At 46.1% G+C, this 66,898-nt stretch overlaps 1 protein-coding gene across 1 annotated transcript; it reads left to right on the top strand.

Moving 5' to 3' along the window:
- The first annotated feature begins 6,159 nt into the window (after positions 1-6,159).
- Positions 6,160-57,199, top strand: LOC146596156 (aryl hydrocarbon receptor-like). Its single transcript, XM_085304379.1, has 11 exons — positions 6,160-6,200; positions 6,361-6,548; positions 34,482-34,594; positions 42,445-42,534; positions 45,000-45,123; positions 45,548-45,678; positions 47,437-47,639; positions 47,775-47,884; positions 51,291-51,432; positions 52,295-53,927; positions 55,259-57,199. The coding sequence occupies exons 1-11, from the start codon at positions 6,160-6,162 to the stop codon at positions 55,412-55,414; spliced, it is 2,931 nt and encodes a 976-aa protein (XP_085160505.1). The 3' UTR covers positions 55,415-57,199.
- Positions 57,200-66,898: the final 9,699 nt, after the last annotated feature.

The raw sequence follows: 66,898 nt of genomic DNA, 5'->3' as shown, positions 1-66,898 counted from the left end.
GAGCTGAGGGCTCTGTGTCCTACGGGAGTTATTAGTGCAGGTGTTTTCACCGCAGGTCTATTCTTCCTCCCATGGCAACTGAAGGAGATGGCACCCTATCTGGCTCCCTTGACCAGGGCCAAGACAGACCTCTGTGTCCCCAATGCACTATTTGTCACTAATGTCTTAACTCCCTATACGTTATGTATGTGCATATAAAACATATTTTTATGATGAGTGCCTGCCTTTTCATTTCATGGTTTGCAGACAAACGATGTTGGGGAAGAAAAAAACTGAAACTCACCTACTTTGTAAGTATTAAAAGGCAATTTGCTTTATATCAAAGTAGTGTTTTGTCTGACCTCAAACAATGTTTTTCCATTTTCTTTTTAAATGAACAATTATTTGAAAAAGCCTCCTTTCAGCTTCACCCCAAATTTGATTTCTCTGGGTTTGACCATAGGAAAAGCACAGCCCTGGCTCAGCTGCTTCCTCCGATAGCCATTTACGGAGTCTGGTGATCACGAGACCCAGGGCTGGGAGTGTGCAAGGAACAGCGCTGTGCTGTAAAAAAAGGGCAGATAGGGTGATTTCTGAGGAGGAATGCAGTCTCAGAGACTGAGAGTCTCAGAGACTCAGAGTCTCAGAGGTTACAGGGAGTGGGAAATACAGGTGCCTGCTCTTCCCTGTGGATTTGTACTTCCACCTTGCTCAGTGCTTTGTGGTGTTGCTGCACCTGTGTGGAGCATTTTGTAAAGACTGACCTCTTTTGCCAGGCAGAAAGTCAGAATGAGCAGGGCTGGGGTAGGGAGTCACCCCGGGTACTTTCCCCAGTGGCATCAGGGGAGCCTCATGCAGGATCCTGCCAAGGGCACTTTCTATCAGGAGGGGAACCAGTGCCATTCCCTTGGTCCTAACAGTGTGCACAGATGAGCATTTCCCTCTCCAGTTTCCCAGGATGGGTGAAACTCCTGAAAATTTTGAGTGGCTTAAATCTGCAAGGTGAAAAACAAATCTGTCCTGAGTCACTTTTACACTCTGCTGATTTCAGGGCATTCAGCCGAGCTCTTCTCGCCATGCAAGGACCTTGCTTGTGCCAGGGTTGGCAGCTAGGTTAAAATGATGGAGGCGGGACTCCTCATTATGTGTGGGTATGTCTCCCTCAGTTGTGTGTGTGAGGGTGCATGTGTGACAGTTAACCCTGTCATGGCCTGTGCACAAGCCCAGATAGACAAGGTGAGTAATGCAGTTTCTCAAACCCCATCACATGTGTGCAGCAATGTGTCTGACACAGTCTTGCACACTCTGCAAGCCATCACATGTGCAGCAGTGTGCATGACACACTAGTCCCACCCACCACAGTGTGACTGTGCAATCGTATGTACTTGTGTAAGTGCATGTGTGCTGGCATCCCACATGGATATGGAAATCATGTTCCATAGATATCCCACTCCATTCACCACCTCACGCACAGGTGGGAGGGAGTGTTTGCAACACTCTGTCCCCTCTTGCCTCCATGTGAGTGTGTAGTAGTGTGTGCATAGCACAGTGTGGCTGTGTGACACGCTCATTCCCCCCCCCCCCAGACTCCATGTGTGTGCACAACCACAGAATCACAGAATGGCTGAGGTTAGAAGTGCCCTTCAGAGATCATCTAGTCCAACCCTCACACACTCACCTAGAGTAGACTGCCCAGGACCATGCCCAGATGCCTTTTTAATCTCTCAAAGGAGGGAGACTCCACAACCTCTCCGGACAAACTATTCACAGAATCATAGAATCATAGAAACAGTAAGGTCTGAAGGGCCCTCTGGAGGTCATCTAGTCCAAACCCCCTGCTCAAGCAGGGTCACTTAGAGCATGTTAGATAGGGTTGCATCCAGGCGGGCTTTGAATATCTCTAGAGAAAGAGACTCTAGAAGAAGATCTCTAATCCTATCCTCCTCAACCAAAGGAAAGTTTTCCTCTCTCCAGACTTCCTCCCCTTTGTCTCCAGGCTCCAGGACTCTTGAGGGCTGCCCTCAGCAGTGAAGACTGAAGCAGAGAAGGCATTCAGTAATTCTGCCTTCTCTGTAGCCTTTGTCACCAGAGCACCCGCCCCATTCAGTAGTGGGCCCACATTTTCCGCAGTCCTCCTCTTGCTACTGATGTATTTGAAAAAGCCCTTCCTGTTGTCCTTAATGTCCCTTGTCAGAATCAATTCCAAATGGGCCTTAGCCTTCATCACTGCATCTCTACACACTCTGACAGCATTCCTCTAATTCTTCCAGGTAGCCTGTCCCCCCTTCCACATTCTGTGTGCTTTCTTCTTCTGTCTGAATTTGGCCAAGAGCTCCTTGCTCACCCATGCAGGTCTCCTGCCCCCTTGCTGGACTTCTCACTCATAGGGATGCACTGCTCTTGAGCTTGGAGGAAGTGATGCTTGAATACTAGCCTGCTCTCCTGGACCCCGCTTTCTTCTAGGGCCTTAGCCCGTGAGATTCCTCCAAGTAGGTCTCTGAAGAGCCCAAAATCTGTTCTCTTGAAGTCCAGTGTTGCAATGCTTCTTATTGCCTTAGTTCTTTCATGCAGGATCCTGAACTCCACCATCTCACAGTCACTGCAGCCAAGGCTGCATATCTCACAACCTTCACATCTCTCCACAACCTTCACATCTCCAGCCAGTCCCTCTTTGTTGGTTAGGACAAGGTCCAGCAGCACACCCTTCCGCATAGGCTCCTCCACCTCTTGTGTCAAGAAGTTATCATCGATGCTCTGCAGGAGCCTTCTGGACTGTTTATGCCTCCAGTAGATGTCAGGATGGTTGAAGTCTCCCATGAGAACCAGGGCCTGTGATCGTGAGGCTACTTCCAGCTGTCTTTGGAAGGCCTCATCAACTTCCTCTTCCTGGTCAGGTGGTCTGTAGTAGACACCCACAGTAGTGTCCCCCATGTTAGCCTGCCCTTTGATCTTTACCCATAAGCTCTCAACTGGCTCCTCCTCCACCCCTAGGCAGAGCTCAATGCATTCCAGTTGCTCTCTCACATAAAGAGCAACCCCTCCACCTCGCCTTCCTGGCCTGTCTTTCCTAAAAAGCACATAGACATCCATGACAGCATTCCAGTCATGTGAGCTAGCCCACCATGTCTCTGTGACTGCAATGAGATCATGGCCCTGTGACCACACACAGATCTGCAGTTCCTCCAGTTTATTCCCTATGCTGCGTGCACTGGTGTACAGGCATTTCAGAGAGGTAGTTGTGTCAGCAGGTTTCCCAGGAAGGGTGTAAGGGGGTCCCCCATAGCCATGTCTCATATGCACATCCCCAGCTGCATGCACCCATTGGAGGCCTCCCAACCCGAGTTGTGTTTTATTGACTACCCTTTCTCTGTGATTCTCCCCTTGCCCTTTCCTACCTAGTTTAAAGCCCTCTTTACCAGGCTGGCCAACCTGTTGGCAAAGACACATGTGCCCCACCTGGTGAGGTGAATCCCATCTCTCCCCACCAGTTGCTGATCTTCAAATCATGTTCCATCTCAGTCACCCTCACAATAAAAGCTTTTCCACAGAGTTGGACGGAACATCCTGTGTTTCAGTTTGTGCCCAGGGCCTCTTGTCCTGTCTCTGAAARGACCACTGGAAAGAGTCTGGCTCCATCTTCTTGACCATCTCCCACCAGATATTGAGGCATGGATAAGGTGCCTCCACAGCCTTCTCTTCTCCAGGCTAAACAAGCCCAGCTTGTTCTACCTTTCCTCCTGTGAAAGACACTCTCATCCATTAGCACTTTAGAAGCCCTTCACTGGACTTGCTCTAACACCTCCACGTCTTTTGTGTCCTCCGGAGCCCACCAGATTCTGGACTCCAGGTATGGCCTCAGCAGTGCTGAGAAGGGAAACATGGGTTCCTTTGAGCTGCTGGCAGCACTCTTCACAATACAGCCCAGGACACTGTTGGCTGCCTTTGCCACCAGGGCATGTTGCTGGCTCCTGGACAGCTTGCTGTCCACTAGTCCTTCTCTGCAGAGCTACTTTGCAGCACATCARCCCCCAGCATGTAGCTTACAGAGATTCCTTGCTCCTGAGGGGCAGAACTCTCCCCTTCCCTTTCTGCAGCTTCATGAGGTTCCTCTCTGACCATTTCTCCAGCCTGTCAAGGTGCCTCTTAATGGCAGCACAACCACTTGGTGTATCAGCCACTCCACCCAGTTTTGTGTCAGACACAGACTCGCTGAGGGTACGCCACGTCTCATTGACTGGGTCAGTGATGGAGCTGTTCAGCAGGTTTGGAACCAGGAGTGAACCCTCAAGTGCACCACTATTTCCTGGTCCCCAACTAGGCTTTGCACCACTCATCACAACCTTCTGAGCACTGCTGTTCAGCCAGTTTTCAATCCACCTCCACGCCTGCTCATCTGGTCTCATCTTCTTCAGCTTTTGTCTGTGAGCATGTTATGTGAGACCATGTCAAAATCTGTACTGAAGTCAAGGTAAACAGCCACAGCTTACTCCTCATCTCCCCAGCCCACCAGTCCATCAGAGAAGGCTCTCTAGTTGGTTAAGCGTGATTTTCCTTTTGTGAATCATTGCTGACTATTCCTGAGTAGCATCTTGTCCTTCCTGGGCCTGGAAATGGTATCCAAGATTAGCAGCTGCATCACCTTCCCAGGAATTGAGGCAAGACTGACCAGTTGGGAGTTCCTGGGGTCTGCCTTCCTGTCCTCTTTGAAGAGCGATGTGACATTTGATTTCTTCCAGGCGCCAGGCACCTCCTCTGAGTACCAGGACTCCTACAAGGTGATGGAGAGTGGCCTTGCAATGACAACAGCCAGCTACCTCAGCACTCACAGGTGCATCCCAACAGGCCCCAGGGACTTGTGCATGCCCAGCTTGCTTCAGGAGTCCTTCAGCTGAGCCTCACCCAGCAAGGGAAAGTCTGCTGTGTTCCAGACTCTCTTGGGCCTCTATGGTTTGTGATTTTTCTGAAGACCTGTAAAGACTGAGGCAAAGAAGGTACTCAGGACCTCAGCCTCTTCTGGGTTACTTGTTACCAGAGCCCCTATCCCATGCAGTAGCAGGCCCATAGTCACCTTAGTCTTCTGTTTGTCCCTGAGGTAGTCACTGTAGCCATGCTGGATGTCCTTGACATCCCTTGCCAGATTAAACTCCAGATGGACTTTGGCCTACCTAGCCCCATCACTGCACGCTCAGGCAATGTTGCTGCTTTCCTCCCAGGCCAGCTACCTCTGCTTCCACCCTCTGTAGACTTTCTTCCTGGGCTAGGGTTTTGCCAGGGGCTCTGTGGTCACCCATGCAGGGCTGGCTGGATGACCTTGCCACCTTTGCTTGACTTCCTGCTCATTGAGGCAGACCCCTCTTGAGCTTGGTGGAGGATACTTGCCAATCCACCAACTTTCTAGGTCATACCAGCTTCGCTCTAGGGCCATATCCCTGGGATTCTTCCCAGAAGGTCTCTGAAGAGGTTTCCTAAATTCCAGGGCTGTGATCTTGCTCTGGGCCCTGCTCCCACCATCTCATAGTCACTGCGGCCAAGGTTGCCTCCAACCTTCACAGCCCCAGTTAGCCCTTCCTTGTTCACAAGGACAAAGGCCAGCAGAGCACCTCTCCTCCTGGACTCCTCTATCATCTGTATCAGCAAATTGTTATAGATCTCTCCAAGAACCTCCTGGACTGCTTGTGCCCTGATGGCTTGTCCCACCAGTCCTGTGTATACAAGATTACAGTGTCCCTAGCCTCCATGTGCACGCTCAGTTTTATGTGTGACAGTGTCTCGCTGTCACTGTGTGCACAGCTGTATGTGTGTTTGCACCCCATGCAACCCAATGTAGTGCTGGGACTCACACACACACACACACACACACACACACACACATATACCCCTCGGGCCCCACATCCCCCTTAACCCTCAAAAGCCCCTTAGCGCTTTACATTCCCCCGCCCCCGTGTACCCCTTCGGCATGCCCCTCCCCACCATGCCCGCCCCCGGGGCGGGGGGCGGTGCCCAGCCCCCTCGGCCGCTCCCATTGGCCGGCCGGGAGTCGCTCCAGCTTGTGCCGCGGCTGAGGCAGCCCCGCTCCGCAGCGCGTGCCCTCCGCTCTGCGCGTGGCGGCAGTGCCCGGGCGCCCTGCAGCCTCGCGGCGCCCTACGCTGACCGCCGCGCTTCGCCCTGGCCCAGCTCACCATGTTTGCGGGGCGCAAGCGGAGGAAGCCGGTGCCCCGAGTGTGAGTGGGTGCGGGGAGCGCGGGCCCGCGGCAGGGGCCACCCCTGCGCGGGGGCAGCGGGCCGTGGTGCGGCGGCGGGCGGGCGGTGTGTGCCCGGCGGGGCCAGCGCGGGGCTGGTGCCGGCGGGTGACGTGGGCGCGTGGCGGCTCTCCCCTGGCAGGGCGAAACCGGGGCCAGCCGAAGGCACCAAGTCCAACCCTTCCAAGCGCCACMGGGAGCGGCTGAACGCAGAGCTGGAGCAGCTGGCCGGCTTGCTGCCCTTCCCCGAGGAGGTCCTCACCAGCCTGGATAAGCTGTCCATACTGCGCCTTGGTGTCAGCTACCTCAGGGCCAAGAGCTTCTTCAGCGGTAAGCTGAGGTGTCGGTGGGAGGCCGTCCCTGAAGTGTCTCAAGGGCTGTGGAGCGGGATGGCCACGCAGCCTTAGCTGCAGTGAGAAGGGGGCTCTGGCTCTCGCCCAAAGCCTCCCACTTGTAGTGTTCCTACAGAGACAGCTTGGTTTGTTGGGGCTGCTTACACTTGCATGGTTTCCCTTCCATGCATGTGAAAGTCCCTGAGACAGAAACATCAGGGAGAGGGGCACCCCCAAAATGAGAGCATGCTTTCTGTGCTAAGGCACTGATGCCCTTCCCTGCAGAGAAAGGCTGGGGGACCTCTGAGTTTCTTTCCCTCTCTGAACTGAATGCTAAGAGGACTACTGTGCATGAGCAGATGTTTGTAGTTTCAATGTCCAGTTCATATCTGCGTAAGCTCTCCCTGTTCCTGAGCATAGTGCTGATGATTCTCCTAGAGTGCAATAGCATGCAGCACTGATGCTGAAGGTGAAGTGAGCTGCGGGCTCCTCTGCAGCACAATGTACTTTAGCTGGGCTCTTCCCCTTTCTACCCTGCCACATTGCTTTGCTGTTATTTGGGGGTTGAGCAAGCTTCCATTCAGAAGTGCAGTGTTAGATCCAGAGCAGCCAGCAAAGTTCATCCCACAGCCAGGTGTTGTTGCTTTGAATAATTCCAGCTTAGTAAGCTTTGTTGATTATTACTCACTGTGTTATATTGGCACACTAATGAAAATTTGTTCAGATTTTTCCTGGGCTTGTTTTGTTGGCATGTTTATTGAATGCTGCTTGGTGATTTGTCACACTTGTCACATCTGTGATAACCCCTTCATTCTTGTCCTCTCATTTCTTTTCTTTTTRCTTGAGAAAGCAGACCCTGTGCAGATGTATAGCACTCACTAATTCTTAGAGAACTAGGCCATAATTAGGCACTGATGTTAACTCAGATGAATAGCACTGTGCAAAATGCATCTGTTTTTGTCTGAGTATTTATTTTATCCCCTTGATGCTTTTTTTTTTTTTTTTTAATGACTGATTTCCTCATTTTGTGACTGCAAGCTGCAAAATGAAGTTACAAGGCTTTGCAGGAAGATCTGTGAGTGTGTTTTGTTTTGACAAAAGCAAGGTTCATGGTTGTTTGGAATTAAACAGATCTTCAAAGATTAAGTTTACTTTACTTGTGGGTTCCATTGAGGTCAAGAATTGAAGTTTAGGCTAGAGGGTTTCCCTGCAGTCTTAGGCTGAGGCTTTGGTGGACACAGCTGTGGCAATAGCAGCATATTATGCAGTGGAGTTGGAAAGTTTCACAATGAAAATGACTTTTTTGGTGTAATATGATATAGTCTTATTAAGTCTTATGACAATGAATAATTGTGATGTGGTTACAGTTTATTTTGGAACCTTTTAAAATACACCATATTTAAGAAATTTCTGCATTGCATTGGGATATAGTTGTTGTAATTCATATAAGCCCTCAGGAGAGGTAGTTAGACAGCCCTGAATTTCCCTACTGAAAAATAGCAGTGGCATGGAAATGTTACATGTGAGCTAAGAAACACTGATTTTCAAACTCCAAATCATTGAATGTCCTTCCCCTCAACCCTGGGGGAGCACTTATATGATTAGCAGGCAGGTGAAATAAACATCTAATGGCTGTGGAGATAGATTATTTGTCTTGCAATGTCAGGTCAAATTTTTTTTACTATATCTGCACACAGTTTGTATTTTACAAACTTTTTTTGCTCTGATAAGTGACTCTTATGTTTCAGCCTTTGCAATACTGCATATGCTGCCTGAAATCCTTTGAACAGTGCCCTGCAGGAAGAAGTTGAGTCCTAGTAGTTTGCCACATCTGTTAAGATGCTCTGAAGCAAAGGTGAGAAATGTGGCATGGATTGTGTTGGTGTTCCTGAAGGCTTCCACCGGGCAAAAGATTTGTTCTGACTGGGAACTGAGGACTGTGTGGAATGGAAGTCTGTGGTGCAGTGCAGGCCTCAGTTTCTCCTGAAATATTAATAATTTAAAATTCTCAGCTTAAGGAACTTATAAAATGGAGGGGTGATTGCAATTCCTTAAAAAGACAGTTTTAAAATGGCTATTTTTTTCACAAAGTATCAAACAAGAAGTTACCTCTGGAGATCATCTAGTCCAACTCCTGTGTTCAAACAGGGTCACCTACAGCATGTTAGACAGGATTGCATCCAGGCAGGCTTTGAATATCTCCAGAGAAGGAGACTCCACAACCTGTCTGGGCAACCTGTTCCAGTGCTCTGTCACTCTCACAGGGAAGAAATTCCTCCTCATGTTCAGGCGGAACTTCCAGTTTGTACCTGTTACCTCTAGTCCTTTTGCACGGGACTACTGAAAAGAGTTTACCCCATCCCCTTGACACCCTCCCTTCAGATTCTTACACACATTGATAAGATTTCTTCCCCCCCCCAGTCTTCTCTCCTCCAGGCTAAAGAGGCCCAGCTCTCACAGCTTTTCCCCATAAGAGAGATGCTCCAGTCCTCTGATCATCTTTGTAGCCCTACATGGGACTCTCTCCAGTAGCTCCATGTCTCTCTTGTACTGGGGAGCCCAGAACTGGACGCAGTACTCGAGATGTGGCCTCAGCAGGGCTGAGGGACAGAATCACATAGCCTTCTATGATGGAATGACTCACTAGGTAGATGTGGGAAGAGCAGTGGATGTTGTATGCCTTAAATTCAGCAAGGCCTTTGACACTGGCTCCCAGAACATCCTCCTACATAAGCCCAGGAGGTGTGCGTTGGACGAGTGGACTGTGAGGTGGATTGAGAACTGGCTGAAAGGCCATGCTCAGAGGGTTTTCATCAGTGGCGTGGAGTCTAGGTGGAGGCCTGTGGCTAGTGGMRTTCYCCAGGGCTCAKTACTGGGTCCCATCCTGTCCAACTTCTTCATCAGTGACCTGTACAAAGGGACAGRGTGCCTCCTCAGTGAGTTTGCTGATGATACCAATCTGGGAGGAGTGGCTGATACYCCTGAGGGCTGTGCTTCCATTCAGAGAGACCTGGACAGGCTGGAGAGCTGGCCAGAGAGCAACCTCATGAGGTTCAACAAGGGCAAGTGCGGAGTCCTGCATGTAGGGAGGAGTAACTCCATGCACCAGTACAGGCTGGGGGCTGACCTGCTGCAAAGCAGCTCTGCAGCGAAGGACCCGGCAGTGCTGCTGGACAACAAGTTGACAGCGAGGCAGCAATGTGCCCTTGCGGCCAAGAAGACCAATGCTATTCTGGGGTGCATTAGGAAACGTGCTGCCAGCAGGTCGAGGGAAGAGATCCTGCCGCTCTACTTGACCCTGCTGAGGCCACATCTCGAGTACTGCGTTCAGTTCCGGGGTCCCCAGTACGAGAGAGACATGGAGCTACTGGAGAGAGTCCAGCGTCRGGCTACCAAGATGATCAGAGGACTGGAGCATCTGCCGTCTGAGGAACGGCTGTGAGAGCTGGGCCTCTTTAGCCTGGAGGAGAGAAGACTGAGAGGGGAACCTTATCAATGTGCGTAAGAATCTGAAGGGAGGGTGTAAAGGGGATGGGGGCTCAACTCTTTTCGGTAGTCCCATGCCAAAGGACAAGAGGCAATGGGCAGAAATTGAAGCACAGGAAGCTCCGCCTGAACGTGAGTAGGAATTTCTTCCCTGTGAGAGTGACGGAGCCCGGACAGGTTGTGGAGTCTCCTTCTCTGGAGATATTCAAAGCCCACCTGGACACAACCTTGTCTAATGTGCTCTAGGTGACCCTGCTTGAGCGGGGGGTGGGGTTGGACCAGATGATCTCCAGAGGTCCTTTCCAACCTTACTGATTCTATGATTCTATGACTCTTTCTAATGCAGCCTGGGATACCGTTGGCCTTTCTCCCCAGAAGGGCACATTGCTGCCTCATAGTCAACTTGTTGTCCAGCAGCACTCCCAGGTCCTTCGCTGCAGAGCGGCTTTGCAGCAGGTCAGCCCCCAGCCTGTACTGGTGCATGGAGTTATTCCTCCCTACATGCAGGACTCCGCACTTGCCCTTGTCGAATCTCATGAGGTTGCTCTCCGGCCAGCTCTCCAGCCGGTCCAGGTCTCTCTGAATGGAAGCACAGCCCTCAGGAGTATCAGCCACTCCTCCCAGATTGGTATCATCAGCAAACTCACTGAGGAGGCACTCTGTCCCTTTGTGCAGGTCATTAATGAAGAAGTTGAACAGGATGGGAGGCAGTACTGAGCCCTGGGGAASTCCACTAGCCACAGGCCTCCACCTAGACTCCACACCACTGATGATGACCCTCTGAGCTCTGCCTTTCAGCCAGTTCTCAGTCCAATTCACAGTTCACTCGTSCAACGCACACCTCCTGGGCTTATGTAGGAGGATGTTCTGGGAGCCAGTGTCAAAAGCCTTGCGGAAGTCAAAGCACACAGTGTCCACTGCTCTCCCCTCACCTACCCAGCCAGTCGTTCCATCAGAGAAGGCTAGCAGATTGGTTAAGCACGCTTTGCCCTTGGTGAAATCTATGCTGACTACTCCTGATCACCTTCTTTTCCTCCATATGCTTGGACATGACATGCGGAATGAGCTGTTCCATCCCCTTTCCAGGGCAGGAGGGAGGTGAGGCTGACTGGCCTAGAGTTGCTTGGGTCCTCCTTCTTGCCCTTTTTGAAGACTGGAATGATACTGGCTTTCTTCTGGTCCTCAGGCACCTCTCCAGTTCCACAGGACTTCGAAAAGAGGATGGAGAGTAGCCTAACAATAACATCTGCCAGCTCACTCAGTACTCATGGGTGCATCCCATAAGGGCCCACAAATTTGTGGATGTCCGGTTTGCCTAGAAGATATCTAACCCGATCCTCTTCAACCAAAGGAAAGTCTTCCTTTCTGCAGACTTTTTTTCCCATCTCTAGGCCCTGAGATTTCTGAGGGCTGCCCTTAGCAGTAAAGACTGAAGCAAAAAAGGCATTCAGTAACTCTGCCTTCTCTGTAGCCTTCAACACCAAGGCCCCCGCCCCGCTCAGCAGCAGGCCCACATTTTCCCTGGTCTTCAAATACAGCGGTAGCAAGAAGCCCTTCTTGTTGTCCTTGACATCCCTTGCCAGGGATGGGGCCTTAGCCCTCCTTGTCACATCCCTGCATACTCTGACCACATATTCTTCCTAAGTGGCTTGTTCCCTCTTCCACACTCTATGTACTTCCTTTTTCTATCTGAGTTTTGCCAAGAGCTCCTTGCTCACCCATACAGGTCTTCTGCCCCCTTTGCTGGACTTCTTACTCACAGGGCTGCACCACTCTTGAGCTTGGAGGAAGTGATGCCTGAGTACTAGCCAGCTCTCTTGAATTCCACTTCCTTCTAGGGTGCTTGGATTCTTCCAAGTAGTTCCTGAAGAGGCCCAAGTCCTCTGTCCTTTAGTCCAGGATTGCAGTCCTACATATTTGTCTTGCTTTCTCCACACAGGATCCTGAACTCCTCCATCTCGTGGTCACTGCAGCCAAGGCTGCCCCCAACCTTCACATCTCTAACCAGTCCTTCTTTGGTGGTTAATACAAGGTCCAGCAGGACACCCCTCTTTACCTATAAGCTCTCAACTTTCTCTTCCTCCGCCCCTAGGCAGAGCTCCACACATTACATAAAGAGCAACTCCACCACCTCACCTTCCCAGCCTGTTTTTTCTAAAAGCATGTAGCCATCCATGACTTTTGCTATGTTGTTCTCTAACAAGCCATGCTATTGTTGGGAGAGCCTTAAGCTTAGAAAGACTCCTGTGATGCTTTCAGGTAATGGCACCTTCTTTTGGTGATGATAATGAGGACATTGTCTGTGAGGAGCGTATTGGTTTCACAATTGGCAATTGCTGCTCCTTGCCTCTCTTGTGTGTTCCTCACAAAGCTGCCATCTATGCTAGAGATGCTGATTCATACAGGTCTTTTATGTTAGAAGATAATGTCCCATTAAGCCCCTTTTGTTTGTTTGTTTGTTTTCCTTTCATTTTTTGTTCAGCTTAAGTCTGATCCATATTGAAATCTTCTGTGTGTTTGAGAGGGGTCATGTACAGCCCATATATGTCTGGCTGACTAAACAGAGATGAGTGCCATGGAGACCCACTTTCCCATACTGACAGCTGGGGAGCTCCCCTTTGCTTCCTGCACATCTTTCCCCATTTTGTGGGATAGAGAGGTTGCTGTGCTTCCTCTTGCTGTGTTGTCGTAATTCATGCCTGCTTGCAGGATGGCAGTGGGGAGGCTGTCTGGGCCATCATGGCTTTGTAGTAGGTCCCAAGTTCTGCTCGCAGCATGATTTGCTCTGAAACCGGGGGAGGGGGGGGGTTGGGATGTGTAGTGTCAGGGGAAAACTGACTTCTAAGTCAATCCCAACTGGAATTTTTCTAACTGAAGATGTCAGGAAACAGTGCAACACCTTCCTGTTTGAAATACTCTACTTCTTAATCCTTTAGTCCTTGTTTTGTTTTGGTTTTTTTCTGTCATCTCACTCATATTTAGGTTTTTTGCTCAGTCTATCAGGAGAATGGGTTAGAAGGGGCTGGGTAGAGCATCTGAAGTAGCTAGGGGTTTGCCTATGTGCTTGCTGGTAACTTGGGGATGTGTTCCATTCTTTGAGATGTAAAACTGGGATCCCAAGAAAATTACTTCAGTTGCTGAATAGTGACAAGTTCCCTGTGAGATCAGAAAATGCAAGTGCTGCGGTTGTCACAAGTCAGGGAACATTACATGGGCTCAGAAACAGTCTATGCAATTTGCTTAATTTACTGGGAAAGAATGAGACTTTTGGCATTTCCCATCTTAGCTAGCTAGAAGTGTGATTCACATCCTTGCTCACTTAGAGAAGACCCAGGAGAAGGAAGAGAGATGGCAGAAACTGGGATGTGCTGCTGTGCCACTGTGAGGAGTAACATCTTTCAAAAATGTGCCCTTGATCAGGTCTTAGCCTGTGTAAAATCATTGAAACCAGTTTACTTGGTTCATGCCAGCTGCCATTTCTGTAGCCCCATCTTAAATAATTTATTGCACATCAGAAATTCTTCCTCTTCCTAACTGCTGATTCTCCCTAACTCTTTAAAATTTATTATTTATTTTCAAATAGCTTAAATTGTGAGTAGGTGGTGTACAGGGCAATTTTTATAGGCTTTTAGAAAAATGTTATCAAGGGGAGTATGGGAGTTCTGTGATTAAAAAGATGGATTCCAAATCTTATTCACTGATAGAATCTTTGGGAGTTTCTTTCATTTTATTTCTGGCTCTAAACTATCTCCTAGTCATCCGATATATTCCTCAAAATGTTGAGCAGGCCTTGGTATTCCCTAGTAGGATCTCATAAAAAGTATACCTGTGTTAGCATTGCAGCAGCCAATCTGAATAGGTTGGATGAATTGACAGAGTTTTGCCATGAAAACCAACATGTTGTTTAGATGTCAGAGGCAGTCAAGGTATGGTGTGCCAGAAACAGATGTGCATGCTTGTTTGGATGGTCGAGGATCAAATATTGCTGCCACAAAGGTGACTTAGCTAAAGGGCTTTTGTGTTGGGTAGGAGGAAGGTGTCTTTGTAGCCTCTGCAATGTGTTTAGTACCTAGTGAAGATTTATTCTGTTTTTGATGGTGGAATTATTGCTGAATGGGGAACGGAGTGCATGTTTCATGTGCTGTGCTAGTATTGTGACCCACTGGTGTAAAATGTAGGTTACTTTGGATTGCTGTGGAAGCTCTTCTTTTTGTATGGTGCTAGTAGGCAAGGATTTCGGTGATGAGCCTTAGAAATGCATCTTGATGGGAGTTATGTTGCTGTATGCAGTAGAGATACTCTTGGGATGCATCAGATATGCTTTAGCCTGTTCCTACAAGGAGCCTTTGTGGCTTCTACAGCTTAGTATTAACGTGAATTTGGGGAAATACTACTAGGATTCTTTTTTTCTTTAATGATGCATTTTTTATATGATCTAAAATGAAACCTTTTCTATCTGGAAAAGAAATTGGAAAACCTTTTGCCTTCTGAATAAATGGTAATAAAGTGGAAGGATCTGCCAGATTGTGTTTCTGTGTGGCTGTCAAAGATTTCTGTTGTTGGATAGTGTCTTCTTCACCAGGGGAAATGGCCCTCTCTAGACCTGGTCATCTTTTCAGTGTCATGGTAATTTATGTAATGACCATCATAGCTGGCATAATCCTGTGATTGTCTGGCTTTGTGACCTGTTGCAAAGAACTATGCCCAGGGGCATTCTGACCTATGTATAGTATTTCCAGAGATATTCATCCATGGAGAAGGTCTGTTAGGATGGTCTGTTAGGATGTTGACCTATCTACTGGAAATGAAGTGCATTTTGGGTAGTCCTAGGAAGAAAATCAGTTGTAGGGGAATACATTGGACACTGAGCTAGCTTTTGTACCCAAAACACTGGGACTGAATAAAGTGGACTCACGCATAGCCTTTGCAAGAGGGTTGTGGATCCTGCATGCTTCATGGTCTGTGCTAGCTGTATGCAAAGCTCTTATGTGTATATGAGCACACATACACTTTTGTAGGTTGAAGTTTCTATCTAGAGAGACTTTATCTTTTTTTTTGATCCTGTTTCTGTTCTTTGTCACAAGCTGAATTTGAACTCCTTTTTAACCTTGAGTTTGGGGTCAGATATGGCCTTCCCTCCCCTCTCTTCTTCCTGCCTACTCTGTAGAGCCAACATAAAAAAAGGCTTTTCTCCTTTTTGGGATTGGAGCTGTTTGACCTCCTATGCCTCTTCTGTTTTTCAGAGGACACAATTTTTGTTTTCTCCTAGCAGGAGCGGCTCTGGAAAATCTTCATGTTTGCTGGTCTTGGTCAGGTTTTCTTTCTCTGCTGTCTGCATCCCCTTGAGGTCAGACTCTTGTTTCCTGTAACAATAGATCATAGAATCATAGAATCAGTAAGGTTGGAAGGGACCTCTGGAGATTATCTAGTCCACCCTCCTGCTCAARCAGGGTCACCTAGAGCATGTTAGGGTTGCAGCCAGGCGGGCTTTGAATATCTCCAGAGAAGGAGACTCCAAAACCTCTCTGGGCAACCTCTTCCAGTGCTCATGTATGTTTCTGATTCATAATGTCACAATTATGACCTAGTGATGTGGATGGATTTTAACATATACAGAGCAGCACAGAATGAGTATCATGCATGAGTGACAGTGACTGTCTGTTTCTGAATGTGGGCAGGACTGATGGTGTTGCCTTTGTCTAGTCACTGCACAGGGTGCATCTTACAGGTTGTAAGTCTCCTGACTTACAGATTTTAAGTCTCTTGAGTGAGTTAAAACCTCTGCTGCAGTTAGGGTGGAGATGTTGCCTAGTGCCTCTCAGGTTTGTGGGCAGGAAAGTGTGTGGTGCTGGTCCTGTCAGTGTCCTCTCTGGCCTCAGTACCTTGTTGTAAGCATGAACAAATAAAGCCAATGGGAGATTAAACACACAAATGTGAGCTGCCAGAGCAGCACTTGAGTCCCCATGTCAGACAGGAGGTCCCCTGTGATTCCAACTGTCTGAAGGAAAAGACCTAGTGAAAGTGGTGGAGGAGAGAAGAGGAGAAGACAGGTTTTTCTTGATGTGGGGAACTCCACTGCCCCTCCTCCTACTTCTTCCCCCTCCCCCCTGCCAACTCTTGGGGGCATGGGTAGTAATGAGGTGGAGAGAGAGTTTGCTTGGATGTTGAGTACTGTGAGGAAGGCTAAGAGTAAGGTAAGGATGGTGAGTGATGTTGCTTAAAAATAATAATCATACATCCTTCGACAACCATCTTACCTCCATTTCTCTCTCCCTCATAAAATGCTTCCCCTACTCTCATCTCTTCCACCTGCATTGGCTGCATTCTGTTACTTGACTGTGTGAGGGACTTCTTGTGAGCATGCACATTAATCATCAAGCAGAAGGAGATGTCTGAGAGTGGGATCAGCAGCAGTGAATTTAGAACAACAGAGCAGCCCCAAAACTAGGGGGACAAAAGGGACGAAGTACAGCCATGTGGTCAAAGGAGCTGAATGCTGTGCTCCACAGTATCAGATGCATTGCCAGAATCAAACTTGAAGTCTCTGTTTAATGGTGTGCTTGTGATTGCACTTCAGCTCARCTATCCCAAATCTTTGCTTGGGGATTTTATCTGCGTGTCTAACTGTTTCCTGTATGCAGAAGAGATATGAGGAGAGCCCTTTCTCACAAAAAGAGTTATAAAGAACATGGCCAGACACTCTGAAAATCTTGTGAGGAATTGAATGAATCTCTTTTTGGAGAGGGATGTGGCTAGTGTTCAGCAAATGCACCATGCCTGCCAGGCATTCATCAGTGAGAACTAGAAGACATGTTGAGGAGCTGTCTGCAAAGTCTATTTAGCACGGAGATGCCCACTGTCTCCTGCCATCCTAGTGACTCCCTTCCCTTAAGAACGGTGTTGCCTTGTGTCAGATGTGTTGCAGCCATCTCAGAAGACAAAAGTGAATTCTGCCTGTACTCTGGGCTGGGGCTACTCAGTCTTCAGGATGTTTACTATGGATTTGTGCATATAAAACCAAGAACAGGCTTTAGCATAGAGTTCTCCTAGCATGGGATGTTCTGCAGAGAGACAGTGATTTATTTTTCATTAGCAACACTTGTGTCAGTCAACAGTGCTTTTAGCCCTGAGAACTCAGAGGTTGGATGGAGGTTAGACAAAGACATGGATATTAAAGAAAATATACTGAAAGTATGGAGGCCTGACTTGGTATATATTGATATTTTAAATATTTCTCCTAGTATTTTGTATTTTAGGCCTGTGTGTTATATATATATATGTATATATTTGCAAAATGACTGAAATTTCCTTACTCAGCAGGTAAGATCAAGGAGGAATTTCCAGCTGAGAAACCAGTGGAAGAATGTTTGATTAAAATAGTGCAGATTTCTTGTTGGCATGCCCTAAGCTGCTGTGTGAGTATCTGGAAGGTGCTCGAATGTGTGAGACAGAACAGCTGTCTGCTCTCTGTTTGATATAGTTCAGTGAAGAGCTACTGCATTTGGCAGAAAAAAATAATTGATAGAGTTGGATAAATCCCATGGGAGCACAACTGCCTGCTTGAAAATGCATTACAGATTCCCAAGGAGAAACTAGGTGTGGCAGTACAGGCTGAGGAGCAGAGCAAGAGAAAATCATAGATTGATAATTTGCAAGGGATTTCTGGAAGTTTTTGATGCAACTGCCTGCTCAAAGCAGGGCAAATTATAGCATGTTGCCTTGGGCTTCATACAGTTAAGTGTTGAATATCTCCAAGGATCTTTTAGGATCAAGATCTTAAGACCTTGCTGTGGGCTCCTGTCCCACTGTTCAACTACCCTCATGCTAATAGAAGTTTTCTTAATGTCTGACTGGAATTTCCCATTTTCCCACTTGTAGCTGTGACCGCTTGTCCTGACATCTTGCATCTTTGGGAAGAATGTGGCTCTGTCTTCTCTTTTGTGTTCCCTACTGAATGCACTAGCAGGCTCTACAGCAAACGGCACATCCACCTGAGCGTGCTGAGGAGGAATGTGTGATGTTTCTTGATAACCGCATTTTAGCACTCCTGAGCAGGACTAGAGGAGTTACTCGCTAATCAGGAAGTTGTGCCCCTCTACTCAGAACTACCAGAGTAAACCCCAAATGGTTCTGCAGAGATCAGGGTGTTGCAATAGCTTGATTTAACCTGTGCCCTCACTGGCAAATTTAGGAATAGCTGAAAAGAAATGGCCATGCTTCCACTGCAGTCTCCTGTTGTCTATGAGTGGCTCTGGCATGTTGCAGATGGATGAGGGAATGCCCAAATTAACTTTCTCTCTGCACGGAGCTGGGCCTTCCCCTTCTCCCCACTCCAGCTCCCTTTTTCTTTTTTCTTTCTTTTTTTTCCCTCCACTTTCTTTTGCAACAGTAGTTCTGTTAATTTTGGCTAGATTTTTGGCCTTCTCTGGTAGGGGCCAGAGTGCAAATGGGTGTATTTGGCCATTCTGTCATTCTGCAGTAAGAGTTCATTCAGTAACAGACTGCCTACCTATTGTCCTTGTTACTTTAAGAGTGCTAGGCACCAGTTTTCGTCCAGATCTGATCTGTAGTGGAATGTAATAGACTTCTCTTGTGAAAGAACAGCATTGTCCTCTACAAGATGACAATCTCTACAAGATGATACCTTATTCTTATTCTATTGTCGGGGTCTGCAAGCAGGAGTGTTTAAACACAATTACTTATTGTGTCATTACTTACCGTGACAGAGGTAAACTTGGGTGAAGGAACAGTGGTAGGAGAGAGCTTGAAAAGTTAGGAGAGAGATTTTGCTAGGAATATAGATTTATAAGGCCTAGCTCTGCATCATCCTACAGTCTTCTAGTAGATAAAGCAGCACTGAAATGACAGGCCAGCATTGTTAGCCTGGAACAGGAGGACTCGAAGGAGCTGAAGTTGGTTCCCAAATCTAGGAACACTGTGTGATTTAAAAGCTCTTTCCTGCTCTTTTCCTGTCCAGGACGCTTTTCTGTTGGCCTTACTTGCTGAGGGAACAATCCCCCAAATGTCATTCCTTCTTTTCTCTCTTCCTTCTGCTCCTCCCAACCTGGTGAAGCAAATATTTTAAGACTATAGTGTTTTAACATTTTTTCCTGGTCTATATGAACATCTTCCAGAGTATGAGAACCCCACCTCCTTGGGAGGTGAAAGGGTGCCCTAAATATCAGAACTGTTGCTTCCCAAGCTGAGGAGAAGGATTCAGTGGTCCATGTTCCAGGCTCAACCTATGTTTGCACCTCAGCAGTTGCCCTGTGGTTAGATTCTGTAGTACCTGGACCGTAGATACGGGGTTTGGTGCAAGGAGTTGGCCTTCATCATATGGCCTTTTGGCTGGAAGGGCTTTAGTGATGATATTACATTTGGCAGGAGTGAATTTCAGTGGGGAGAGCCAGAGAATAGCCTTGCCTGTGACCCCTGTGGCTAGAGTGCTGTGAGCTCCTGGTGGGTGACAAGCCCATGGAACCTCTCTTATCACTCCCTCTTCCTTTGAGGACTGTCTTCAGCATGGTGCAACAAAGCCAAGTAATTACAGAGCCTCGTTTCTGCCATCCTCCTGTCCCTCTCTAATAATGCACATCTTGTTGGGCTGCCCGGCGCCAGTGTATTGGGGTCTGCTCGATGCATAATTCCAAATGAGCACTGACAGATTAGTCTGACTGTGCCTGGCGGGCTGGTCCCCTCTAATCCTTCCCCATTCTTTCACTTGACACTAAATGCCTCTGACGCAGCGAGCCTGGTAAACATTGCTTGTGTACAGAGAGGTCACTGTTTCTTTTGCCTCCCTCACCCTCCAAAAAGGGGGGAGAACAAAAAGAGAATGCACTAGTTGCAGCCTTTAAGGAAGGCATTTGGGCTGCATTTGCTGTTGTGTTATGCGCTGTGTAGTATTTATTACTAAGTCTTGCTAAAAGAAATGACTCAAAGGCACCTTGTGATTGGTTGTAGGATACATATATTGCTTTTCCCACTTAAATATCTGGTGAGGAAGTTACTTGGTAGACCTCAAAATACTCAAGGAGTTAGATCACAGAAATCTCATGCAGTTTGCTCCTGTAAGCATACTTCTGTAGTGTGCTGGAAAGCTTGTCTGAGCCATACTTTTTGCAGTGCCTTGTTCTAGGGTAAGCCTTGCCACTTTGGGGTGCAAGAGCTAGCCCTACCACAGAATACTCTTTTGCCCTTCTTTGGCCAACTCTGTGCTCACAGGGAGTCCCATGCCTGTCAAAAACCTGTGCCCTACTGGCTTTGTTTCTGGGTGTCTGCCATACAAGTGTTTTGTCAGGATTCAGGTCACCTGAATTGGTCTCACTTTGCTTTCCAAATAGCTGGTGGGTTTATGCCATTTCAAAGGGTTTCCGCACAGCAAACTTCCTAGTCCTTCAGATACCAGTGCACAGCTCTTCTAGCTGTTCCTGAAGCTGAAGTGTAGGAGGGGGCACCACTGGATGACACGCTTCCAGGTATGAAGTAGGCTGCCTCATCAGAAATGCCATTAAAGTGGTTTTGATTGCTCTTTGGCTAATCATCATCTAACATTCGGGAACCCTCACTTCCAGCAATTTCTCTTGACACATCCAAACTGAGCCCTGGGTTTATATACCATAGGAACATCAATAAGAAAACTTTGGCATGTAGTGCCAAGAGCTGCATTTCTGAACTCCAGTGCTGAGCTATACTGTAAGCTAATAAGCAGATAACTCCACTTTAAAGTAAGGCTCCTTGGCAACTGAAATACACCTCTGCCCATGTGCAGTCTCTGCCTGATACCTCTGAGGTGTTTGACCAGGCTAAGTATCCTGTCCAGGGAACTGGACTTGGCAGCAGCTAAATGAATGTCTTCTGGGCAGTTCAAATGCATAACTGGCTGTGAGCAGGCCAGAAAAATATCTAGGCATGTATTGTGGTGCTAGAAATCAATCTCAAGATGAGTATCAGCTGCACAGTCTGTCATCACAGATGAGTAGGTGGATTTGTCTTTTAGTTATGGTTTTGAGCCGCTTGGTATATTTGTGAGGTGATAGTGTAATTTATCCAAAAGACATAAAGCCAAGCAGTTTGTATTTCTCATATGTTAAAAAAAATCCTGAGGGTGTTGAGGGTTTGAGGTTTTCTTACAGTAGTCCTTAAATCTCAGATGGCTTCTGAAGGATTGGTATGCAGCCTCATGGGTTGGGCCTAATCCCTTAAACCTCTGGTACAAGTGCAAACAGTTATTCTTAGAGCTGTAATGATCTGCGAAGAGCCTGACAGTCTTCCCTCCTTCCCTCCTAAACACATCAAAAGACAACTAAACTTCCTCTGCAAGTGGGAGTAAGGTAAGACTCCTCTCTGCCTGGCATGAAAATGAAACAGATGTGGATTAATCGTTAAGCCGATTTAATGTGTATCCAACCTACAGACCGTTGGTGCTCTCGGAAGCAATTCAAGATGTAAGAAGCTTTTGTAACATTTTGTGTAGGAAACCAAATTCAGAACTAAAAATCTCTTCTTCCCTGTGGTATTGAGATGAGTTAGCCAGCCATAGTCAGGCTAGAAAAATGCTTTTTATGCTAATTATAACAAATAGACTTGAACTGTGCCTCTGAAATCTCTACTTAGGGGTAAGGATATGTGGTCAGGATGTGCATTTATTAATATTATCACTTTGCATTTTTGTTTAGTGAATACTATTATTAAGTCTTACTCATAGGTGTTTAGTAATTTGCTTCTTCTGCTCTCAACTTCTAAGCTATTCAAGTGCATATGCAAATAGGTGTTACATTAAAACCTGGAGGATTGTTTAAGAGAATAAAACATTGTCCTCTGACTATACTGCTTTCTTAATTGTGTAAAACCTATCTTCGCTGTGCATGCAGTGCCAGTGAGAGAACCTCAGGATTGAAAATGCCATGCTAGTGTGGTTTCAGCAGGCAGCAGATACAGCTTCAGATTGAGCTGGCCTTGGAGGAAGTAGCTCCTCTGGAAGAGTGTGCTCTCTGGGAACAGATCCATGCTTGTATAGTGCTTGTACATCCATCTCTCAACATGTTGGTATGTGAAAGTGGCGTTTACCCAATGTATTCTGATCCATTTTGTTGCTTATTTTGTCTGCTTCTGTTCACACAGAGGTCTCATCCAGCCATACTGACCTCCATGGTGGCCCCTGAAGGGGAATATTTGAGAACAAATTCTGTCACAGAGCAGTTCCTGAACAAATGCTGTATCCTTGAGCAGAGGAAGAGGGGTTATGGGGGAAGGAATGAGATGCCTCTAGATCTACTGCTCATATTGGAAAGACAGGAGGTGGCAGTGATTGAGCACAGCACACAAGTCTTGTGACTCTTTGTAGATAGTCAGCTTTCCTGCTTTTTGCTTTCCTTGCAAAATACATTTCCTTGGGCCTTATGAAAATAACTTGTAGGAAGATGACAGAGATCCATGAGATTTCAAACAGACGCTCAATAGCTGTCTGCTCTGTTGGCTTGAATTGCCTCTGCATTGGGGTCTCTCCAGGCTCCTAGTCCCTTCAAACACAAGCAAGGGAGCAGAACTGGCAAGAAACTTCAGGTTAAGATCTCAGGTTGAGACAATGCAAATCTAAAGCTCTTGAGAGACAGACGTTGGGACCAGGATATGCTGATAGCAAGACATGGAGGACTTCTTGCTCTCTGGAGTCTTTTGACTCAGTTGAGAGCTGCAACAGGGAAAGCCATATGCTGGGAATGCAGTGAGGGTCTGAGAAAGAGCTGTGCACTCTGCTTGGGGAGAAAGATTTGCAGCCCTTTGTTCTGTGTATGACGTTACATGTTTGTTCAAGGTTGTGCTAATCAATTCAATAACAAATTTTCACATAGTTTGCCCACAAGTTATTCTTAATGTCTAGAATTTGGCACTGACCTGGTTATTGTAAACTTACAAATAGATCTCATACTCTTAATGAAAGTCATGACTCCTCTTGGGTATTCTTATTACTGGTTTTGTTTACTGTGGGCAATGTTTCCAAGTCTAAAATAATGCTATTTTGTTTCTTTAAGGTGCAGTTCTTACACTTCATATTGACTATATCTTTAACTTTCCAACTTGGTATCTGGGATATTTCAGTTTATTTCTGCTGAAGACACGGAGTTTTTTGGGGGGGAGATGAATCAATGAGTTGTAAAAGTCCTGGAGTGCTCATGGAACAGAAAATATTCATTTTGGTATTAAAGGGGAAGCAGAGCTTGTAGGTGTCTGCATGATTTACAGTGATGAGTTACAGGATGAACATATCTTCCTTGGCCCAAAGGAACTTCCTCAGACTATGGAGGGTCTCTGCCATCTCTAACCTGTCATTTGGAAAACTCTTACACTAGCTAAATACTGCAAAGTGAGAGGAGGCTTGAGCTGGAAGTGCACAAGAGGCAGTGAAGTTGCCTGCTGGAGACTTAGAGAATCTCTGTTCCAGTTATTCATTTTTAGGGAAAAAACAGTGCAGGAAATAGATGCCTGTTTGTTTAGGATTTGGTTCTATGGTGTCCAGTTGGGTACAAATAATACTCCTGCTTGTCTGTATGGTGTTCCACAGAGACCACTAATAGACTATTGCTGAAATCACAGGCTGAATTTGAAATCTTACTATGTAATTCTAGTCAACTCCCTCTAGAATAACAGATACTATGGCCTGACTGTGTGCTGCCTCTCCATAGGTACAGAGCCTTGTGCAAAGCACTTCTTTTGCCTTTGAAAGTCAATGACACAGGGTCTTCAAGGTAAAAACCTCATTGCCTTCTATGTGAAGTCAGTGGCATTAGTCACAGACTTAGGTATGTATGTGGTTGCCTTCCTGTATGGAGACCATAGGGAGAAAGACAGAAGACTTAAAGTTTGCTGAGTATGCGTGTGTGCTTGTGGAAAACTAGTCCTTTTGTTTTAGTGTTTGTGTATTTAACATTTGCACTGAGAAAACCACCAGAAATGCTCAGTGGGAGACTGGCATTAGGATTGTCATTAAGATCAACTAAAGGACTAGGGTTATGAGGGTACATATGATCATAGATCCTGCAAAATGAAGGGAAAGCCTGTATAGGTCTCCTGCAAACTCATGATGGGTCTCATGCAAACTCACCTCTGCACGTGCTTTTCACTTGACATGCAGAAAGTAACATGCAGTCAAAGCATCCTTGCTTTTAAAAGTGCAATTAACTCTTCTAATGGGTCATTTATTATTGACCAGATATGTTCACAGAACTTTGTATCTGTACCATTCAAACTAGAGATAAAAAATTAATCTATTTAATGAAATTTACGTCAACAAATACCTGCAGTGGCAGGTATTATGAAACACTGAGTAAAACCATAGTATCTATTGAAAAATTGAAATTTTCAGCAAATTGAAATTAATTGTTACTGTCTTCAGAAAGTATTTGCCAGGTGCTAGAAGATGGACTCTGTATAGTTCAGTGGTGAAAAATGGATGTATTTCAGCAAGCCAGAGAAAGGATAGCTCTGCTGCCCAGTTTCAGTAAATCTCTACCTATTTCTTCTGCAGTTTCCGTGATATTCTTTCCTTCTAATGCATTTTAAACACTTCACATCTGAGGAGATACTACCTACATCCTACTACCAGTTGGCTTCCTTTTATGACAAAGTAGAATAATTTTGCATTGGTTTTGAAGAGCTCAGCTCGTGCCCAATGAAACAAGAAACCAAAAAAAAAAAAAAAAAAAAAAATCCCCAACCAAATCCCAGAGTAGGATACAAATTACTAAATGCATGTTCCTCTTCTTTACTTCCCAAAATAATTTGAGACTTGCGAGCTTGCTGTAAAATACGTAGATTATATCACAGAAGTGTTATGCTCACATTTGGTGTACTGACTTAATTTAAGGTGCCATCAGAGAGCCAGGTAACAGTGCTTTAGCTGACTTCCCAATCACAGTTCAGCTTTACATTGTTTCTAGCATGTTAACGAAGGAGAAGTTTAGGCCTAGTTTTGCCCCCTTAATATCTGTAATTGAAGAGTACCCAGGAGCTGCAAGGAAGCTGGCTAGATTTTGACTTTTGAGAGTTGAATGGAGACAACAGGGCAAGCAGACAGAAAAAAAGACAGTGGTTTTCAATATGCTTGCCTGTGCAGTTAGATAATGGCAGCATATTGCAAAATGTTCTTATCTACTCTTGCAGTGTTTCCAGCAGTGAGTTTCCAGCCAGTGCGTGTGCTGGGAAAGTGGCATTGCTGGGGTTGTCTTAGGGCCACGCAGGGCAGCTGATTATAGTAAAGTTCTGTCAAGAGAGGATGTTGATTGTGCTAGCCCATATGCTTTTGTTTGAAAACTGCAATTAGTATGTTACACTGAAGAGAAATAGCCAGGCTCTTTCTTGACTTGAAACAGGACTGACAACATGCATACTTTCATGCGTGGAAATATGTGGCAGAAGGTGACAATTACAGGTCCTAGAGGATCCCTTCAGCAGAGAGGATCTGGCCTGTGAGGGTGGCAGGCAGTGCAACCGCTTGCTGGAAGATGAGACCTTGCCAAGTAAAGGGACGAGGGAAGTAGATAATGTCTGATATGGGCAACCTTAAACTGCATCAGTCGGGAAGGTAACTCACTCCTGTGCTGTGAGTGAGTTACAACAGCCATTGCACTGCCTTCTATGTGGAATTGGTCTAAATTTGTCAGCCTAAGCTGTTCTTATGGTGAGAGGAATTCCCATCTCCCCTCCCCTCACCCCCATTGTCAAATATTCTGACTGGGGGAAAACTAACCTTTGATACTTTTCTGTTCAAATGAATGTTCCAATTTGTTTCATTTTTAACCTAAATGGAAACCTCAATGTTTTCAAAACAAAGCTGAAGGGTTTTTTTCAAAATTTCAAATATTCTTTTTTCTTTGCATCAAGAAAATGACTTTGAGAGATTATTTAAAGTGAGGTAGTGTATACCAAAAAACAGAACTGCAGGGTCCCTCTGTCCATGAGCATCTCAGGGCTGTTCTTGAAGCAGAAAAGATGGGAAAAGGAAAATCTCATGATAAAGCTGTTTTTTTGGTTTGTTTTTTACTGTCATGAGAGTGCAAATCTGCGTTTCATGGAATTGGTAAATGGCAGAAAGAGAGAGGAGGGTTAAAAGGCAATTTAATTAAAAACCTCTCTTTTTGGAATCACAGAATAGTTGGGGTTGAAAGGGACCTCTGGAGGTTATCTTGTCCAATCCTTCTGCTCAAGTAGAGTTACTTAGAGCACGCTGCCCAGGACTTTATCCAGTCAGGTTTTGAAGATCTCCGAGCACAGAGACTCTACAGGGCAACGTGTTCTAGTGTTCAACAGTCTTCACAGTGAAGAAGTGTTTTCTTATGTTCAAATGTAATTTCCTGTGTTTTAGTTTGGCTGTTGTCTCTCATCCTGTTACTGGGCACCACTGAAAAGAGTCTGGCTCTGTCCTCTTTACACCCTTTGAACAAGTATATATAAACATTGATAAAATCCCCCTTGAGTCCTCTCTTCTCCAGGCTAAACAATCCCAGGTATCCYAGTCCAGTGGAGGACTTTGTACCTCCCTTTGTGGAACTTCATGAGGTTCCTCTCTGCCCATTTGTTCAGCCTGTCAAGGTGCTGCTGAACAGCGGCATAAGTACTTGATGTATCAGCCTATCTGCCCGGTTTTCTGTCAGCCACAGACTTGCTGAGGGTATATCATCTGTCCTATCATCTGGGTCACAGATGGAGCCATTGAACAGGCTTGGACCCAGGAGTAACCCCTGGCATGCACTGCAACTTCCTGGCCTACAGCTAGGCTTTGCACCACTCATCACAACCTTCTGAGCTCTGCTGTTGCTTTTGTTGCAAAATGGGTGCTTTGTTGCTGGTTGAGGTGTGTTTACTTTGGGGGAAAGTCTAAGAGGGAACAAGGACAGATATGGATAGTTGCTGACATTTGTGCATTATCTTTAGAAGATATGGCATGTCTAACTTAGAAAATGCACTTTTATTGCAAATTTTGGTGCCTCATTATCCCCTTCTCATTCTGTGTTAGTTAGCACTGCCTGGGAGTGGTCTGTGCTGTGATTCACCTCCTTAAATCATGACAGACCTTCAGTTAAAAAGGGACCTGACTAATGCTACTGTAGCATAACTAATAATGGATTAATACTTCCCTGGTATGACTTCTGTGCCTTACTTGGCCAGATCATATCTTTTTTTTTTTTTTTTTTTTTTTTTTTTTTTTTTTACCAAGAAGATGGCTTGAGCTGTGGAATGTGGAAGGTTTCCTTTTATTGGCACTAATGGGGAGGTGCCTCATCCAAAGCAAAGGCTTTTCTAAGAGTCCAATTTCTTTGTACTTCCCCAGAAGAGTAACTGATATGCACTGGGGTGGTTTGCAATGCAGAATGGCTGCAAGGAGCACCATTACCAAACATCCTCCTCTCTCTACATGCAGAGGCCTGTCCAAACAAATAATTTACATGCAGATGTCCCTGCCACCACTTGTAGTGGCTTAAGTGTTTTCTTACCTTGTTAGGATGATTCCAACAGTGGTGTGTGGATGCAGCCCGCTGCCGCTCTTGAAGACATGAAGGTGTTGTGTTCTGTTCTGCTGCTTCTTCTGCATTAATCCCTGGAGTGTGTTTAGGACTGAGCCCTCTTGTTTTTCTCTTTTGCCATCAGTGGCCAATGTGCAGTTCTTTTTCTGCTAGGTGTTTTTGCTTGTTTGGAGGGAAGAGTCAGTGCAGAGAATGTTCCAGTCTGAAAAGCGCTTTCAGATTCCAGAGTTCATTGGCAACCCTGGTAGGTGGAGAGGTCACTCCACTCCATCACTGTCACACAACATAGTTTTCCAAGTTGGGAGTTGGTGGAAGTACAGCATTGCAGACAGAGGGAGGAAACTCTTGGCTTACCAGTCGTCCTGTTCCTGCAGGTTGACAGCACTAATCCAGGCAAGAGAGGCCTAGCAAGTGAAGTAGATGAGAAATTTTCAGTGAGGCCCTGGTGGTGCTAGAGGGGTCTGTGCAGAGTGAAATAGTACAGCACARCACTGTAGAAGAAGGCTGGAAACTGGTTGCTTCTCGTGGAAGGAAAGAAGCCCCTACTCCTCCTGAAGGCCTGCATTTGCAGTTGAAGAACTGGTTTAGAGCCCTCCAGGATGAGGAGGACCTGGACGTGACTTTAAGGGAAGCAACTGGGCCAACAGACTCTTGCAGAGCCTTGCAGAAACACTCAGAAGAAGCAATGAGTGATTGTTGTGGGTGACCCCATGCTGTGGGGAATAGAGGCACCTATCTGCTGACCTGACCTCTTGTCTAGAGAGGTTTGCTGGCTCCAGGGGCTCCTATATGAAATGTCATTGAAAAACTGCTAAGACTTGTCCACATGTCATACTACTACCCTATACTGCTCTTTCACATGGGTGTGAATGATACCAAGGGCAAACAGGAAACAATCAAACAAGACTTCAGGGCTCAGGGCATGGTGGTCAAGGGTCTGGGATCCCAGGTGATCTTCTCCTTGGTCCTGCTAATGAGGGGGAAGGATACGAAAAGCAGTAGGTGGATTTTCCAAGTTAACAACTGACTGCACCACTGGTGTTGGCAACAGAGTTTTGGTTTCTATGATCATGGGACCCAGCAACTGATGGGGAGAGATGGGATCCACCTCACTGAGTGGGGYACACATGTCTTTGCCAACAGGTTGGCCAGCCTGGTAAAGAGGGCTTTAAACTCGGAAGGATGGGGAAAGGGGAGAGTTATAAAGACAGAGTAGTGAACAAAACACAGCTCAAATTGGGAGGCTTCCAGCAAGTGCATGCAGCCAGGGATATGCATATGAGAAATGACTTGCACCGCTCCTGGGAAACCTGTATGCACAATTAACTCTCTGAAATGCCTGTACACCAGTGCACACAGCATGAGGAATAAGCAGGAGGAACCGGAGATCTGTATGTGGTTTCTGGGCCACGACCCCATTGCAATTACAGAGACATGGTGGGCTAGCTCACATGACTGGAATGTCGTCATTCTGTGAAAGCTTTGGAGTGGCCTGAGTACTCAATACTGCTGATAGTGAAGGTCTATTTTAGGCAGTACTTGTGTTCCAAATTAATTATTCACAAATTTTGCTTTTGCAGAGTTGAGCTCTGAGAAATATTCAAGCCATTAAACTCCTCTACTACAGACAGTTGAGTAGAGGGTGACAACCTTTTAGGCTGTTCTTTATCGTCCAGGTCTATTCTTGTCTTGCACGGTCAGTGCAATGGGGAAGTGCGCTGCTACAAGCCTGCTTCTTCTCTAACACTAGAGCTTGCCTGGATAATACAGCCACAGTGCTTACACACTGCTCAGCCTGATGTTCTCCCACATCTGACTGTGCTTGTGAGGCATTATAGGCCTTAACTTTCTAGCATGACAGAAGGACTCCTTTCTCTTGTGTTAACAAGTGCAGTGCACAATTCACTTCTGTCATTTTTTATTTTAAGACTGGATTTGACCTGAAATGATAACTCAGCAATATGCTTACTTTTTCTTTCTCTATATATTTTTCGCATGCAAACAATTTAGTTCTTTTGCATGTGTATGGAACTGCAGTGAGTGCTGGGTGAGTATCATGCACTTGCTGTCCTGGAGAGGACTCTAACTTTGAAGGCCCACAGCAAAACCCAAGCAAACACTCTGGAACTACTGCAATGTGCTCAGTCAGTGCTCTGCTCTTTGCCACTCCAAGCAGGCCAGCCTAGTCCTGTTCTGCACTTTTGCCTAATGTAATGATTGGTCCTAGGCTGAGCTGGTATACATGTGCCAGTTAAACATGATGGCATGGTAGCAGCATTACAGTCTCTTTTTTTTCTAAGGCTTGCAAGGCCTGCTATGTTTTAATTGTGTGCTGTGGACACGGCTCCTTGTGCATACTGATGAAAAGTGAATTTTCCAAAATGGTACTTCTGAGCAGAAAACTCTGATTATTTAAGTAGAGAAAACCAATTTCAAGACTTGTCAGACTTCTAGGTAGAAGTGGATCTTTGCAGGATCTTTGAACTGTGTTGTTCAGGTATTATTGACATCTCTAGGGCTCTAATTCAAATGAAGGACCCTGGACAGCCCCTCAGAACCAATGCTATAATTGCAGAAAGCATTCAATATGGGACAGTAGCCAGGAGACACCAACATGTGCTTATCTACCATTGTACATTCCGGACTGACCCGCTGTTGCATAGACACATGCTGTGAATGTAGTCCTGAGCTGTCTGTCCCTTTGTGTTCAAATAGCTCCTGAAGTAATCTGTGTACACTGAACTTAAGAGGAGTTCCCCAGACTTCCTAATAGAAGGAATTTTGTTGCAGAATCAGATTTTTCTTAGAAGTAGCACTGGAATTTGAATTTGCTTTGCATTTGTATATGGAGCAAAAGGAGTCAATATTTGGGATGGTACTGCATCTGATGAAAACATATTCTGGCCCAAGTGTCACGTATGGTATGTTTGTTGCACACCAGTGAGGGTAAACAGGCCACGTCACTCTTGCTTACTGCAGTCTAACTGAGAGTCAGCATTTGACAAACATCTGCAGATGATGCAGAAGACTTTGCTTGTTGCAAGTGAAAGCAGGAGAAGTGATGGACCAAGGTTATGGGGAGAGGGAAGACATGCTTTGAGAGGGAGAAGGGGTGGGTCAATGGGGAGACGTGGTGCCTTTTCTGTGCTCTTGCCTATCCTAGCAGAAAGATGCTGATGGATGAGGGACTATATTACATTTTGTCCAGCTGTAGGAAATAAAACACGTGGTTATGAGCCAGGGCATATGGCCTACAAAAAAATGTGGGAACCAATTCAGGGCAGGGGCACAGATAYTGGAACCTAACTTGTCTTTGCAGGTGATATAACAAGGGATAGTGATCTAGGATGGAGCCTGGGGTTTCAAGCTAGACAGTAAGAACATCTTTCCCAGGAGGCTGACGCAGCGCTAAGGCAGGTCCTTAGAGAGGGGAGATCTTCATCTTCAGCTAGAGAAAGCCAGGTCTGCCTTGATTTGGTGTTGGGAATAGACCTGCCAAGATGCATAAGCTGAACAGGAGATTTCTCGGAGACTCCCTTCCCAGTGACATGTCTGTGATATGTTGCTGAGCACAGCTGTTTTGTCAAGGGCAGGACTTTCGAGAAATCTGAGTCACAAAAAGACTGCTGACCAAATTCCTGCAGTGTCTCCTGGGAACGGAGTTAGGGCAGCTGCCAGTCACATGTCCTGATCCATTTAGATCCTGGAAAGTGGCTGGTAGCAAAGGATTTTCCAGTGCAGAAATGGTGTGATCCAAGGGTGCTTAGCTCCAAGATAAGTTAGGAGACAGAGTGCTGGGCTTAAGGTCCTCTGGGTGAGCAGAGAAGCAAGGGTCAGAGAGCCAGTTTTATGCTCTGCTGTCTGTTCCATGTCTCACTTTCTCTGATATTCTGTCATTGCTACATGACTTCCTGGTCATGGAAGAGTTTAAAAAAATGCTATTTATAAATGAGATTTTAATTTGTCAGAATGTTTTTAACTTCAGTTGAACACATTTTTCTCTTATAAAACCTGTCTGGAGTGAGGACAGTATGTGCTCAGGTATAATCTGCTAATGACCTGTTGATCGGAGTGAGCTCAACATCTGAGACAGTGCTTATTTTAGAGCAAGGGGACCCTTCTCTGGGGGTGCCTGGAAGATGGATGCCTGGAAGATCTAGATTGACTTTGAAATAGGCAACCTTGTGTAGGAGCAGGGAGAGTATTGCCTTTGCTTTAGTTGATGCTGTTGCCTTGGTCCAGGGCTTGTTTGTTCTGCATTAAACCAGTGAGGAGCAAAACTGCCTTCATACTCCCACCCTCTAATATAAATGTAGTGCAAGAGGATGATGTCCCTCAGCTTTGCTCCAAATTGCATACTGGGAGAGGGCTTTGGGCTGTTTTTTTAAACCTGTGACTCGATACTGGCAACTCACACAGTTCTGTGTTGCTGCAGACCATGGTAGTGCAAGAGGAGCTGCCACACCACAGCTGTGTGCTGTGAGCTGTGTGTCATCCTCTGTCCTGTTTTGGCTGTCTCAATGTCCCATCTGTGTATGTGTGTGTATGAAGGGCATCCCTGGCACAGGAGGAAGCTGTCAGTCCCTTCATTAACACTGTGGCTATAGCCACCAGGACTACAGCTCTGGTAAGAAGACCTGCATGTTGAGACATCTAATGAAAAGTATTCCTTCCTCTGACGAAGGCTCAAGATAGAGCTTTACATGCAAAATGTACTTTAAAGATTTGAGAGTTTACTACTACATTTAAGGTAGATTTTTTTAAAAGCTGTAAAAATAACAGGAATATAATTGTTGTATGGAATCAATTAATTCCAGTGCCCACCCACAAAAGAAAAAATATATATATATTTTGGTGAAGAAGCAGCATTCAGATTAAAAATATATAGGAATCAGAGTAAATGTTGCATGAGTGAGTATACTTCTCTCTGGATAGCCAAACCCTCCACTGTAATGTCATGCCTAGTTTTGGTGGAAAATAAATGTTTRGGTGGTCTACAACCAGTATGAATCTATGTAGAAAACCAAACAGAGACTAGTAATAGTCAAGATTTCTTTCTTTCTGAGTTGCAACAGAGACTGAGAGCACCAGGCCTGAACTAGCCCCTCTCCTCCCTTCAGCTCTCACAGATTGAAGCTGGAATGAAAAGGAATCAGCCCAGTTTTAGAGAGGGGAATGTTTGCAGCCATTTTCCTCAGAATTTGAGCTTTACGTTCAATTCCTGGTTTCCTTTGCGTTTCCCACATCATAGAGATACAGCATCTCTTCAGTCAGAGCATCCAGCCTCCCAGGTAGGCATGGCAGACAGCCAAGAGGCTTAGTGTGATGCAGAGCTAATCTTGCTCACCTGCCCTTCTAAGTCTAGTGTTTCCTGTTGGTTGCATCTTCCTCCATTACTCAAATATTTCTGTTTGCAGCTGTGTTACTAACACAAGCAAGCTACTGGATTTGACTTTGGGATCTCTCTATTCTGCAAGGTTCAGAAATGCTGAGCTGGAGGAATAGAGCCTTGATACTGCTTGCTGTGCATCTTGGTATTTGCAGTGTCTGGAAAGCTGCTTGTGCACAAAGATTGTATACAGTTTCAGCAGCTGTTCTGGCAAAGCAAAAGGAGAGCAGAGATTTGGAGAGACTGTTTTTCTTTACATGCTGGTTACTGGTGCCTTCTGATTTGCTGATCAGTCACTGCTCACAGCTTTGCTCCTGCTGCCATCAGGGCTGACAGCTTTATGGGGGATTAAATTACTGCCAGGGTCCATCTGACACTCCCTAGCTTATTGGCATGTTGGTTTTTTGGCACACAGTGTAGGAGCTTGGAAAGGCAAATTCTAAAAGAATTCGCTCTCTTTGAGCAGCAAAAAAAGACAGCATCTGGCAGGCTACAACAGTATCTGCTGTGGGCACCTAGCACGCTCTCCTCCTAGGCTCCAGCGAGAGGAGCTGGTTTATYAGGGACATCTTGACTCTGGCCAAATCCTCAAGGTGCTTGCAAGAAGCTTTTCACTTTTCCTGCATTGTCCACAGTCTCCTGGACAGACGTGTGAAACACAGAGGTTTGTTGTCGTCTTGCTGTTTAACCATTATCCACCCTAAAATACAGATGTGGTCTCATTGGCAGGAAGCACAGTACAAACTTTACAGGTGCATCTTTTAGTAAATATGAGTGATAGATTTACTCATCCATATTTATTGTGCATAAATACACAGATTGCCTGTGATCTCAAGTGTGTGTGTATTTGTACTTCCTTCTATGTGTACATTTTTCCGTGATGTTTTTCTCCTGCTGTGAATGGTGGCTTATCTTAATTTAACTGAGTAAACTAATTATGCTGGTGGACTATGAGACTATACGCTTCAAAATGGCATATTTCTTATTCAAAAAGAGAATGGGGTATGCTGCAAAGCCTTTCATGTAAAACAAGCCACCACTGCTGCTGATCAGCCTAACTCTGCTATCCTTAGCAGAGTCAAGGCATACAAGAAGATCTGTGGATCTATTCTATTTCAGCACAGCAGACGCGGCAAGGAAATACCAAACATGGTAATGCCTCTGGCAGAAACGGAGCAGCCACTGTGCTCCAAGAGATAGTAGAGTGTGTTTGGCTTTGTACCTAAGGACTGGCTTGGACCTGCACATGACTTCTTAGTCCTGGCAAGAAGTGGGAGGAGGCTTTAAAACTGTACCCACATTGGGACTGGGGGTCTCAGTGATTGCTGCTGCTAAATGATAAAATTTTTTATGGCTGATGAACTAACTAAAAATGTCCTTGAGAGACGTTGAGGAAAATGAGGAGTGAAACAAAAGGTGATGGTACATCACAGCTTCCTCTGGAGCAGCCAGGTCCGTAAGAGATTGTGATATTTGCCAGGGGGACTTCCTAAGGGAATTTAGTGCTGCAATAACATTTTCCTTTGCTTTGTTCCAGTTGCTCTAAAGAATCACAATGCCAAAGAAGCAGAGAGGAATGGAGACCATGATAGTGGACCGGCTCCGGACTTGGCAACTGCAGGAGTACCAGAGGGAGAGCTACTCTTACAGGTTAATGCTCATGTATGCCTGGCAAGCTCTTTCAAGGCAGTTTCCCCTTGACTCCTTTTCAGCTGCTTTGAGTTTTACCTAAAGCGCAGGTTGCTGTGTTGTTAATCGCAGGACATTAAGGTGAAATATGTGATGGCTTGGAAGGGGAGAAACTGTCCAGTTCTTGATCTCTGTTCAAGTATTTGTTGATCAATACAGCCTTTTACTGAGGATGCAAAACTCATTTTCTCCCTGCTCTTGTTCAGTAACTTCACACTGTGTAACTTACAAAGGTTCTGATGTAGCAGAGGTTTAGGCTCTCTTCAAATCGCTGGAGGAGAATTGTTGTTGTTGCTTCTGCTTCCTTTTCCCTTCTTTCCCAGAGAAAACTGCCAACTATAAATCTTTCAAATATCAGAACTCCTCTTCATCTCACTCTGAGCAGCACTAGATTGCTGAGCCAGAGGAACAATTGTTCCGGTTTGTTTTACTGGACCATACGTGTAGCATGGAAGCCAAGCAGAACAGGACATTGAGAGTGTTTTACCAAATAGGTTTACTGGTCTAGCACTCAGGGTGTTGCCCAAACACAGATGAAAATGGGGAAGAAAATGTTATGGAGTCTTCCCCGTTTTTCAGACAGTGATGCTTAAAATGTGGAGAGTATAAATAGGCATTGATGGGCCAATTGTTCACCCGGTATGTGTAGCGTATGTAGCTGCCTCCAGCTGCAAGGGGCATGTGGCTTGCTCCATTGGTGAAACTGGAGGCATCCCATGTTATGACGCAATGTGACTCCTAAACCTGGCAAAATACCTCTCCTGCAGCAAGCTGGAGTGTGTGGAAAGAGGTGTAATGTGCCCTCTGTTGCAACTCTTATACTTCTTCTGAGCCCACAGGGAATGGCCTCTCGCCCTATGACTTCTGCTGTTAGAGGAGCCTCAGCAACAAAGTGTGAATGTTTCTCTTTTATCCCCTTAGCAGCAGGGGGCTTAAGTGCAGTCTGCTGCATCTTGTAACCAAGAAGCACTGACAGCCACATTCACTGAATCATTTTCCATGTTTCTCTGAGTATCAGCACAATCTTGGTCACCCTTTTGCAGCCTGGCAGGGGTTTGCTTGCATCCAGATGTATGGGATAGCATGCCAGTACCTCAAGACAGAGGAGTTGAGTGTGGAATGCCTGGGTTCTCTTCTCAAGGGGGAATGCAGACAGAGGCCTTTTCTAAGAAGGCTGAAATGGGTTTTGTAGGCCCAAACCCAGGCACTGATTGCCTTTTGGAGGAAAGGCACTGGGGGCAGGAAATAGGACTGGGGGCAGGAAATCTCACTAAAGGAGTCCAAATTCTGTATGAAGTTTCCAGGCAGCCTTCGCATGTAACGCCATGTAAGATCAATGCCACTCTTCTAAACTGGAGGGCACGAAAGCTTGGATGTACTCCACTAAGATCCAGGAGGAAGACTTGCACCTCTTTGCCTAGCAGAAATGAAGATGTACCCTTTGCACCTGCTGTTGTGGAAAGCAGAGTTCCTGAGTTGCAACACTCCCCATGAGGCAGGTGTGCCAGCTCTGTGATAGTGAAGAGATTGTAGTCACAATAGCTCACAAATATTTTACCTAATCAACTACAGTTCGCGCTTTGGGTTGCCTTTGTCCTGCTGTTTTCTCTCAAAGCCTCATCTCTCATATTTGATGTAAAGGCTGTGTGAACTCCATGAATAACCTCATATCAACAGAGTCTGCCATTTGCACACTCTGCCTCTGTCCAAGGATATTCTGTTCCCAACTCTGCAGCATTCACTTCTTTCTCTCTTTAAATATGAAAAAGTGTAAATTTGCCTCAAGTAGAAGTCAACTGTTACTATGCCAAACTGACTTGGGACTGGGGGCTGTTCTAGACTCTGGCCTTGTTGCTTGTGCCTATTACCATGGAAAAGATTGAATTTTAAACATAGAAAACAGTTTTATTTTCCAGAGCATGCTTCATGTAACCCCCCAGGCAATGCCACTAATGCCTATGGGATGGCTGGGCTGAACCTGCCACTTTGGTGATTTACTCAGAGGTGTCTGTAGACACACTCCTTGTGTGTCTCCAAACTGCACACTGACGAAAATAAAAAAATTTTGCTTTGATAGTGAGAGGCACCCTCACAACAAGGTCCTACGAGGTAGCAGGTCTTCCTTCCTGTCCCCTCTTGGCACTGGAACATGGGCTGCAGTACTCTCGCCTGCCTGAAGAGGAAGGGCTTTCATCTGTGGTGGTATAAGCAGCAGTAGCATGCTGTTCATCCCCAACATTTATTTAAAAGCTCATTCAGCTCTTACTACTAAGTGCAATAATACTCCTGCTTGACAGCTAAGGAGTCAGGAATTCACTGTGTTTAATGAGAGAAGTCTTAAAGCTAAGCTTGTCAATAATCCAAAATGCAAGGTTTTTGCTATCAAAGCACAGAACTGTGAATGTAACAAAGCTGTGCTCAGCAGGACTCACTGGGAGCTGACACCCTGCTCATCAAACTCCTCAAGTTTGATGCCAGTCTTGTAGAGGCACCAGGCTGTGCATTAAAACCGCAGTGTTCAGATTTGGCTCTTCCAGGAACCCTCCTGTATGATGCTGAAGCCAACTGAGATCTAGAACTTGCCCTTGCACTATGAGGAAGTTCTCCTACATGCTTAAAAGCCTTTGAGAGCTATAACTCCTTTGTCTCATCTCTTAGCCAAAAATGTAAGGCTCTCTCTTCCTTTCCTTTCCTGTAATTTTCCAGCCTTACATTTTTGTTCTCTTCTTGTCATCAAGGCTCTCTCTAGCAGCTTCCTGAGAATAAGAAGGCGTGTTAAACTGGGGTTAAGCCACTTTAAATTGACTGAAGCCTAAGCAAGACTGAGAATTGGGTCAATAGTCTTGCCTAGTTACAAATCTGTATTATTAAGCAGTACAGGATAACATATACATTATATTTTGCAAGTTATTAAGTCTTCCTCTTGGTCAGTGTACTTAAGAAAAGATAGTGATGCAAGATGTGCTTGGCTGCCATCGTGGTATGGAAATGCCTTAGAAACTACTCAAAGGATTAAAGTGCATTTAGTGGCACTAATTAACCTCTGCAGCAGATTCCCACACATTCAGATCGACACAGTAAATAGAGAGAGCATTTGTGCCCAGAATAAAGGGAATGGGGGAAATACAGACCTGGACAATGAAACAAGAATTGGCAGCAACAATAGCTGAATTTGGCTGAGAGTACACGCTAGGCTCTAATTACTCTTGGTGCCTATACATTGTGAAGGGAAGGAGTGGGCCAGACCAACTGTGGGTTCCTGTGGATTCCCCATCTGTAGCTAGGGTTAGTGTTACAGGACTGGTTTTAGCTCCTGACAGACATGGAGCACAGGGTTTCTGGGATAAATGCTGCAGGAGGACCCTGCCATCTGAAGGATTTCTGTTTAAAGCTAGCAATGGTGCCCCTGCAAGGACCTGTTGTCCTTATGAGGAGAGTAGCCAGGTGGTGATGTGGCTGCTAGGAAAGCTGTTCAGGTTCTAGGGAACAAAACCAGCTTTCTTCTTGATTGGGGGGGGTGTCTATTTTCATGGCTTTTGCTATTAGACAGCACTGGAAGGCATTTACTGGAGGTCTGTTGGAATCGTTTCAGAGCTGAGGAAACTGAACCACAAGGTGATGCTTACCACACAGGGTCATGGGGTAATCTCTTGTAGGCTTTCTTCCAGGCCCAGTGAGACTAGGCAAGGGAGAGCAGACAGTGTCAGGATCTCCAAAGTATGAGGCTTTATGCCATCGTAACTTCTTCTCCATGATTGACGAAGGCTGGTACAGTGGCTGCATGCCTGGGGTATTCCCCTGGATCTTGTCAGTGGCTGTATTAGCAATGTCCTTGTATGCACTGACGTCTGCCCTGTGCCACAGAGGAGAAATATAAAGCCAGGGCATCTGGAACAGCAGCCTCATTCCCAAATTGTTAGGATAGCTCCTTTGCATGACTGACCTTCGTAGCTCTCCAGAGAGCAAAGGACACTGTCTCCAATTACCAGCACCTGATCCCTTCTCCTGTGACCCTTACTGCCAGTCCTGGGGTTGTCAGCACAGAGAAAACATTGTGTCTGGTTCAGATCTGAGATGCTCTACCAGTAAGGCATTGATCCAGCCCAAGCTGAGAAAGTGGATGTGTTGAAGGATTTGTGATGCTGGGGAGGAAGGGAACATGCTCACAAGAGCTGCTGCCTCACCTCAAAACATCTGCCTTCTTTTATTTAATGCCCATCCATAGTGCCCTAAAGGTGCGGTTTATGCAGACTTCCAACAGCATATTTACAGTCCAAATTTATTAAGCAGGTAGGAATGAGCCCCTCTTGAGGAAGACGACAGCTCTGACTAGCTCAACCCATTCTTGCCTAGGAGTATAATGCTTCCTCACATGCCAATTTTGCAGTCCCAGAGCTCTAGGAGAAGATGAAAAGGCCACTGAACTGTAAAATATGTAATCTTGTGTAGCATTAAAAATACATCAGAAACTTCAGATTGGTTGCCTTGGTAATTTCTTTAGTGAGGACTTCGTGCTTTGAGCCTGCACAGGCCAAGGAACTGGAGTGTTTATTTTATGAAAACAGAGCATAGCATTCAGAGAATGACTCCAGTGTGTTTGAGTGGAGGATGTGCATGATCAGGGGCAGATCAAGGTCCTGGAGAAGCTGAGAGTAGGCTGGGGATGGTAGTGCAGGCCATTCAGATGGAGATACTCATGCAGGTTCTCAACAGCAGACAGGAGCTCTCTTCAGAGAAATCTCGCAAGCTCCTAGGCCTTATTCATGTGTCTGCTGTCCTTCCCAGCTGCAGCAAGTCAGAGGAGAGGTTTTGAGAAGGAAAAGGCCACAGTGACAGATCCAAGGATCTTCCAGCTCCCAAGGATGGCACTGTACACAGACCCATGGGCTTGTTCAAACATCCCCCCTGGGAAGAACCCAGCCAAATAGTACATGGTGATCTGTAGTGTGGTTGCTCCTCACTGAATGTTCTCCTCTGGCTGAAGCTGATATGAAACACTGTTTTGGTTCAAGGTCGTCAGGAAGTTTCACTTCAAAGTACCAGAACAGTCCCACTCCTAATTGTGTCCAGTTTCTTTCTGAAAGCAGTTCTAACATTTTATTTGCTCTTCACATTTTATGACAATAAATACCCATATCTGCCTTCTGCCACTGGAACTGAAGGTAGATTTTCCATCAGTCTGAATTAGGATGCATTCTAGCAGGTGTACAGAATAGATGTGTGACCTTAGAGAAACCCAGCAGAAGGCACTGTCTGTTTTCTTGGTTAGCACAGCTCTGCCAGCACTTGAAGACAGCAAGTTTAGCAAACACAAAACAAAAATGTTTGTGTTTGCTAAATGGGGGCACTTTTTTGTCAAATCTGGAAGAAAGTAAATTAATGTTTTGTTTTGACACATCGCTCTGTTCAGCCTCCCAGATGCTCTGTCCTCTCTCCTCATACCAAATGCTCAGTTACACTACAATGTAACATGATGTTTACATTACTTCAGATCTCAGAAATACAAGGAAAAATCACCTTATTTTTGAGTGCATCTTTTTTTTGGGGGGGGGGGCAATTAAATAGGATATTCAGGATTAAAAGGCCAGTTGCAGAACCCTGTTTGCATTCCAAGTAACTAAGAAGTGACCCCGTAACATCTCAGCTCTTGTTGGAGAAGCAGAGGCTGTCCATCCTGTGTTGAATGGATGAGTTTTTAGGTCTCTAGCATGCTGCAAGGAGAAGGTATCCAACCAGGATCTCCAGGGAAAAAGAATATGGCCTATTCACAGCAGTGATCAACAAGAAGGTAAAAACTCCTCTTAGGACACCTAACTATGTCATCAGAGCTAACCTTTGTTTGGAGATGCTTTGGATCTATTCTCAAATTCCTGTATGTTCCATGCACCATGACATGTAGCTGACTGTTCTGTGCAGATTGCTTTTTTCACTCTCTGCAGCAAAAATTAGCTTTTGCTGTCAGAGCAGAGCTGTCTCCCTCTTTGAGGTAGGAAGCAGGGTATGATTCTGCCTGTAGAACTGCCTGATGTAACAGAGGTCAGATGATGCTATTATGAATGTGCTTATAACAGAAAAAGACATAAGCAACACCAACAACTCCTGTTGCTTAGGATTCCTGTTGCTCAGCTTGGGATTCCGTTTTTCTCCATCCGTCAAGTGATGGATTTACCCAAGTGAAGTAGAGTGGAGGAAAATCTAAGAATAAACAGTGTTTGACTTGATCTGGCCAGGCAATTCAAAGAGTAGCAGAAGTCTCCTACTTTATTGTTGTTCTAATAGGCTTGGCAGAGACCTGGATTTAGRTGTTTGTATTGTACAGCCATGCCAAGGCACTGTCTTGGGCTGCTTCTCTGAAGAGCGGGGATTTAAAGAGATGCTCCTTGGTGAAGTTCCCACTCTGAATGGTAGTTCTGTCAAATCCATATGTAGAAGCTTGAGAAGCAGTACCCTCGTCACCACACTGTGTTTACAGATACCAGGAAAAGTATTTCTTCATGTTTGCTCATGTTTTTTCTTTTCTTTTTTTTTTCTTTTTTAAACAAATTACCATCCTCAGTCTGGATGTTCTCTCCTGTTGCAACATTATGTTAGCTATCGGTGAGCTAGCACTGATGGAAAATGGACTGGAAGCTATTGACATTGCCTCTATGTTCATGAAGAGATGACATGAAGAACATGAAGAAGCCTCCCTATCATCAAGGTCCAGTGTTAAATCAAGGAAAACAAAATAAAGAAAAACCAAAAGACAAATGCCAAGATTTTCCCAAAAGAATAAATTCTGTCCATTTTTTGTTTACCTTTTGGGTGTAAATATATTGGCATTTCTATTTTCAAGCTCTTCTTCCACTGCACTCAGATGTTTGAATTTGATTTGTGATGAAAGCTGAGGTTCTTTTGTGAGCAAAAGATAGCAGTTGGTGGGCCTTGCAAGCTTCTTTATTTCTGAGTTTCAGAATAACCTCTAGGGATGAGCAGGCAAACACTGGCTGTTACAGAAGTAAACACAACTGTAAGAAATTCACTTTGCTTCAGACTGTGCCATAGGCTGTTTTTAAAGTAGGCTAGCAGATGCCTATAAAGGCTGTGTGTTGCTGTGGCCCTGACCTTCCATAATACAGTATACATATATAGCCATTGCAAGTATTGAGGTGGCTGGCATTATTTCTTTCCTGCAGAAAGATTATGAAACCAAGAAGCTGCCTGAACAGTGCTTTGGCAGATCTGGTAAAAGCTAACATATACCTGGTGTTATGGTAGCAAGATGCTGTTAAGAAGCAGCGGGCTGACCCTTATCAGTGCCGTCCTCACAGCTGATGGAGGATGAACATAAGACTAATGATAGGCAAGAGGTGCGTTTAAGTCAACCTTCTGTTCCCTAAGCTGAATGCCTTAAAAGCTGCTATGTTAACAATTGTAGCATTGCCATGCCTGAGGATTTGTGTATGTCAGAGGTAGGTCTGCACCTGTGTGATCCCTCAAGCTGTAGCTGTACTGAACAGACCAGAGAAGACAAGGCATTCCCTACATGTGCTGTATGCCTTCATGATCTCCTTCCCCTCTGGTTGCTTGGCTGTAATGCTGATGCCTTGTCCTTTCACTCTCCAGCAACTCCTTTTCTTCCAGGGTTTCCTGTGCTTAATTTATGTACTGCTATACACATTTTCCTTGGAGGGGCAGTGACTCAGGTGCCTGCTAGCTGGGATAGCCAGAACTTGAGTTACCTAGTGTCCAAGCAGAATGAAACCTACTGCCCTGTTAGAAAAGGGTGATGTGAGCATGACATCTTACTGATGGCCTTCTCTCTCCCCTAGGCACTCAATGGCTTTGTGTTGGTTGTGACATCAGAAGGACTGATATTTTACTCCTCACATACAATTCAGGACTATCTGGGATTTCAGCAGGTTAGTGGAATGCCTGTGATTTGCTGTAGTGGGTTTACGCTTGCTAAATGCATCACCAAGCACTTGCTCAGTGGTGGAGGATAGGCTTAAGTTCCCTACTGGGAGCTCTGGAGAGGTAGTAGGTCTCTTTGGATTGTGTACACTGGGAGAAAGCAAGACATTGACATTACTGTGAACTCAGAGTATCTTTCCCTTCGTAAGGCTCAGAAATCATCACAGGAAAAGCAGGGGGAGGAGAGCTGCAACATGCAAAGCTTTTTACCCTCCCTGTGAATTTGGTGACTTGGGAATTTAAGATGTGAAATTTAAGAAGTGCCCTAGCTGTACTGAGCCAAAGGTGAAGGGAAAAGAAAAATGTTTAGAGTCTTTTCTGTGGTTTTGCACCCCAACACAGTCCTTGGGACAGAGCAGCCAGGCTAGCAAAGCCTGTTGATAGGAAAACCTCATCTCAGTGCACTTGGCAATTTAATGTTTTCTAACAATGTTAAATTTCCCACTGTCATGAAGGCTGTTCCCCAAACTGTAGGCTTCTGGGGCCATGCTCAGGAGTGGGGCTATGAGCTGGGTGAGTTATAATTCCTCCATGGCCATAAGGGTAGATGGACATTCATATGTTTTCATGGTTAAGTTTGTCCCACTAATCATTTGTGCAGTTTTTGCAGAGGGCTATGTGGAGGGTTGCAGCAATCCGACAGTGTAAGTTCCTGTCTTGGTGACTGGGAATACACGGGGAATTCTCACCATCCCTGCACAGAAGTTTTTCCTCATGTTCAGACAGAACTTCCTGTGTTTCCGTTTGTGCCTGTTGCCTCTCGTCCTATTGCTGAGCACCACTGAAAAGAGCTTGGCTCCATCCTCTTTACACTCTTCCTTCAGATATTTAAACACTGATGAGATCCCTCTTCGGTCTTCTGTACTCCAAGATGAACAATCCTAGCTCTCTCAACCTTTCCTCATAGGAGAGATGCTTCAGTCCCTTAATCATCTTAGTAGCCCTTCACTGGACTCATTCCAGTAGCTCCATGCTTCTCTTGTATTGGGGAGCCCAGAACTAGACACCTCAACAAGGTTGAATAGAAGGGAAGGTTCACCCCCCTTGACCTACTGACAATGCCCTTCCTAATGCATCCCAGGAWACTGATGACCTCCTTGGCCACAAGGGCATGCTGCTGGGTCATGGTAAGCTTGTCCACTAGGACTCCCAGATCCTTCTCTGCAGAGCTGCTTTCCAGCAGGTCAGCCCCCAGCCTGTGCTGGTGCATGGGGTTGTTGCTCCCTAAGTGCAGGACTCTGCCCTTCCCTTTCTGGAACTTCATGAGGTTCCCCTCTGCCCAGCTCTCTAGCCTATCTAGGTCCTTCTGAATGGCAGCACAGCCCTCTGGTGTATCTGCCACTCCTCCCAGTTTTGTATCGTCAGCAAACTTGCTGAGGAGACACTGTCCCTTCATCCAGGACACTGATGAATAAGTTGAACAGGATTGGCTCCAGTGTTGATTGGCTACAGACCTCCAATTAGGCTTTGCCCACTGATTGCAACCTCTGAGCTCCGCCGTTCCACCAGTTCTCAATTCACCTCACTGTCCATCTAGCCCACACTTCCTGAGCTTGCCTGTGAGGATGTTATGAGAGACAGTGTCAAAAAGCCTTACTAAAGTTGAAATAAATAACAACTGTTGCTCTCCCCTTATCTACCCATGCAGTCATTCTGTCATAGAAGACGATCAGGTTGATTAAGCATGATTTCCCCTTTGTGAATTCATGCTGACTACTCCTGATCACCTTCTTATCCTTCACATGCTTGGAAATGCTGTCCAGGATGAGCTGTTCCCAGGATCATTTTAATTTAGCCAGGTTAAGGTCTGCTAGTAGGACAGTAAGTGGTCTAGCTGCAGTCCTGGATGGTAAGCTCATGTGGTGTTTGATGTGGTATCATTTTCTCTAGCACAGTCATCAAGGAAGGGTATGCCTCTGCTGTGGATGTCCTCTAAGAAGCATGCCATGGTGCCCTTGACTTTACAAAAGACTCTCTTCTTTTTAGGGGCTATCTTATCCATAGGGCTTAATTCTGTGCAATAGCTCCTCCGGGCAGCTCTCTGTCATGCTAGTAGCCCACAGGTTCATTCAGGGAAAGCAGCACTATGCGAAGGGAGGAAATGTAGCAGAAGGCACCCTCTCCTGGGGAGCTGTATTGCTGCTGGTGGTGGTTCTTTAGGACAGAGTGAGGCAGATCTGACCCAACATGGTCAAAAGGTCCTTAGATCCAGGCATGCTCTCTGTTCCCACCAGCATCACTGGGATCAGATCCAGTGAAAAGTGTCAAACCTTGTTCCATCAGGGACCTAGCTGAGCACAGAGGAAATCGAGTGAGATGTGGCAAGCAACACAGAGGTTTGTTCCCAGCCAGGCCACGAAAACTAGCATCTGGGAACAGGCCACAGAATTCGTATGTTACTTCTTTCCTTTAGACAGATGTCATGCACCGGAGTGTATTCCAGCTGATACACAGTGAGGACCAGCAGGAATTCAGGCGCAACCTCCACTGGGCCCTCAATCCACCTCACACTGCTGAGGGTGAACCCTCTTCTGAAGGTAAGCACAGGCTGGGACCCGGGTATCCAGGCTGACATAAGATGTTCCTCAGCAGAATCCTGCCCTGCTGCAAGCAGCAAAGATTTTGATTATTTCTTTGCATGTGGCTGTCACCGTGACAGCAAGGACATGTCCTAACATAGGAGAGCAAAGSCACAACATGCATCCTTGGAGTGGAGATGGTCTACATGTCCACTGCTGTGTTGTATGCTACAGAACCCAGAACCCATCTATTGCTTAAATGGGGCCCAAATCTGTGGCTCAGGCTACAGAGTCCTCCAACAAGCTATGGGTTTTCTGTTGCTGTGCTTTGCAGTCTGCTGCAGCTGTTGACACTGACTGTGTAAATGCTGCTGAGTACCTCCAACCTTTGCTGGGGACTGCCTGCTTTTGGCTCCTCTCTCTCTCTGTTTCTCTCCTATAGGGGAGAAGAGTCTTGGCTCTTCTGCTGTCACCTACAAGCCTGATCAGATGCCACCAGAAAACTCTGCCTTCCTCGAAAGGAGCTTTGTGTGCCGGTTTCGCTGCCTCCTGGATAATTCATCTGGCTTCCTGGTGAATACAGATCTACACTGCCACCTCCATACTAGGATGGGTGCAGGCTTGCCCTTAGGTGTCCATGCCGCAGTGTAAGAGTTGACCTAGAAGACCCAGAGCTCTTCTCTGCTGTATACGGCATCTACCTACCTAAACAATAAGTCTTTTCCACTGTTCTTCATATATTTGGTTTGTGTATACAGCCTTGTTGCGCAGGTTTTGTTCCTCTCTGCAGTGCTGGGCTGCAGGGCCTCCTGGAGCTGTCTCTGCCTGCAGYGTAGCCAGCTCTGAGTAATGTAACATGTGCTCTGCCCAAGCGAGCCCCTAATGACACCCCTTGGGCAGGCTGCTAGACTTGCTTGAGCACTAGGGAGGCTGATGTTGAACTCTGAAGCTTTCACTTGCACAGAAACCTTGAGTACAGCCCTACCATTGGGTGCTTGGCAGCTGACAGATGGAGAAAGGTTTTTCCTCAGAGGCTGTACATTATCTGGCTACAGAGTAACAAGGTGCTGCTGCTGACGCTCTTAGAGCCTGGGAGAGCTTGTTCCACAGTGACAATGAACTAGCCATGCTAAATATCAGTACACATCAAAACAGTGTTCAGTTTTAATCTGTGGYGAGGAATGCAACAGTAAGAAAGGCAAAGTTGCTCTGACCGTTTTTTCCGTCTGTCCAAAACTGAACAATAGAAAGAGTCTTAGTCCTTTGTGGGAGGCTTAAAGATGCTGAATCTTTACTAAACGTTTTTTCCCATGCAGTTTGTCAGGTTTTTATGTTGAATATATGTCTTCATATCAGATAGGCAGTGCTCATCCCTTCCTGCTGCTGCAAGTTAATGGGATTATCTTCATAATCTTAGAGGAAATAACCCTGTTTCTTTCTCCCTTTCTCATTCTACTTTGTGTTTGCAACTAAATATATAAAAAAAAAAAAAAAAGGTCTGGTTGTCCATTGTTTGGAAGCAATTCTATATTCTATGACCCTTGCTGGGGCTGTGATGTAGTTTTGTTAGAATAAAAAATAGGCCGTGCATTGCATGATGCACTGAACTAGAGCAACTGCAACATGTGCCTGCTTCTGCAGCTATTGTGTAGCTAAGCCCTGCACTGTCAGGCTTTGGCTACAGGAAAAGAGAGCGACAGGTTGCTGCCGTGGGAAGCTCAACTTAGCATTTCTTTAATTTTAGCAGCTTAATTTTAGCAGGGAGCAAGAAAGCCAAGACCTTTTTGAAATAGCAAAATAACCCCATTCCTCAAAGCCCAGGAGCTGAAATATGCTTTTGATTTGTTTGTGTCACTGTGCGTGTATTGAGAGTGCAAGTATGCAAAGAATTGGTGCCAACAAGCAATCTGAGATCAAAAGACGCCTAGTCTGGTGATTTTCTGCTGGAATACATCGCTACTTTTTTATGTTCCTCTTAAATAAACCCAACACTTGCTTGGATCATGGCCTTCACCGCATTGCTGGTGCTCACATAATGGGATTATGCAGGCTGTGTGTCTGAATTCACCTAGGAATGGTGGAGCTGCAAGGAAGAATATTCCTGGAGCACAGGTAAGTAGGCCCTACAGTGTTACTGTGTCAGGAGTTGGTTCAGGACATGTGTATCTCCTCTCTGTACTGCCATGGAGATTCACTACTACTGGTGGAGAGCTAGTATCCCCTGCGAGTTATTTGCATCAACTTTCCAGTGAGATGGCTTGCTTTCCTTGCAGTTTTCTTCCCTCTCTTTTCAGTTTAATGTGTGATACTGAACTTTTCTTCTCTTTCAAGGCTTTAAACCTTCAAGGCAGGCTGAAATTCCTTCATGGGCAGAACAAAAGGTCCAAAGATGGGTCTCCATTGCCAGCCCAGCTTGCCCTCTTTGTTATCTCCACCCCGTTGCAGCCCCCATCTATTCTGGAGATCAGAACCAGGAACACAGTCTTCAGGACAAAGCACAAGCTGGACTTTACCCCCTTGGCGTGTGATGCCAAGTAAGTAACAAAGCTGATTTGAGGAGGGAACATGCTGTGGTGCTGTGTGTTTCCTGACATTGGTTCGTGCTGTGTCTGTGTGATATCCCACTTGTGCTCTGCCTCTGATCATGGTGTTTTCTCACTCTCCCACAGGGGGGAGATCATTTTGGGCTACACTGAGGCCGAACTGCGGATGTATGGCACTGGTTACCAGTTCATCCATGCTGCTGACATGCTGTATTGTGCAGAGAACCATGTCAGAAGTAAGGCTTCCTTTCCTTGTCCCTGGTGCTCACCTCTGAGGTTGATAGGTGGGCTTGGACTATGGTAGCTCCTTCTGCTGTCCTGTCAAGCAAGGCAGCTTCTTGCCAGTTGCATATTATGTTTTATGCCTTGCCGTGATACTCCTGTTGTGGGGAGCTTGAGGTGACGCTGCAGGACTATGGTTATTGGCCTGAGGTGACAATGACTCCACTTTGTCAGCAAGCCACAGTGTGATATGTTGTGAGGTGTATTTAGCCAGGATGGTGGTGTATTTGCATATGCCAGTCAGGGCAGGCTAATGCTGTGAAACCCCTGCCTATTCACAGTTCCCTTCCCTGCCTGGCCTGATTTTTTCCATCCAACTATATTGACCTAGTCCTTATACCAGGATCAGGATAGTCACTGCCTAGACCCACACTAGCCATGACTTGGGAAGGTTTGAGATATGGATGCCTTTGACAGCCTTGATAAAGAATATATTGACAGCTGTGTTATGTGATCCCACAGGGATGTGTTCTCCATTCAGTTTTGCCTCCTTCTGACTGAGCAGGAAAACAGAAGAGAGGCACAGCCTCTAGCGTCTTATGGGCCTGGTCGGCACTTGGTAATTCAGACACTCTAGCTCTGTTACATCGCCCAGCATTCTGAAGCATCCCAACCTGTGTTTATCCATACAAACCTGTTGTCTGTTGGACAAGGGTGTCTTTGCAGGCCTGGCCCAAAATGAGAGACAGATAACAAATGCTTCAAAGTAGCTGAGTCCAAGAAAGTATGATCCTGTACCTACTCAGGACACATGCTGGCCTTGGGAAGAGCCTGAATTAACACATTTCTAACCTCTAAAATGAGCTTTAGTATAGTATATCTTCTGTGAGAGAAGATGTTCAACAAATGATTCTTAAGCCTAGAGGAGCTGTCTGAGGGTCCTTAAAATCATAGAATCATAGAATCAGTAAGGTTGGAAGGGACCTCTGAAGATCATCTAGTCCAACCTCCCTGCTCAGCAGGGTCACTTAGAGCGTGGTAGACAGGGTAGCATCCAGGCGGGCCTTGAATATCTCCAGAGAAGGAGACTGCACAACCTCTCTGGACAACCTATTCAAGTGCTCTGTCACTCTCACAGGGAAGAAATTCCCCCTCACATTCAGGYGGAACTTCCTGTGGTTCAATTTCTGCCCATTGCCTCTTGTCCCGTCACACGGGGCAACTGAAAAGACTTTGTCCTCGTCCCCTTGACACCCTCCCTTCAGGTACTTAGACACATTGATAAGATCCCCCCTCAATCTTCTCTTCTCCAGGCTAAAGAGGCCTAGCTCTCGCAGCTATTCCTCAGAGGGCAGGTGCTCCAGCCCTCTGATCATTTTTGTAGCCCTACGCTGAACTCCATGTCTCTTTTGTACTGGGGAGCCCAGAACTGGACACAGTACTCGAGATGTGGCCTCAGCAGGACTGAGTAGAGCGGCAGGATCACCTCCCTCGACCTGCTGCAACACTCTTCCTAATGCACCCCAGGATACCACTGGCCTTCTTGGCCACAAGGGCACATTAGTGGCTTGTGCTCAACCTGTCATCCACGAGCACTGCCAGGTCTTTCTCTGTAGCGCTGCTCTCCAGAAGGTCAGCCCCCAGCTTGTACTGGTGCCTCGGGTTATTTTTCCCTACGTGCAGGTCTCTGCACTTGCCCTTGTTGAGCCTCATGAGGTTCCTCTCCGGCCAGCTCTCCAGCCGGTCCCGGTCTCTCTGCATGGCAGCACAGCCCTCAGAGGTATCAGCCACTCCTCCCAGCTTGGTATCATCGGCAAACTTGCTGAGGAGGCACACTGTCCCTTTGTGCAGGTCATTGATGAAGAAGCTGGACAGGATGGGACCCTGTACTGAGCCCTGGGGAGCTCCACTAGCCACAGGCCTCCAACTAGACTCCACGCCACTGATGACAACCCTCTGAGCTCTGCCTTTCAGCCAGTTCTCAGTCCACCTCACAGTCCACTCRTCTAACACACACCTCCTGGGCTTATGCAGGAGGATGTTCTGGGAGCCAGTGTCAAAAGCCTTGCGGAAGTCAAGGTACACAGTGTCCACTGCTCTCCCCTCACCTACCCAGCCAGTCATGCCATCAGAGAAGGCTAGCAGATTGGTTAAGCACGCTTTGCCCGTGGTGACTCCATGCTGACTACTCCTGATCACCTTCTTCTCCTCCATATGCTTGGAAATGACAACCAAAATGAACTGTTCCATCCCCTTTCCAGGGCAGGAGGTGAGGCTGACCAGCCTGTAGTTGCCTGGGTCCTCCTTCTTGCCCTTCTTGAAGACTAGAGTGACATTGTCTTTCTTCTGGTCCTCAGACACCTCTCCAGTTCTCCAGGACCTTTCAAAGATGATGGAGAGTGGCTTGGCAATAACATCTGCCAGCTGCCTCAGTACCCGTGGGCACCTGCCCACATTGGGTAGGGTGTTTAGATGTACAAGACCATGTTCTTTTGCTTTGCATGGTTAAAGTGTCACRTGTGCAACTGCAGGACATTGTGGAAGTCAACAGTTTTAAGCCTGTTGCAGGTTTATGGGTATTTGTGGATGCCAAACAGTTAAAAAGGCTGCTCTGGATACACTTTGGCAGCAGTTTGCATGTAAAGCACTAGTGGTTGGAAGGGCATCCCAGGGAAAGGTGTATCTCTGCAGTGTCTTATTCGCCACATAGCAGCAGAGGGACGAGGTGGTCTGGCCCAGTCAGTTTGAGGGATCCTCAGTTTCTGTGAGACCACATGGAAACTGACACATAGCAAGGATTGCCTGTTTGAAATGCAGACTCTAATAAAGCATGCTTTGTGCTGCCTTTTCCCTAGTCTCAGTTTCCCTCCTCCTTTTCCCTCCTATAACCAACCCAGGCTGTGCCTGCAGCCAGTGTAGGAAATCAGCAGGTCACTGCTGATATTTGTACTGACTTCTACAAGCAATAAATCTGCCCTTATGTCTTCCAGTCGATCCCCTGTCTCACTCCATATCATTTTATCCTGTGGTTCAGGCCAGCAAATTCATGCCTCAAGTGTTTCTTTGCTCAGAATATGCTCCTAGTGTGTAAAGCTGACTCCAGTTGAGTGGAGGAACTTCCTGTTTGGATATCTTTATTATCCATCCCTTTGAAAGCCTGAGCAGCTGCCTATTCTACCTGCCTGTGGGAGGGGAAGATGTCAGAAAAGGTGACATTTAGGATATACTCCTTGTGGAGAGAGCACCATGCTGGCAATTGCCTGGGCAGGGAGTTTTGCCCAAGTGCAATGGGTCTGTCTGTTGGAGGATTCACATGTTTGTAGGGCTGGAGCCTTGGAAACAGCTGCATCTCTCAAATCAGCCCCTGCCTCCTGTGATGTGCTGCACAGGCCTTGCCAGATGTTTGTTTTCTCCTGTCAGTGATGAAAACCGGCGAGAGCGGCCTGACAGTCTTCCGCCTCCTGACGAAGGACAACCGGTGGAAGTGGGTGCAGGCCAACGCACGGCTTGTCTACAGGAACGGCAAACCTGAGTATATTATTGCTACACAGAGACCACTTGTGTGAGTGCTGACTGGGTCAGCCCTAGCTGGGATGGGGTGAATAGACCTTTTCCATAAGTGTGGACTCTGGGATAAAACAAACAGGGCAGGATGTTCAGTTCTTCATCACTTCTTGCATCTTTTAAAGGAGCAGTCATAAGACATTGTGCTGTTGTTCATCCTCATTCCCCTCTGCAAGGCATCTGCAAGTAAGACAGAGTGCTCAGTGGTGCCCGACAGCTCATATGCTCTGCTCTGGTGTCTGGGCACCAGTCCAGACTTACCCTGGAGAGACTGGTGACTTCTCTCCAGCTGCTGTAGGGACACATCACACTCAGTTGCTTTAGAAGTTCTCAAATGTGATACTGATCTTGCTCTGCTGCTGCTGCAGGGGGTGGGTGGGAGAGCAGGACTGACACCTGGAGTCTGAAAAATGGGTTTATGTGTGCTCTTTGACTCTGACTTAAGACTGGGCAGTCCCTGCCCAGACGTGAGCTCTTTCAAGGCTTAGCCTGCAGCAGTGCTCTGGCTTGTGTCCCTGGTGAAGATCCAGTCTGTTACCAACTCCCACAACCTGCTCACGTGGGAGCAGAAACAACAGAGACCTCAAATGTGTTTACAGTTTCACAGCAACCCAACATCTTTGTCCTAAGAGGATGACTGCATCATAGATGAATACCGCAAAGGGGTGACTTTTGTCCAGCCAAATTCTATTATCCTCACTTACATTACAAATGTGTGTGTGTGTATGGTTCCCCTCAGTGTGTACAGGCTAGTAACAGCAAAAGAGTCTTGGGTTACTGGGATCACAGTGACCCTTTGTAGGAAGTAGCTAGCAGTGTGTATGCACATACCATACCTAATTCTTCYTCCTTCTGTGCAGAGATGAAGAAGGAGGAGAGCACCTCAGAAAACGGTCTATGCATCTTCCCTTTACCTTTGCTACAGGAGAGGCACTCTTATACCAAACCATTCACCCTCTCCCAGGCTTCCCTGATCCTTTCCAGAGCAAAGAGAAGAATAACAAGTCCAAGAAGACCTCCCACAGCAATGGAGAGTGCTCCCAGAAGGATAATGTAGACCCCAGTTCTCTGCTGGGCACTATAATGCAACAGGATGAGGCAGTGTACATCTCCCATCCAGCTCCCACACACTCCGTCAACAGCAGTTTCTTGAACCACTTGGGGGATGTGCCTTTGTGGGGTGCACAAAGAGAGCCCTGGAGTACTGTCACTGCCCCAATTTCCTCATGGGATTATAGCCTCACGCAGGAGCTGATGGATTTGCAGGAGGATGACCCTCTTTTGACCACCTTGGACTCCCTCTCAATTAGCAGTGATGAGAGCTGTTCCAGAAGTGAGCTGTCCAGTGCACTGGAGAGTCTTGGTTTAAATGTCAAAGACTTAGAGCTCCTGCTATTGGATGAGAAAATGGTGATGGTTGATATGGACCCTGATCACTCCCTGTCCCTCAACAACTTCCTAACCAACAATGAGATTCTCTCCTACATCCATGAGTCTCTAATGAACAATTATGAGGGGGGACAACAGGTCTGGCCCTTGCTGGACACAACCCAGAGTCTGAATGAAGGCTTCAGTATGTACCAGGCCCATGTGGAGGACAAGGGCATTTCCCAACAAATGCAGCAGTTTGGAGTTGCCCAGGGCCAGGCAGCTACTCCATCACTGAAACAGCCCCTCCACACTACACTGGGGCAGCTATCCTCATTGCTGCTGAAGCCATTAGAGGAAGAGAAACAGCTGTCTGATGGCTTGCAGTGGAGGCCAGCTGGGGAAGAGGGCCTGCTCCACTTCTTCCAGCTCACACAGGGCACTCAATGGTCCAAAGCTTCCAGTTTGGGCCTGCAGGGCTCACCTATGGGAGTTCCATGCCCACAGGAGCCACACAGGGCTCAGCAGCTAGAGAGTGAATTCCCAGCTATGCATTTCATCCAAGAAGGTGCTCTTCAGCCATCTTCYCTTCACAGTCAGGACCTGGGATGTTTGGGACTGCCAAGCCGGCTGAAACACAAGGCCAGCCAACATTTGCTGATGAATGGGTTGTGTGGCCACAACCCCACCTTCTCTCCACACTTCCTCCCTGGCAGCAGCAATAGCCCGTGGCAGGACTATGTTTCTCCACTCCTGGGGTCCCCAGCTCAGCCTGATTACTATAGCGTTGACCAAGACTTGAACCCCCAGTGCCAGGGCTGCTCAAGTCCAGTGGATGGGCCCACTGTGTCAACAGTACACTTTAACCTGAAAGGATTATCCAGCATGGAAACTGTGGACAGTAGGGGGTCCCAGGAAGAGATGATTCCATGCTCTGTTTTTTTCCCTTCTTCTTCATGCCAGCTTATTTCCAAGAAACAGCCAAGCTCTGTTCCCTCAGCATCCCAACACCCTTTCCAGAATTTGTCTGCAGAGCACTTTGAGAGCATTAGCAGGACACTGGAAACTCCCATGAATTCCTATGGGATGCACAGCTCCTTGTTGAGCCAGGAGAGCGGACTCAAGGTAAGGAACTTACTCTGCTCTTGAGCTCAGTGTTTTCTTTGCTGAGATTTCTTGGAGATGTTAGCCCARGAAGGGCATGTGCTGCCTGATTGCTAGACAGCAATTGCCTTGCTTTATGGCCAGAGAGGAAGACTTTAGGAGCTTTTCTTTGTGCCGAGAGTTGCAGAGCAAAAAATAATGAGCATAAACTCTTCCCTTTAGGAGGTGACTTTCTATGTGTCTGGTTTCTATATGATTTGTTTAGCTGTCCTTTCTATATATGGAGTGATTCCAGCCATGCACTGATATGCTCAGTGGGGTGGTACAAAGCACATGTGAGATGAAGAAACTGCTGTGTCCTGTTTTACAGGCACAGAGATGAGATCAACCAGCAGATTTCAAGTGTCTCAGTATTCCCAGATAAGATCCATTAAGACCCTGCTGAGTCATTTAGGTGTTCTCATACATGAGAGTGCCCCCCTCCAGCCTATGCAGAGCACTTATCTAGACCTCTGTCAATCCCATTAGGCTGCTGCTAATTCTCAGGCATTGCAGGGCAAGTTCTGCAGCATGAGATCTGAGCACAGTGGCACCCTTCGGGGCTGTTATCACAAATGACTGTCTTGGCATCACAGCCAACAGCCAAGACTAGGGCTGTATGGGGAGGGCATATGGTTTGAAAACCACTTGGCCCTGCTGGAGGCCCAAGAGCATAAGGACTTCTAGTCTGGAGCTGATAGCATGGTGAGCCAGTCTAGATCTCAGAGGAGCCTATCTTTTCAGTAATGCTTCCCTAGCCTGCAGCAGCATCAGCTGGGCAAAGATGCATAGTGTGTGGGGGTCCCAGTGTCCTGTCCTGCCTTCCTGTTTACCTACCTCTCCTGCCCTGATGAGTACTGTCCCCACAGTAGCTTGTTCCTCATTGATGGGCATCTCTTATTGCTAGAAGGGTGCCTTGCTGTCTCACAGGAGTCTTTTATATTAGCCTCTGGTTCATAAAATACTGTCAAAGCATCTCCTGCTCCTTCCTAAAGGCCAGATTCTGCTGTCTGTACCTCGGACTCTTGCCTCCTCTATATTCTCCAACTAGTTATACTAGGTGCCTTCTGGGTATCTTGAAGGGCTTGACTCCATTCCTGCCTGGGGTTCAGTAGCTTGTAGGACTAGTGAAGAAAAGCCCTGATACATCCATCGCATGGTGATAGGGCAGGGAACAGACTCACAGCCCCTCCTTGCCAGTCTGCTTTGGTCACCAGGCAAATTAATACAGGCAAAATACCACAAAAAAGCCTAACTGCTTTCTTTCTCTCTCTCCCTCCCTCTCTCTGTCTCTCTCTCCCTCTCTCTTTTAGCCTGAAAACAACTATATTTTGTCCAATGCTCATGTAGGATTCTCTGGAGACTGCCTGGTGCCGAGGGGGAGGTCTGCTCCCTCCAGCAAGCTCCACTCTTGCACGGAAGTGCTTCCAGATCACCATCATACATCCAACAGAGACTTTTATCTTTAGGAGAGGAATATTAGATGGGATAAAACAGAATATGGGGAAGAAGCTGTTTTTAACTTACAGATAATGGATTCCTTCCCTTCTCCTGGTCATCTGTGTCCTGCCATTGCTCTCAATGATGTCAGTTGCTTTGGCTTGGCTGGCTTGTTTCTTATTTTTTATCAACCTCTTGCAATACTGACCCTGCAGAGCAGGGAAGAAGGGAGGCTATGTGTGCCAGACTGTACATCTCACAGAGATGTCCCCAACTTGAGAACTGAGGTTACCATTATGGCAGGCAGCAGGGCTGAAGAGTAGCACTTCCCTGTGGCATGGATGTGTGGAGACAGCAAACCTCTCTGCAGTGGGGGTCAGCCAGCACATGCAGCATCTTTTTTAATGCAATTATCTTGTAACATCTGAGAGTTTGGTCAGRTTTTACCCATTAGAGGACCCCAAACTTCAGGGCATATTTTTCATATGCTGTCTCTCATTCCACCCCAACCCCCTCATTCCCTTCAACCCCCCAGCAAGTCTACTCTTCCTATCTATGCATCTTACAGCAAAAGGAGGGTCAACTTTGAAATATTTTCACCTAGTTTATTGACTTTTATGGTTGTAGCTGTCTTTTAAATGGCATTTAGAGACTAACTGTTGCTCTGGTAAGAAAAAGGATTGCTTTCTAACACCAACCAAGACACCTTGTTGAAGATGTGATATTAATATGACAAGTTTTACGCTTTGCTGAGAAATCAGAGAGCTCTCTGTTGCATCAATTTTTGCAGTTCTGTCATTAAGTGAAAGTATATTTAGTGCATTTTATCAGGCTTTTTGAAACACTGGCTGCATTCATTACTGTTGCTTCACTCCCACAGTTCATTCCCTGACGGTGTTTATGCAAAGCAGCCCTTGCCTCTATGACAGATGGATGTCTGCTTTCTGCTAATGCCTGGACAAAGCTAACATCCTGTAGCTTCACTGAAGCTTTCTGATGAGCAAATATTTACAGGCATGGCTCCCAAAACCTCCAAGAGTTGTGTGTAGAAAAAAGACAGGGGAGGTTTTAAGCTATGGTATTAACTTTCCTGCCAGCCTAGCCCAGGCATCATTAGCTATAGCAGAGACCACATTGTATGGATAATGCCTATTTTAAAAAGAAATCTGAACCCTGACTTCTATTCTCATGTTGCACTGCTCCTTTCCTATCCAGATTTCTGTGTGTGACCCACACCTTCCCATTTATTAGGATCTAGATTAAATGTCCTATGGTAAATGTCCTGAATCACAGTTTTGCTGTACCCTGTGCTCAGGGTGGCATGATAACCAATTTTTCTCTGGGCTGACAGGAGTCTAGACCTCTCCCGCTGTTCAGGTAGTTCTTTCTCAAACCTTAGGAGCAAACTGGCATATAAACCATACCTTATATCTGTGCCTAAAAAGATTGCAGAAACGTAGTGGAGTTGATGCTAACCTAAGAAGAAGATTCAGATTTACTGTACAAAGGAAAGTTTTTCGCAAGATAGAGAAAATAAGTATGAAGTTACTTAATTTTAATTACTGACATAGTGATATTTTCCCATAGAAAAGAAATACAGCCCATACATATGTATATAATATGAGTTGACAGATATATTTTTATGCCACTCCAGTGAAGAAGAAAATCTCATATCTTAGCAAAGCATTAAATTAGTATGCTATGAGATGAGACAAATAGACTATTCAAAGAAACAGAAATATGTCTGCTCTTTAAGAAACCTGACAAAGATACATCCCTCTTCCTTGTGTATTCAGCCTTGATTTCATGTTAACTTTCCATCCTTTTTTTTTTTTTTTTTTAATAAAAGGCTTTGAACCTCAGCCTTTGTGATCTCCCTTTCTGCTTGCGTCTCTCTCTCTTTCTTTAGCATGTAAGGATTGGCCTTTTTCAGCTCTGGGACCCAGATCATGCCATAATCATGTGATATGCCAGCCCTCAGTATACTCCAGCACTACTGTTAAATTCCAAATCTTTCACATTCTTTCCTATAGTGGCAGAGCTTTCCACTGTCAGTTTACTGTGTGAACCCTTTTGTAACACTTCCATCTTCACTTGCACTTAAAACAGAAAACATTGAAATAGATGTATTTGAGCAAGACTCTCCCAAACAGAGAGGGGAGGTCATCTTGCCATGCTACTTTCCTAGGCTTTCTAATGTCCCCTTGCAGGTGCACTGCAGAACCTGTGTCTGCTCACCCTGCAGTGTCACTATATCTGCCAAAGAAACCCCCCTCCATAGTTGCCCAGGCTGTGGCTCTTGCCAGGCCTCCTAGAAGCAAGCTGAGACCACACAGATGATCCAGGACTGAGACTGCGCATTATGGCAGAAGGCAGGTTTTGCCCTGACAAGACAGGCAACTGCAAGCTATGCAAGGAGTCCGTTCTTTTTTTCACTTTAAAATTGAACATAATTTCTAAATGAACTGATACATCTGATTGAGAAGGGTGAGTATGTGGTTATAATAGATTTCTGCAAGAACTTTTGATTCATTCTGCATGACATTCTGATTTAAGAATGTATTTGCAATATACAAAATCAGTGCATTTACAAAATTGGATATTTGTGGCTTAGCAGTGGGGCTCAGAAGTCATTTAGGGCAGAGATCGGTAATCCAGATTCCTACCAGGACCCATCCTTAGGCCATCATTATCACTGTCTTTGTCAGTGATGTGGAAGACGCTGTGAGGTCATTATTGTTTTTAAAAAAAAAAAAAAAAACAGAGGGCCCAGTGACAAGTAATGCTGGCCACAGGTTGATTCGCACTCTGGAGATGCATGGCTGGGAACAGAGAAATGCTGGGCCAGAAAGCAGCCCAATACCTTTCCCAAAGCTGATAGAAAGACATGGATTGGTGGGGTTCAGCACCAGAAAATGTCATATTAAATATTAGAACATTTCCACTACCATCACCTCCACATCTGCTTTTCCATAACAAAATATGGCAGTACTGTAATATTTCTTGGGTGTGATGGAAACATGCTGAGAGAATTAGGTCTTTTCCAGTTTCTGTGCTCAGCTCTGCTTTCTTTTGCTAAGGAGCAGGCTATGGGCAGCACCAGGAGCACTAATAGGAGGAACAGCCAGCCACCCTCAGCATTGCTTCCCAGGTCTGAAGCATGCATCCTCATACATGATGTACAATTGACTAACAAATGCCAGATCTGCTCTTTGGGAACAGTTAGAGAGAGAATAACGTGATCACTAGCAAATTTTCCCTTTGAGTTTGATCCTTGATATGTGAGTGATCATCTTGTTACCAGATATCCTGTCTGCTTGCTCCTCCTTCTTCCTACCAGTTTCTAAACACTCTAATATGTCCTTTAGCCCAGCAGTCAAAACGGTCCAGGGAAGACTTATCCTTCCTGACTTGATTGCCATGGTAGTGTGCTTTATTTGCCCTCAGCAGGGCATCAAATTGTCCAGTGCTGCAACTGAAAAAAGCCATTATCTTTCCAGAGACACCCTGTGGCCCCTCYATAGCAGGTTCTCCAAGGAGTCTGATACTTAACATAATTCTTTCCTAGCCTGGTGTTTGTCAGCTCCTCAGCCTTGTGGCAACTATTTGCAAAGCACCAGGCCAAGTAATCCCTACCAGGGCAAAATGTCTTTCATGAGTTGCAGCCTCAACAGGTGACAAAGGAGTAGCCATTGTTTTTTTTTTTCCAGGCTGCCCTGAGCAGGCTGGATTTGGACTTACTGCTTTTCTTGAGCCATAAAATGGCCCTTCCAGCACAGAAAAAAGGCGTAGGGTCCGATCCTACCTGAGCTCTCTGCTGCAAGAGTGACTCCCCAGTGCAACATTGTTTCAGCCCTGCTTGCCCTGAAGGACAGGCAGTGAAGATTTCAGGAAAGATACAAAGGAAAGGATGCTGGAGAAAAGGGTACACCAAAGTTCAAGCATGCTTGTGTAGCTTGGGGCTCAGCTCATTCACAGGAAGAGGAAGAAGTGCTKTTGTGTCTCCCAGCTCCAGATCTCCTCATAACAGGAGAAGATGTGCCCTGTTTGGTTGTCCCTGTTCAAGCCATACTGTGGAGGTGACCTGCACCCAGTTGCACTACATCTATGCCTCAGGCCTCTCCATATGCTCTGCTCTTCCTCTTTACTTCAGACTTGTGATTGCATACACAATGAAATTATGGGCAGCCAAAAAAAAAAAAAAAAAAACCAAAAACAAAAACTTTTGTGTGGATCCAAGAGATTGTTACTCTAATTGTTAGCCTAATTGTGGTGTTGGTCTAATTAATGTTTTACCAGCCTAATCAAAATACAGTGAACAGTTATTTTAGTCCAGTCACAGTGGATCCTTCCAGCATCCTTCTTCCTGGGGAAGTGGAGATAAAAGGTGAAGTGAGCCTGTGAATCCTCTGCCCTCTGAAGCGACAGCCACCTAGTTTTCCCTCACACATAGTACGGGATGAGGTTGACCTGGGAGTGACAGTGAAGGTGTCATGGCTCCATTCAAGCCCTGCTGGGTTGTGACTTTCTGATGAGCAAAGGGTAAGCTGTCCACTCACTGTCTCCTGCACTCCTTATCAGTGCTACTACAGGCTTTTTAGTTGGTACTTGGCAAGGCCACACAGCCAGTGAGAGGGTGCTCTGCTCTTTCCAGAGGCCCAAGCAGAGCTGTAAACTTGTCTCTCCTGCCTGCTGGGTTCCCACCTGGGGCTTCTCCTGTCTGTTCCTTCCTTTGCCTCTGTTTCTCTTTCAAGAGAGAAGACAGTGCATTTTAAACTGAACATGCACAGGAAAAGCTCAAAGATGGGAAGGAGGCTGTTTTAAGCTCTTGCAGCCTGCCAGTGTGCAACAGCCACCAGCAGGGACCTGGGGCTTAGGACATGTCCTCAGCTCACCCTGCTCGCCAGACATCACTGCAGCACAGAAGAGCTTCTCAGGAAGAGAGACCAGCAGTGCCATCTTGGGCCAGGTAACGAACAGATTTAATACATCTAATTCTGTGCATGTGTGAGAAGAGGTAAGGTAAGGCAAAGGCAATTTTTCCTCTGTGTCTTTCTCCTTTCCCATCATGCCCACCCATTCCCCAAGCAGAAGCAAATGCAGACCAGGAAAGTGGGCCTGTGAGTCTCAGTCTGCATCAAGAAGCAAAGACCTCTCCAGACTGGAAAAGGCAATGTCTGCTGCAGTATAGTAGTAATTACATACAGCTATGTGCAGCATAAGTATGTGCAGCCATATGACAGAAAGCACTGTCCCCAGGCAGCCACTGTGGAGGCAAAGAGCAGAAGTCTTTCAGGGCACTAGGACGGGGGAGGGCAGGGAAAATATTTCTATAAGGGCTCAGCCTAACGTTTGCCCACCACGTTGGCATGTATCATCCATTATACATGGGTGTTTGAGCCATGGGTAATAGACTAGAATGCTTCTTGATAGTTCATACATTAAACAGAAATGAAAGACGATGTAGGAAGGCAGGTTGCATTCACACATAGCCCACATCCCCCTCAGTTACCAGATTCAATGCCAGAGCAGCACCAAACACCCTGGGGTGGGCAAGAGAAGAGCCTGGGGTCGGAGTTGTTTCCTAACTTGTTTTCTTGTCAGGACTTTGAGTAGAGCCTCTGAAGATAAGCACATCTGTGGCTGACGTAACTGCCTGTTTCTCTACAATCTGCTCAATGAGGAGGTTCGGCAAAGCTGTTCTGCATTTTTGCCTGGGATCAGTCATGGGGCACCGAAGATTCCCATACTCTGGAAAGAACATGAGCTTTCTGAGCCTTCTAAAGATATACTGCAGGTAGGTTGTTTCTACTGACAGGCTCCAAGACAAGGTTTACTCCCTTTGTCCTTAGTCCCTGGTTGCTCACCTTTTCTTCATGGGCCATTTCAGTTAGATGTATCCCTTAGTGTAAACCATGTACCAATGCAAAGGTAGCACCTGCACAAATTGTCCACCTGCTGCCCATGGTTTTAGAATAGCTCTGTGAGGAAAAAGAAACCAGAGACAATTGTTGACAGGTGACTTGGATATCAACTAAGATACCTTTCATTTTGACTTAAATAACTAAAAAACAACTTGGCTGAAGTATTTTTTTTCTAATATACAGGCACTTCAGAGCATCTGGAATCTACAATATTTTGTACTCAATATTGAATTGACTGGCTTTACATGTACAGAGCTTTCTGTGCCTACAGTTTTCATGTACAATGTGTGTTGGATACCAGTCTCTCAAAATAAATATTTTTATGTTTCCTTTTACAGGTCCAAAGACTTACCAAGCCTCAGTGGTGATACAAAGAGTGATGCAGCGTATCAGCTATCATCCTGGAAGAAATTACCACCTTATAACTAGGAGATACTTTGGAATGATGGTTCTATCTTCCCTTAAAAATGTTAGAATGGGATAAGCTGAAATTTTCAGATAAAATATTTGTGTCACAAAAATAATGTAGAAGGTAATATAACAGCTTTCTAGAAGAAAGGTTTTGAATTCCTCTTTTTAGTTATTCCATATTGAAAATTACCCTTTCCTGAAGAGTATTAAAAATGTCAAGTTGTAACACACGACTGTATTTCACCTGCAGTGAAACATTTTGTTTAACTTAGACTGTGTTAGCTTTTTTTTCTGCTGCAAGTTGAAGGATACTTCAATTTTAGGTGAATGTGAAGAACTATTTTCCCTTCTGGTCCTGCAAGAAAACCAAAAATGCCATTACCTACACAGATGTGATCTAAATCACCTTTTCTGTGAAAGTGCCAGAAGACCAGTGATAACATGTCTGAGATAAGCAAGAACCCAAGATGCTCAAGTATCTGCTACCAAAGCTGATAAGCTCTTGAGATCAGCTAGTCTTGCCAGATGCAAACATAGCACTAGTGGATCAGGGAAGCTGTGAAGGAGTATCCATCCTTCTTTGGCATTAGTTCATCAACAAACACAGTCTGTCTTGTCACTTGTTTTTGGTTAGTTGATGTGCAGTTGTATCAAGGGATTCGCCATGAATGCAGCACTTGGTTTCTGCATTTACTCCTTTAGGTGGTACAAAGTGCATTTCTCTGCCAAGTTGTAGCCTCACAATATCACTGAGCTCCACTGAAGTGTAAGAAGGAACTGATGCTGCCCAGGAAGATGGAGGTCCTTCCATATGGCTGCACCAGCTCATGCCAGGGACAGATTCACAGGAGTAGGAGAGAACCCCCAGGGACAGAGAATGAAGGATGAAACCATGAGCTGAGGCTTAGTGCAAGCTGGGTCCTTCAGCAAGGTATAGTGCTCAATTGGATGAGCACTACAGACTACTGCAACCTCTAAATAAAGAAATAGCCCTGTGACTACTGTACTTCCCATGGGTCATGTCTATTGGGTTCGCTCTTCTGAGACTCTGCTGTTTCAGGACAGAATAGAGTTAACACTATGCTAAATTCTAATTGGCATCAACCAGAGCTGATGTCACTTACTGCTGGTTGCTTAAAAGCTACTCATTGGCTATAACCACACATTGCTGCCCCTGCACTTTTTCCTGACATACAGTATTAGAAGACAACTCCTCAGATATGCTTGTGATCATATTGCAGAGGTTTGAGGGGTTGCAGGAGGCTGCTTGGCCCTATGTGGATCTCATGTTCTAATTCTCTGCTCAAAAATCCATCCTCAGGTCCTTATGGCTCTTCAGGGACCAGCATTGCTCCCCAGCTACTATGTTTCATCTCTGCGTAGTCTTAACTACAGACTCTGCAACACTTGAAATGGAAATGTTCTATTCTGATGTGCTGCTTTGTGTTGGTGAATGATTCTTTCCTGACCAACTTTTGCAAAGCAYTTGTTTTTGCTTTTCTGAAGGCACAGATTTTCTTACTGTCCATTCTTGCTGTGTTTTAACTTGGTACTTTATAGTTTTCCTTCATCTGGGAGAGGATCCTGTGTCTTTGCTAATGGTTGTACTGTTGTTGATACATCTCCCTTCCTCCCCACCCCCAAACTGAGCAGAGAAGTCTTCCAGGATTGCTTGAGTATCCCTGACATGTCTGCTCTGAATTTTCCTCCAAAAAAAAATTCACAAGTTCCCCTCTTTTTGGTAAATTGTCAGCAGTGGTTGCTAATTCCTCAAGTGCTTCCGAGAGGATTTCTAAACTGAATGTGTGTCATATATACTGTGTATGTCCTAGCCCTATAGTGTGCTCTCTGGAGGTGCTGAGCCCGAGTCTCAGCCATTCACAAAATCACAGAATGGGTAAGGTTGGAAGGGATCTCTGAGCTCTGCCTTTCAGCCAGTTCTCAATCCAACTCACAGTCCACTCATCTAACCCACACTTCCTGGGCTTATGCAGGAGGATGTTCTGGGAGCCAGTGTCAAAAGTCTTGTGGAAGTCAAGATACACAATGTCCACTGCTCTTCCCACATCTACCCAGCCAGTCATGCCATCAGAGAAGGCTAGCAGATCAGTTAAGCAGGATTTCCTGTTGGTGAATCCATGCTGACTACTCCTGATCACCTTCTTTTCCTCCATACGCTTGGAGATGACATTCAGAAGGAGCTGTTCCATCCCCTTTCCAGAGAGGGGGGTGAGGCTGACCAGCCCATAGTTGCCTGGGTCCTCCTTCTTGCCCTTTTTATCTAGGAGGATGTTATGGGAGACATTCATGTCTACTAGTTTTGGCCTTCCAAGGGAGGAAATGGCTCTTGTAAGCTTGTCCATGAATAGTTTACCACTCTGCCACTGCTACCTTTTCACAAGATGTTTCTTGCACTGGAGAACCCCTGGCTTGAGCCTGAAATAGTGTGAATGTTAAAAATCCCAGCCAAAGCCTATGGCCACACAAGAAGAAAGGGAACTGCAGCTCTCAGGGGAGAAGAAAATCCATTTTCACATTGTCTCTGCAAAGTCAATATTCAGAACTGCTGTACAAGAAGCAGAGCCCAGCAGTGAATATATAGCAAATATCTAGCACACAAGCGATATGACATTTATACATGGAATAGAGGAGTTTACAGGTGGGCTTTACTCTATCCATCAGCCCTAGGGACAGAAGTGGCCAATGACTTGCTTACCCTGTCCCTGGTAAGGGCAATGTGGTACATGGTGTTCTTGGAAGACCTTGGATGTCTTGCTCAGAACCTGTTGCATTTGCTTCCAGTGGAATCAGTGGCAGAATTATTTGAGCTAACTTACAGAGTGCAACAGCAACATTGGGCTGGTCTCCTCAGAGGCTTGCTCCAAGTTATAGTGATTCCTTGTTGTTCAGTTCAATTCTCCCCCAAAAAGGAGATAGGCTGCATTTTGCCCGGTCAGCTTTAACTCTGAATGGGAGCATCTAAAGAAACAAGTTTGTCCTTTCCTGCCCCTGGAGGGAGGAGAGGTTATGAGGTTGATTTGGGGAGTTATAGATTTGATCCTTCCCCGAAAATATTTACCTGCAGTTAATTTTGGAATATATCCATATACTTGCAAGCAGTTGACTTAAGGATCTTTTTACCAGCGTAGGCAGGAAAGGAGGACTGCCAAGCACCTGGTGCAGAACCGATGGTGCAGAGCCTATGGCTGTCAGACAGCCAGGCACAGAGAGAGGTTCTCCAGCAGCTGTCTGCAAAGCACCTTCCAAAGGGCCTGGCACCAATGAGAGAGGAGGAGGCGGGCAGCAAGGGGAAGCTCAGCTGTCTGTTCCCCTCTTAGTAGGAATAAAGTCCCAATAGTGATAAAAACTTTGAAGAAAGGGCAAAAGGAAGTTAGGCAAGACCACAGCAAGCTGAGAAAGGAATAGGCCAGAATATTATATGTGCTGCCTGTGCTCCTGTGGTGGTAATCTTACAGTTATTTTAGACTCCAGCTGGGAAGTAGCTCTGATCCCAGCTTTTGCAGTATCCTGCCAAGCCCATTCTCCAAATGTGCTCTCATTGGCTTTGAACAGGACAGGCTGCATGGTGAGAAGCTGCCAGCATCAATCAAGGTAAAAGGCACTGCTTTGTGCTCCAGGATGTGTGTTTGTGCCTCGCTACCCAGATCCCAAAGCTTCTGGGAAGAGGCTGCAGGAACAGGGCCTCTCTGAGCTGGCCCACCCGTCTGCCAACTAAGGTTGAGCTCTGCTATACTGTGTTATTGGCTTGTGGGAATTACAGTGGCAGTCCCTTCTCCCCCACCATCCCTCACCTTACAGCTGCATCCTGTTCTGCTCTTGCTTCTTTGTTCTTGCAGCAAAGAAGACTCCAGCCTCATGGGGTTATCTTTGTCCTGCCTTACCTTCCCTCCAAAGAGAGCTGATATTGCACAACCTATCACTTTATGGCCCTGGACACTCAGATATTCACCCAGATGACTGTTTTTTTCTCCTCCCTCCCTACTTCCAGCCCCCCCAAATCATCCTACAAGCAGTATGGCCACAGTGTCCATCTCTGCTGTCTCGTGCAGCACCAAAGAGCTTGGCAGTCTCAGTTTCCTTTGCAATTGTCAAGGTTATCTTGAAGTACCAAAGGATTTAACTGTCTTACTTAAACTGATCTTGTCCACAGGGTGAGTGGTTAGCATCTGCCATCACCTGGAGGGGCAGTTGCTCTGCTTTTGTACTTTTTGTACCCCCCTGACATTGTGAGGGTGTTGATTCAAACCTGAGCTGAATGATAGCTTTCACTGCCCTATGTCAGTCTGTATCAGCCAAGTCTCAGCCACATGGTCAATGGAAATTCCTGAGTGTCATTGGGGGAAGAGTTAAACACCTGACCACCACTAAACAAGCAGTCCCAATTCAGGAAAGCACTGACACATGTGCTGATTTAGATTTTTATTGCTTTCCTTTTTTTTTTTTTTTTTTCTTGATGAGGTCAGGGTTCAAAGGCAAAACCAGAGAAATTTTATCCTTGCTTCTCGATATAGGAGTCCCTCAGTCCCCCAAACCATCCTGTACAGCCCCTTTCTTGGCAGATGTTCCTCATCAGTACTGATCTCAAAGACAAGCAGTAGAAATGTCCCTCTCTTTTGCATGCTTGACCTGTACTGCTGCTGTACAGGGGTGTAATTGTGGCATTGGTTCATCCTGCACAGATGTTCTCTCTCTCCCAGTACTTTAGGACTTCCCTGTGTTACTGGTGTACGTGCTGGATGTGTCTGTGTTTGACAGGACAAAAATGGCTTGGAAAAAGATTCTGGCACAGTCATTGAGACATGCACTGTAAGCCTGTCAGACTTGATCTTGTTTCCCACCTGGCTAGCACAGCTTGCAGCATGGATCTGTGGGAGGAAGGAGTGCAGGCATCTGTAAAAGCTGCTGCATTGTGGCTTTAAGCAGCAGCAGATGTTAGCAGTCTGCATTACCTAGACTACTTAGAAGGAATATGGGGTGGGGGGGGGAGAAGGAATGCAGTCCCTGTGGGCTTTTCTTCTATGCATACAGATGTACCAAATAGCACCAGGTCCCCCCCCCCATTCCACTGCAGGCATGAGTCCTTACCAGGAATGCCTAGTGGTTATTTGTGTTGCCTGTGAGTTGTGAGGCTCCAATCTGGCTGTAAAGGAGGAAAGG

The sequence above is a fragment of the Rhea americana genome, unplaced genomic scaffold, assembly GCF_003343005.1.
Source record: "Rhea americana isolate MKP2758 unplaced genomic scaffold, rheAme1 scaffold_209, whole genome shotgun sequence".
Lineage (NCBI taxonomy): Eukaryota > Metazoa > Chordata > Aves > Rheiformes > Rheidae > Rhea > Rhea americana.
The sequence above is the reverse complement of the archived record's forward strand: the minus strand, read 5'-3'. Positions and strand labels throughout refer to the sequence as shown.